The sequence below is a fragment of the Pristiophorus japonicus genome, unplaced genomic scaffold (assembly GCF_044704955.1).
Source record: "Pristiophorus japonicus isolate sPriJap1 unplaced genomic scaffold, sPriJap1.hap1 HAP1_SCAFFOLD_29, whole genome shotgun sequence".
Classification (NCBI taxonomy): domain Eukaryota; kingdom Metazoa; phylum Chordata; class Chondrichthyes; family Pristiophoridae; genus Pristiophorus; species Pristiophorus japonicus.
This window is the reverse complement of record NW_027252668.1, coordinates 10,142,221-10,214,309: the sequence shown is the minus strand read 5'-3', so window position 1 is coordinate 10,214,309 and position 72,089 is coordinate 10,142,221.

Here is a 72,089-nt window from a genome sequence, read left to right as displayed (position 1 = left end):
ATTCCACACATCATTCCACACATCATTCCACACAACATTCCACACAGCATTCCACACATCATTCCACACATCATTCCACACATCATTCCACACATCATTCCAGTCATCATTCCACACATCATTCCACACATCATTCCACACATCATTCCACACATCATTCCAAACATCATTCCACACATCATTCCACACATCATTCCACACAACATTCCACACATCATTCCACACATCATTCCACACAGCATTCCACACATCATTGCACACAACATTCCACACATCATTCCACATCTCATTCCACACCTCATTCCACATATCATTCAACACAACATTGCACACATCATTCCACACCTCATTCCACACATCATTCCACATCTTCATTCCACACATCATTCCACACATCTTTCCACACATTATTTACACCTCATTCCACACCTCATTCCACACATGATTCGACACGTCATTCTCCACTTGATTCCACACACGATTCCACACATGATTCCACACATGATTCCACAACTCATTCCACACATCATTCCACACATCATTCCACACATCATTCCACACATCATTCCACACCATATTCCACTGCTCATTCCACACCTCATTCCACACCTCATTCCACACATCACTCCACACCTCACTCCACACATCATTCAATACATCATTCCACACATCATTCCAAACATCATTCCGAACAGCATTCCACACATCATTCCACACATCATTCCATACATCATTCCACACATCATTCCACTCATTCCACACATCATTCCCCACATCAGTCCACACATCATTCCACACATCATTCCAAACATCATTCCACACATCATTCCATACATTATTCCACACATCATTCCACACATCATTCCACACAACATTCCACACATCATTCCACACATCATTCCACACAGCATTCCAAACATCATTGCGCACAACATTCCACACATCATTCCACATCTCATTCCACACCTCATTCCACATATCATTCAACACAACATTGCACACATCATTCCACACCTCATTCCACACATCATTCCACATCTTCATTCCACACATCATTCCACACATCTTTCCACACATTATTTACACCTCATTCCACACCTCATTCCACACATGATTCGACACGTCATTCTCCACTTGATTCCACACACGATTCCACACATGATTCCACACATGATTCCACAACTCATTCCACACATCATTCCACACATCATTCCACACATCATTCCACACATCATTCCACACCATATTCCACTGCTCATTCCACACCTCATTCCACACCTCATTTCACATATCACTCCACACATCACTCCAGACATCATTCCACACATCATTCCACACATCATTCCACACATCATTCCACACATCATTCCACACATCATTCCACACATCATTCCACACATCATTCCACACTTCATTCCACACATCATTCCACACATCATTCCACACATCATTCCACACATCATTCCACACCATATTCCACAGCTCATTCCACACCTCATTCCACACCTCATTCCACACATCACTCCACACATCACTCCAAACAGCATTCAATACATCATTCCACACACCATTCCAAACATCATTCCAAACATCATTCCACACATCATTCCACACATCATTCCACACATCATTCCACACATCATTCCACACTTCATTCCTCACATCATTCCACTCATTCCACACATCATTCCCCACATCAGTCCACACATCATTCCACACATCATTCCAAACATCATTCCACACATCATTCCATACATCATTCCACACATCATTCCACACATCATTCCACACAACATTCCACACAGCATTCCACACATCATTCCACACAGCATTCCACACATTATTGCGCACAACATTCCACACATCATTCCACATCTCATTCCACACCTCATTCCACATATCATTCAACACAACATTGCACACATCATTCCACACCTCATTCCACACATCATTCCACATCTTCATTCCACACATCATTCCACACATCTTTCCACACATTATTTACACCTCATTCCACACCTCATTCCACACATGATTCGACACGTCATTCTCCACTTGATTCCACACACGATTCCACACATGATTCCACACATGATTCCACAACTCATTCCACACATCATTCCACACATCATTCCACACATCATTCCACACATCATTCCACACCATATTCCACTGCTCATTCCACACCTCATTCCACACCTCATTCCACACATCACTCCACACCTCACTCCACACATCATTCAATACATCATTCCACACATCATTCCAAACATCATTCCGAACAGCATTCCACACATAATTCCACACATCATTCCACACATCATTCCACACATCATTCCACTCATTCCACACATCATTCCCCACATCAGTCCACACATCATTCCACACATCATTCCAAACATCATTCCACACATCATTCCATACATTATTCCACACATCATTCCACACATCATTCCACACAACATTCCACACATCATTCCACACATCATTCCACACAGCATTCCAAACATCATTGCGCACAACATTCCACACATCATTCCACATCTCATTCCACACCTCATTCCACATATCATTCAACACAACATTGCACACATCATTCCACACCTCATTCCACACATCATTCCACATCTTCATTCCACACATCATTCCACACATCTTTCCACACATTATTTACACCTCATTCCACACCTCATTCCACACATGATTCGACACGTCATTCTCCACTTGATTCCACACACGATCCCACACATGATTCCACACATGATTCCACAACTCATTCCACACATCATTCCACACATCATTCCACACATCATTCCACACATCATTCCACACCATATTCCACTGCTCATTCCACACCTCATTCCACACCTCATTCCACACATCACTCCACACATCACTCCAGACATCATTCAATACATCATTCCACACATCATTCCAAACATCATTCCGAACATCATTCCACACATCATTCCACACATCATTCCACACATCATTCAACACATCATTCCACACATCTTTCCACACATCATTCTACTCAGTCCACACATCATTCCACACATCACTCCACACATCATTCCACACATCATTCCAAACATCATTCCACACATCATTCCACACATCATTCAATACATCATTCCACATATCATTCCACACAACGTACCAAATATCATTCAACACAACATTCCACACTTCATTCCACACCTCATTACACACATCATTCCACATCTTCATTCTACACATGATTCCACACATCTTTCCACACATCATTTACACCTCATTCCACACCTCATTCCACACATGATTCGACACGTCATTCTCCACATCTTTCCACACATGATTCCACACATCATTCCTCACTTCATTCCTCACATCATTCCACACATCATTCCACACATCATTCCTCACATCATTCCACACATCATTCCACACATCATTCCACACATCATTCCACACATCATTCCTCACATCATTCCACACATCATTCCACACATCATTCCACACAGCATTCCACACTTCATTCCTCACATCATTCCACACAACATTCCACACATCATTCCACATCTCATTCCACACCTCATTCTCACATCATTCAACACAACATTGCACACATCATTCCACACCTCATTCCACACATCATTCCACATCTTCATTCCACACATCATTCCACACATCTTTCCACACATCATTTGCACCTCATTCCACACCTCATTCCACACATGATTCGACACGTCATTCTCCACATCATTCCACACATGATTCCACACATGATTCCACACATCATTCCACACATCATTCCACACATCATTCCACACATCATTCCACACATCATTACACACATCATTCCACACTTCATTCCACACATCATTCCACACATCATTCCACACATCATTCCACACATCATTCCACACCATATTCCACAGCTCATTCCACACCTCATTCCACACCTCATTCCACACATCACTCCACACATCACTCCACACATCATTCAATACATCATTCCACACATCATTCCAAACATCATTCCACACATCATTCCACACATCATTCCACACATCATTCCACACATCATTCCACACATCATTCCACACATCATACCACTCATTCCACACATCATTCCCAACATCAGTCCACACATCATTCCACACATCATTCCAAACATCATTCCTCACATCATTCCACACATCATTCAATACATCATTCCACATATCATTCCACACAACATACCAAATAACATTCAACACAACATTCCACACATCATTCCACACCTCATTACACACATCATTCCACATCTTCATTCCACACATCATTCCACACATCTTTCCACACATCATTTACACCTCATTCCACACCTCATTCCACACATGATTCGACACGTCATTCTCCACATCATTCCACACATGATTCCACACATCATTCCAAACATCATTCCACAACTCATTCCACACATCATTCCATACACATCATTCCACACATCATTCCACACATCATTCCACACGTCATTCCACACACCATTCCACACATCATTCCACACATCATTCCACACATCATTCCTCACTTCATTCCTCACATCATTCCACACATCATTCCACACATCATTCCTCACATCATACCACACATCATTCCACACATCATTCCACACATCATTCCACACAATATTCCACACATCATTCCACACATCATTCCACACTTCATTCCACACATCATTCCACACATCATTCCACACATCATTCCACACAACATTCCACACATCATTCCACACATCATTCCACACAGCATTCCACACATCATTGCACACAACATTCCACACATCATTCCACATCTCATTCCACACCTCATTCCACACATGATTCGACACGTCATTCTCCACATCATTCCACATGATTCCACACATGATTCCACACATGATTCCACAACTCATTCCACACATCATTCCACACATCATTCCACACATCATTCCACACATCATTCCACACATCATTCCACACATCATTCCACACATCATTCCACACTTCATTCCACACATCATTCCACACATCATTCCACACATCATTCCACACATCATTCCACACCATATTCCACAGCTCATTCCACACCTCATTCCACACCTCATTCCACACATCACTCCACACATCACTCCACACATCATTCAATACATCATTCCACACATCATTCCACACATCATTCCACACATCATTCCACACATCATTCCACACATCATTCCTCACATCATTCCACTCATTCCACACATCATTCCCCACATCAGTCCACACATCATTCCACACATCATTCCAAACATCATTCCACACATCATTCCACACATCATTCAACACATCATTCCACACATCATTCCACACCTCATTACACACATCATTCCACATCTTCATTCCACACATCTTCCACACATCTTTCCACACATCATTTACACCTCATTACACACCTCATTCCACACATGATTCGACACGTCATTCTCCACATCATTCCACACATGATTCCACACATCATTCCACACATCATTCCACAACTCATTCCACAAATCATTCCAAACATCATTCCACACATCATTCCACACATCATTCCACACATCATTCCACACATCATTCCACACACCATTCCACACATCATTCCACACATCATTCCACACATCATTCCTCACATCATTCCTCACATCATTCCACACATTATTCCACACACCATTCCTCACATCATTCCACACATCATTCCACACATCATTCCACACATCATTCCACACATCATTCCACACATCATTACACTCATCATTCCAAATATCATTCCACACATCATTCCACTCATCATTCAACACATCATTCCACACATCATTCCACACATCATTCCACACAACATTCCACACATCATTCCACACATCATTCCACACAGCATTCCACACATCATTGCACACAACATTCCACACATCATTCCACATCTTCATTCCACACATCATACCACACATTTTTCCACACATCATTTACACCTCATTCCACACCTCATTCCACACATGATTCGACACGTCATTCTCCACATCATTCCACACCTGATTCCACACATGATTCCACACATGATTCCACAACTCATTCCACACATCATTCCACACATCATTCCACACATCATTCCACACTTCATTCCACACATCATTCCACACATCATTCCACACATCATTCCACAAATCATTCCACACCATATTCCACAGCTCATTCCACACCTCATTCCATACCTCATTCCACACATCACTCCACACATCACTCCACACATCATTCAATACATCATTCCACACATCATTCCAAACATCATTCCAAACATCATTCCACACATCATTGCACACATCATTCCACACATCATTCCACACATCATTCCACACATCATTCCACACATCATTCCACTCATTCCACACATCATTCCCCACATCAGTCCACACATCATTCCACACATCATTCCAAACATCATTGCACACATCATTCCACACATCATTCAATACATCATTCCACATATCATTCCACACAACATACCAAATATCATTCAACACATCATTCCACACATCATTCCACACCTCATTACACACATCATTCCACATCTTCATTCCACACATCATTCCACACATCTTTCCACAAATCATTTACACCTCATTCCACACCTCATTCCACACATGATTCCACACATCATTCCACACATCATTCCACACATCATTCCACACACCATTCCTCACATCATTCCACTCATCATTCAACACATCATTCTACACATCATTCCACACATCATTCCAAACAACATTCCACACAACATTCCACACATCATTCCACAACATCATTCCACACAGCATTCCACACATCATTGCGCACAACATTCCACACATCATTCCACATCTCATTCCACACCTCATTCCACACATCATTCCACACATCTTTCCACACATCATTTACACCTCATTCCACACATGATTCGACACGTCATTCTCCACATCATTCCACACATGATTCCACACATCATTCCACACATCATTCCACAACTCATTCCACAAATCATTCCACACATCATTCCACACATCATTCCACACATCATTCCACACATCATTCCACACATCATTCCACACACCATTCCACACATCATTCCACACATCATTCCACACACCATTCCTCACATCATTCCACACATCATTCCACACATCATTCCACACATCATTCCACACATCATTCCAAACATCATTCCACACATCATTCCACACATCATAACACTCATCATTCCAAACATCATTCCACACATCATTCCACTCATCATTCAACACATCATTCTACACATCATTCCACATATCATTCCACACAACATTCCACACATCATTCCACACATCATTCCACACAGCATTTCACACATCATTGCACACAACATACCACACATCATTCCACATCTCATTCCACACCTCATTCCACACATCATTCAACACAACATTGCACACATCATTCCACACCTCATTCCACACATCATTCCACATCTTCATTCCACACATCATTCCACACATTTTTCCACACATCATTTACACCTCATTCCACACCTCATTCCACACATGATTCGACACGTCATTCTCCACATCATTCCACACATGATTCCACACATGATTCCACACATGATTCCACAACTCATTCCACACATGATTCCACACATCATTCCACACATCATTCCACACATCATTCCACACATCATTCCACACATCATTCCACACATCATTCCACAATTCATTCCACACATCATTCCACACATCATTCCACACCATATTCCACAGCTCATTCCACACCTCATTCCAAACCTCATTCCACACATCACTCCACACATCATTCCACACATCATTCCACACATCATTCCACACATCATTCCAAACATCATTCCAAACATCATTCCACACATCATTCCACACGTCATTCCACACATCATTCCACACATAATTCCACACATCATTCCACACATCATACCACTCATTCCACACATCATTCCCCACATCAGTCCACACATCATTCCACACATCAATCCAAACATCATTCCACACATCATTCCACACATCATTCAATACATCATTCCACATATCATTCCACACAACATACCAAATATCATTCAACACAACATTCCACACATCATTCCACACCTCATTACACACATCATTCCACATCTTCATTCCACACATCATTCCACACATCTTTCCACACATCATTTACACCTCATTCCACACCTCATTCCACACATCATTCCACACATCATTCCACACATCATACCACTCATTCCACACATCACTCCACACATGATTCCACACATCATTCCAACATCATTCCACACATCATTCCACACATCATTCAATACATCATTCCACATATCATTCCACACAACATACCAAATACAATTCAACACAACATTCCACACTTCACTCCACACCTCATTCCACAGCTCATTACACACATCAATCCACACATCATTCCACACATCATTCCTCTCATCATTCCACACATCATTCCACACAACATTCCACACACCATTCCACACAACATTCCACACATCATTCCACACATCATTCCACACAGCATTTCACACATCATTGCACACAACATACCACACATCATTCCACATCTCATTCCACACCTCATTCCACACTTCATTCAACACAACATTGCACACATCATTCCACACCTCATTCCACACATCATTCCACATCTTCATTCCACACATCATTCCACACATTTTTCCACACATCATTTACACCTCATTCCACACCTCATTCCACACATGATTCGACACGTCATTCTCCACATCATTCCACACAAGATTCCACACATGATTCCACACATGATTCCACAACTCATTCCACACATCATTCCACACATCATTCCACACATCATTCCACACATCATTCCACACATCATTCCACACATCATTCCACACATCATTCCACACATCATTCCACAATTCATTCCACACATCATTCCACACATCATTCCAAACATCATTCCAAACATCATTCCACACATCATTCCACACATCATTCCACACATCATTCCACACATAATTCCACACATCATTCCACACATCATACCACTCATTCCACACATCATTCCCCACATCAGTCCACACATCATTCCACACATCAATCCAAACATCATTCCACAAATCATTCCACACATCATTCAATACATCATTCCACATATCATTCCACACAACATACCAAATATCCCCCCCCCCCCCTCCCCCCCCCCCCCCACCCCCCCCCCCCCCCCCACTCCCCCCCCCCCCCCCCTCCCCCCCCCCCCCCCCCCCCCCCCCCCCCCCCCCCCCCCCCCCCCCCCGGAGAGATCATAGAGAGATAGTATTCACATCATTCCACACATCATACCACTCATTCCACACATCACTCCACACATGATTCCACACATCATTCCAACATCATTCCACACATCATTCCACACAATCATTCAATACATCATTCCACATATCATTCCACACAACATACCAAATATCATTCAACACAACATTCCACACTTCACTCCACACCTCATTCCACAGCTCATTACACACATCAATCCACACATCATTCCACACATCATTCCTCTCATCATTCCACACATCATTCCACACACCATTCCACACACCATTCCACACATCATTCCACACATCATTCCTCACATCATTCCTCACATCATTCCACACATCATTCCACACACCATTCCTCACATCATTCCACACATCATTCCACACATCATTCCACACAACATTCCACACATCATTCCACACATCATTCAACACAGCATTCCACACTTCATTGCACACAACATTCCACACATCATTCCACATCTCATTCCACACCTCATTCTCACATCATTCAACACAACATAGCATACATCATTCCACACCTCATTCCACACATCATTCCACATCTTCATTCCACACATCATTCCACACATCATTCCTCACATCATTCCTCACATCATTCCACACATCATTCCACACACCATTCCACACACCATTCCACACATCATTCCACACATCATTCCTCACATCATTCCTCACATCATTCCACACATCATGCCACACACCATTCCTCACATCATTCCACACATCATTCCACAAATCATTCCACACCTCATTCCACACATCATTCCACATCTTCATTCCACACATCATTCCACACATCTTTCCACACATCATTTACACCTCATTCCACACCTCATTCCACACATGATTCGACACGTCATTCTCCACATCATTCCACACATGATTCCACACATGATTCCACACATGATTCCACAACTCATTCCACACATCATTCCACACATCATTCCACGCATCATTCCACACATCATTCCATACATCATTCCACACATCATTCCACACATCATTCCACACATCATTCCACACTTCATTCCACACATCATTCCACACATCATTCCACACATCATTCCACACCATATTCCACAGCTCATTCCACACCACATTCCACACCTCATTCCACACATCACTCCACACATCACTCCACACATCATTCAATACATCATTCCACACATCATTCCAAACATCATTCCACACATCATTCCACGCATCATTCCACACATCATTCCACACATCATTCCACACATCATTCCACACATCATACCACTCATTCCACACATCATTCCCCACATCAGTCCACACATCATTCCACACATCATTCCAAACATCATTCCACACATCATTCCACACATCATTCAATACATCATTCCACATATCATTCCACACAACATACCAAATATCATTCAACACAACATTCCACACATCATTCCACACCTCATTACACACATCATTCCACATCTTCATTCCACACATCATTCCACACATCTTTCCACACATCATTTACACCTCATTCCACACCTCATTCCACACATGATTCGACACGTCATTCTCCACATCATTGCACACATGATTCCACACATCATTCCACACATCATTCCACAACTCATTCCACACATCATTCCATACACATCATTCCACACATAATTCCACACATCATTCCACACATCATTCCAGACATCATTCCACACATCATTCCACACACCATTCCACACATCATTCCACACATCATTCCACACATCATTCCTCACTTCATTCCTCACATCATTCCACACATCATTCCACACATCATTCCTCACATCATTCCACACATCATTCCACACATCATTCCACACATCATTCCACACATCATTCCACACATCATTCCACACATCATTCCACACATCATTCCACACATCATTCCACACATCATTCCACACAACATTCCACACATCATTCCACACATCATTCCACACAGCATTCCACAAATCATTGCACACAACATTCCACACATCATTCCACATCTCATTCCACACCTCATTCCACACATCATTAAACACAACATTGCACACATCATTCCATACCTCATTCCACACATCATTCCACATCTTCATTCCACACATCATTCCACACATCTTTCCACACATCATTTACACCTCATTCCACACCTCATTCCACACATGATTCGACACGTCATTCTCCACATCATTCCACACATGATTCCACACCTGATTCCACACATGATTCCACAACTCATTCCACACATCATTCCACACATCATTCCACACATCATTCCACACATCATTCCACACATCATTCCACACATCATTCCACACATCATTCCACACATCATTCCAAATCTTCATTCCACACATCATTCCACATATCTTTCCACACATCATTTACACCTCATTCCACACCTCATTCCACACATGATTCGACACGTCATTCTCCACACCATTCCACACAAGATTCCACACATGATTCCACACATCATTCCACACATCATTACACACATCATTCCACACATCATTCCACACATCATTCCACACATCATTCCACACATCATTCCACACATCATTCCACACTTCATTCCACACATCATTCCACACATCATTCCACACATCATTCCACACATCATTCCACACCATATTCCACAGCTCATTCCACACCTCATTCCACACCTCATTCCACACATCACTCCACACATCACTCCACACATCATTCAATACATCATTCCACACATCATTCCAAATATCATTCCAAACATCATTCCACACATCATTCCACACATCATTCCACACATCATTCCACACATCATACCACTCATTCCACACATCACTCCCCACATCAGTCCACACATCATTCCACACATCATTCCAAACATCATTCCACACATCATTTCACACATCATTCAATACATCATTCCACATATCATTCCACACAACATACCAAATATCATTCAACACATCATTCCACACATCATTCCACAACTCATTACACACATCATTCCACATCTTCATTCCACACATCATTCCACACAACTTTCCACACGTCATTTACACCTCATTTCACACCACATTCCACACATGATTCGACACGTCATTCTCCACATCATTCCACACATGATTCCACACATCATTCCACACATCCTTCCACAACTCATTCCACAAATCATTCCACACATCATTCCACACATCATTCCACACATCATTCCACACATCATTCCACACATAATTCCACACACCATTCCACACATCATTCCACACATCATTCCACACATCATTCCTCACATCATTCCTCACATCATTCCACACATCATTCCACACACCATTCCTCACATCATTCCACACATCATTCCACACATCATTCCACACATCATTCCACACATCATTCCACACATCATTCCACAAATCATTCCACACATCATTACACTCATCATTCCAAACATCATTCCACACATCATTCCACCGATCATTCAACACATCATTCCACACATCATTCCACACATCATTCCACACAACATTCCACACATCATTCCACACATCATTCCACACAGCATTCCACACATCATTGCACACAACATTCCACACATCATTCCACATCTCATTCCACACCTCATTCCACACATCATTAAACACAACATTGCACACATCATTCCATACCTCATTCCACACATCATTCCACATCTTCATTCCACACATCATTCCACACATCTTTCCACACATCATTTACACCTCATTCCACACCTCATTCCACACATGATTCGACACGTCATTCTCCACATCATTCCACACATGATTCCACACCTGATTCCACACATGATTCCACAACTCATTCCACACATCATTCCACACATCATTCCACACATCATTCCACACATCATTCCACACATCATTCCACACATCATTCCACACATCATTCCACACATCATTCCACAATTCATTCCACACATCATTCCACACATCATTACGCACATGATTCCACACATCATTCCACACCATATTCCACAGCTCATTCCACACCTCATTCCAAACCTCATTCCACACATCACTCCACACATCACTCCACACATCATTCAATACATCATTCCACACATCATTCCAAACATCATTCCACACATCATTCCACACCTCATTACACACATCATTCCACATCTTCATTCCACACATCATTCCACACATCTTTCCACACATCATTTACACCTCATTCCACACCTCATTCCACACATCATTCCACACATCATTCCACACATCATACCACTCATTCCACACATCACTCCACACATGATTCCACACATCATTCCAACATCATTCCACACATCATTCCACACATCATTCAATACATCATTCCACATATCATTCCACACAACATACCAAATATCATTCAACACAACATTCCACACTTCACTCCACACCTCATTCCACAGCTCATTACACACATCAATCCACACATCATTCCACACATCATTCCTCTCATCATTCCACACATCATTCCACACACCATTCCACACACCATTCCACACATCATTCCACACATCATTCCTCACATCATTCCTCACATCATTCCACACATCATTCCACACACCATTCCTCACATCATTCCACACATCATTCCACACATCATTCCACACAACATTCCACACATCATTCCACACATCATTCAACACAGCATTCCACACTTCATTGCACACAACATTCCACACATCATTCCACATCTCATTCCACACCTCATTCTCACATCATTCAACACAACATAGCATACATCATTCCACACCTCATTCCACACATCATTCCACATCTTCATTCCACACATCATTCCACACATCATTCCTCACATCATTCCTCACATCATTCCACACATCATTCCACACACCATTCCACACACCATTCCACACATCATTCCACACATCATTCCTCACATCATTCCTCACATCATTCCACACATCATGCCACACACCATTCCTCACATCATTCCACACATCATTCCACAAATCATTCCACATCTCATTCCACACATCATTCCACATCTTCATTCCACACATCATTCCACACATCTTTCCACACATCATTTACACCTCATTCCACACATCATTCCACACATCATTCCACACATCATTCCACACATCATTACATACATCATTCCACACATCATTCCACACATCATTCCACACATCATTCCACACTTCATTCCACACATCATTCCACACATCATTCCACACATCATTCCACACCATATTCTACAGCTCATTCCACACCACATTCCACACCTCATTCCACACATCACTCCACACATCACTCCACACATCATTCAATACATCATTCCACACATCATTCCAAACATCATTCCACACATCATTCCACGCATCATTCCACACATCATTCCACACATCATTCCACACATCAGTCCACACATCATTCCACACATCATTCCACACATCATTCCACACATCATTCCACACATCATTCAATACATCATTCCACATATCATTCCACACAACATACCAAATATCATTCAACACAACATTCCACACATCATTCCACACCTCATTACACACATCATTCCACATCTTCATTCCACACATCATTCCACACATCTTTCCACACATCATTTACACCTCATTCCACACCTCATTCCACACATGATTCGACACGTCATTCTCCACATCATTCCACACATGATTCGACACATCATTCCACACATCATTCCACAACTCATTCCACACATCATTCCATACACATCATTCCACACATAATTCCACACATCATTCCACACATCATTCCAGACATCATTCCACACATCATTCCACACACCATTCCACACATCATTCCACACATCATTCCACACATCATTCCTCACTTCATTCCTCACATCATTCCACACATCATTCCACACATCATTCGTCACATCATTCCACACATCATTCCACACATCATTCCACACATCATTCCACACATCATTCCACACATCATTCCACACATCATTCCACACATCATTCCACACATCATTCCACACAACATTCCACACATCATTCCACACATCATTCCACACAGCATTCCACACATCATTGCACACAACATTCCACACATCATTCCACATCTCATTCCACACCTCATTCTCACATCATTCAACACAACATTGCATACATCATTCCACACCTCATTCCACACATCATTCCAAATCTTCATTCCACACATCATTCCACACATCTTTCCACACATCATTTACACCTCATTCCACACCTCATTCCACACATGATTCGACACGTCATTCTCCACATCATTCCACACATGATTCCACACATCATTCCACACATCATTCCACACATCATTCCACACATCATTCCACACATCATTCCACACATCATTCCACACATCATTCCACACATCATTCCACACATCATTCCACACTTCATTCCACACATCATTCCACACATCATTCCACACATCATTCCACACATCATTCCACACCATATTCCACAGCTCATTCCACACCTCATTCCACACCTCATTCCACACATCACTCCACACATCACTCCACACATCATTCAATACATCATTCCACACATCATTCCAAATATCATTCCAAACATCATTCCTCACATCATTCCACACATCATTCCACACATCATTCCACACATCATTCCACACATCATTCCACACATCTTTCCACACATCATTCCACACATCATTCCACACATCATTCCACACATCATTCCACACAACATTCCACACATCATTCCACACATCATTCCACACAGCATTCCACACATCATTGCACACAACATTCCACACATCATTCCACATCTCATTCCACACCTCATTCTCACATCATTCAACACAACATTGCATACATCATTCCACACCTCATTCCACACATCATTCCAAATCTTCATTCCACACATCATTCCACACATCATTCCACACATCATTTACACCTCATTCCACACCTCATTCCACACATGATTCGACACGTCATTCATCCACATCATTCCACACATGAATCCACACATGATTCCACACATGATTCCACACATCATTCCACACATCATTCCACACATCATTCCACACATCATTCCACACATCATTCCACACATGATTCCACACATCATTCCACACTTCATTCCACACATCATTCCACACATCATTCCACACATCATTCCACACATCATTCCACACCATATTCCACAGCTCATTCCACACCTCATTCCACACCTCATTCCACACATCACTCCACACATCACTCCACACATCATTCAATACATCATTCCACACATCATTCCAAATATCATTCCAAACATCATTCCACACATCATTCCACACATCATTCCACACATCATTCCACACATCATTCCACACATCATTCCACACATCATACCACTCATTCCACACATCACTCCCCACATCAGTCCACACATCATTCCACACATCATTCCAAACATCATTCCACACATCATTTCACACATCATTCAATTCATCATTCCACATATCATTCCACACAACATACCAAATATCATTCAACACATCATTCCACACATCATTCCACAACTCATTACACACATCATTCCACATCTTCATTCCACACATCATTCCACACAACTTTCCACACGTCATTTACACCTCATTCCACACCACATTCCACACATGATTCGACACGTCATTCTCCACATCATTCCACACATGATTCCACACATCATTCCACACATCCTTCCACAACTCATTCCACAAATCATTCCACACATCATTCCACACATCATTCCACACATCATTCCACACATCATTCCACACATAATTCCACACACCATTCCACACATCATTCCACACATCATTCCACACATCATTCCTCACATCATTCCACACATCTTTCCACACATCATTCCACACATCATTCCACACATCATTCCACACATCATTCCACAAATCATTCCATACATCATTACACTCATCATTCCAAACATCATTCCACACATCATTCCACCGATCATTCAACACATCATTCCACACATCATTCCACACATCATTCCACACAACATTCCACACATCATTCCACACATCATTCCACACAGCATTCCACACATCATTGCACACAACATTCCACACATCATTCCACATCTCATTCCACACCTCATTCCACACATCATTAAACACAACATTGCACACATCATTCCATACCTCATTCCACACATCATTCCACATCTTCATTCCACACATCATTCCACACATCTTTCCACACATCATTTACACCTCATTCCACACCTCATTCCACACATGATTCGACACGTCATTCTCCACAACATTCCACACATGATTCCACACCTGATTCCACACATGATTCCACAACTCATTCCACACATCATTCCACACATCATTCCACACATCATTCCACACATCATTCCACACATCATTCCACACATCATTCCACACATCATTCCACACATCATTCCACAATTCATTCCACACATCATTCCACACATCATTACGCACATGATTCCACACATCATTCCACACCATATTCCACAGCTCATTCCACACCTCATTCCAAACCTCATTCCACACATCACTCCACACATCACTCCACACATCATTCAATACATCATTCCACACATCATTCCAAACATCATTCCAAACATCATTCCACACATCATTCCACACATCATTCCACACATCATTCCACACATCATTCCACACATCATACCACTCCTTCCACACATCATTCCCCACATCAGTCCACACATCATTCCACACATAAATCCAAATATCATTCCACACATCATTCCACACATCATTCAATACATCATTCCACATATCATTCCACACAACATACCAAATATCATTCAACACAACATTCCACACATCATTCCACCCCTCATTACACACATCATTCCACATCTTCATTCCACACATCATTCCACACATCTTTCCACACATAATTTACACCTCATTCCACACCTCATTCCACACATGATTCGACACGTCATTCTCCAGATCATTCCACACATGATTCCACACATCATTCCACACATCATTCCACAACTCATTCCACACATCATTCCACACATCATTCCACACATCACTCCACACATCATTCCACACATCATTCCAAACATCATTCCACACATCATTCCACACATCATTCAATACATCATTCCACATATCATTCCACACAACACACCAAATATCATTCAACACAACATTCCACACTTCATTCCACATCTCATTACACACATCATTCCACATATTCATTCCACACATCATTCCACACATCATTCCTCACATCATTCCACACATCATTCCACACACCATTCCACACACCATTCCACACATCATTCCACACATCATTCCTCACATCATTCCTCACATCATTCTACACATCATTCCACACACCATTCCTCACATCATTCCACACATCATTCCACACATCATTCCACACATCATTCCACACATCATTCCACACATCATTCCACACATCATTCCACACATCATTCCAAACATCATTCCACACATCATTGCACTCATCATTCAACACATCATTCCACACATCATTCCACACATCATTCCACACAACATTCCACACATCATTCCACACATCATTCCACACAGCATTCCACACATCATTGCACACAACATTCCACACATCATTCCACATCTCATTCCACACATCATTCCACACATCATTCAACACAACATTGCACACATCATTCCACACCTCATTCCACACATCATTCCACATCTGCATTCCACACATCATTCCACACATCTTTCCACACATCATTTACACTTCATTCCACATCTCATTCCACACATGATTCTACAAGTCATTCTTCACATCATTCCACACATGATTCCACACATGATTCCACACATGATTCCACAACTCATTCCACACATCATTCCACACATGATTCCACACATCATTCCACACATCATTCCACAAATCATTCCACACATCATTCCACACATCATTTCACACATCATTCCACACTTCATTCCACACATCATTCCACACATCATTCCACACATCATTCCCCACATCATTCAACACAATATTCCACAGCTCATTCCACACCTCATTCCACACCTCATTCCACACATCACTCCACACATCACTCCACACCTCATTCAATACATCATTCCACACATCATTCCACACATCATTCCACACATCATTCCACACATCATTCCACACATCATTCCACACATCATTCCACTCATTCCACACATCATTCCACACATCAGTCCACACATCATTCCACACATCATTCCACACATCATTCCACACATCATTCAATACATCATTCCACATATCATTCCACACAACATACCAAATATCATTCCACACCTCATTCCACAAATCATTCCACACATCATTCCACACATTATTCCACACATCATTCCTCACATCATTCCACACATCATTCCACGCATCATTCCACACATCATTCCACACATCATTCCACAAATCATTCCAAATATCATTCCACACATCATTCCACACATCATTCCACACAACATTCCACACATCATTCCACACATTTTTCCACACAGCATTCCACACATCATTGCACACAACATTCCACACATCATTCCATATCTCATTCCACACCTCATTCCACATATCATTCAACACAACATTGCACACATCATTCCTCACCTCATTCCACACATCATTCCACATCTTCATTCCACACATCATTCCACACATCTTTCCACACATCATTTACACCTCATTCCACACCTCATTCCACACATGATTCGACACGTCATTCTCCACTTGATTCCACACACGATTCCACACATGATTCCACACATGATTCCACAACTGTTTACACACATCATTCCACACATCATTCCACACATCATTCCACACATCATTCCACACATCATTCCACACTTCATTCCACACATCATTCCACACATCATTCCACACATCATTCCACACATCATTCCACACATCATTCAATACATCATTCCACATATCATTCCACACAACATACCAAATATCATTCAACACAACATTCCACACATCATTCCACACCTCATTACACACATCATTCCACATCTTCATTCCACACATCATTCCACACATCTTTCCACACATCATTTACACCTCATTCCAAACCTCATTCCACACATGATTCGACACGTCATTCTCCACATCATTCCACACATGATTCCACACATCATTCCACACATCATTCCACAACTCATTCCACACATCATTCCATACACTTCATTCCACACATAATTCCACACATCATTCCACACATCATTCCAGACATCATTCCACACATCATTCCACACACCATTCCACACATCATTCCACACATCATTCCACACATCATTCCTCACTTCATTCCTCACATCATTCCACACATCATTCCACACATCATTCCTCACATCATTCCACACATCATTCCACACATCATTCCACACATCATTCCACACATCATTCCACACATCATTCCACACATCATTCCACACATCATTCCACACAACATTCCACACATCATTCCACACATCATTCCACACAGCATTCCACACATCATTGCACACAACATTCCACACATCATTCCACATCTCATTCCACACCTCATTCTCACATCATTCAACACAACATTGCATACATCATTCCACACCTCATTCCACACATCATTCCAAATCTTCATTCCACAGATCATTCCACACATCTTTCCACACATCATTTACACCTCATTCCACACCTCATTCCACACATGATTCGACACGTCATTTTCCACATCATTCCACACATGATTCCACACATGATTCCACACATCATTATACACATGATTCCACACATCATTCCACACATCATTCCACACATCATTCCACACATCATTCCACACATCATTCCACACATCATTCCACACTTCATTCCACACATCATTCCACACATCATTCCACACATCATTCCACACATCATTCCACACCATATTCCACAGCTCATTCCACACCTCATTCCACACCTGATTCGACACGTCATTCTCCACATCATTCCACACATGATTCCACACATCATTCCACACATCATTCCACAACTCATTCCACACATCATTCCACACATCATTCCACACATCACTCCACACATCTTTCCACACATAATTTACACCTCATTCCACACCTCATTCCACACCTGATTCGACACGTCATTCTCCACATCATTCCACACATGATTCCACACATCATTCCACACATCATTCCACAACTCATTCCACACATCATTCCACACATCATTCCACACATCACTCCACACATCATTCCACACATCATTCCAAACATCATTCCACACATCATTCCACACATCATTCAATACATCATTCCACATATCATTCCACACAACACACCAAATATCATTCAACACAACATTCCACACTTCATTCCACACCTCATTACACACATCATTCCACATATTCATTCCACACATCATTCCACACATCATTCCTCACATCATTCCACACATCATTCCACACATCATTCCACACATCATTCCACACACCATTCCACACATCATTCCACACATCATTCCTCACATCATTCCTCACATCATTCTACACATCATTCCACACACCATTCCTCACATCATTCCACACATCATTCCACACATCATTCCACACATCATTCCACACATCATTCCACACTTCATTCCACACATCATTCCACACATCATTCCAAACATCATTCCACACATCATTGCACTCATCATTCAACACATCATTCCACACATCATTCCACACATCATTCCACACAACATTCCACACATCATTCCACACATCATTCCACACAGCATTCCACACATCATTGCACACAACATTCCACACATCATTCCACATCTCATTCCACACATCATTCCACACATCATTCAACACAACATTGCACACATCATTCCACACCTCATTCCACACATCATTCCACATCGTCATTCCACACATCATTCCACACATCTTTCCACACATCATTTACACTTCATTCCACATCTCATTCCACACATGATTCTACAAGTCATTCTCCACATCATTCCACACATGATTCCACACATAATTCCACACATGATTCCACAACTCATTCCACACATCATTCCACACATGATTCCACACATCATTCCACACATCATTCCACAAATCATTCCACACATCATTCCACACATCATTTCACACATCATTCCACACTTCATTCCACACATCATTCCACACATCATTCCCCACATCATTCCACACCATATTCCACAGCTCATTCCACACCTCATTCCACACCTCATTCCACACATCACTCCACACATCACTCCACACCTCATTCAATACATCATTCCACACATCATTCCACACATCATTCCACACATCATTCCACACATCATTCCACACATCATTCCACACCTCATTCCACTCATTCCACACATCATTCCACACATCAGTCCACACATCATTCCACACATCATTCCACACATCATTCCACACATCATTCAATACATCATTCCACATATCATTCCACACAACATACCAAATATCATTCCACACCTCATTCCACAAATCATTCCACACATCATTCCACACATTATTCCACACATCATTCCACTCATCATTCCACACATCATTCCACACATCATTCCACAAATCATTCCAAATATCATTCCACACATCATTCCACACATCATTCCACACAACATTCCACACATCATTCCACACATTATTCCACACAGCATTCCACACATCATTGCACACAACATTCCACACATCATTCCACATCTCTTTCCACACCTCATTCCACATATCATTCAACACAACATTGCACACATCATTCCTCACCTCATTCCACACATCATTCCACATCTTCATTCCACACATCATTCCACACATCTTTCCACACATCATTTACACCTCATTCCACACCTCATTCCACACATGATTCGACACGTCATTCTCCACTTGATTCCACACACGATTCCACACATGATTCCACACATGATTCCACAACTGTTTACACACATCATTCCACACATCATTCCACACATCATTCCACACATCATTCCACACATCATTCCACACTTCATTCCACACATCATTCCACACATCATTCCACACATCATTCCACACATCATTCCACACCATATTCCACAGCTCATTCCACACATCATTCCACACATCATTCCACACATCATTCCACACATCATTACACTCATCATTCCAAACTTCATTCCACACATCATTCCACTGATCATTCAACACATCATTCCACACATCATTCCACACAACATTCCACACATCATTCCACACATCATTCCACACAGCATTCCACACATCATTGCACACAACATTCCACACATCATTCCACATCTCATTCCACACCTCATTCCACACATCATTAAACACAACATTGCACACATCATTCCATACCTCATTCCACACATCATTCCACATCTTCATTCCACACAGCATTCCACACATCTTTCCACACATCATTTACACCTCATTCCACACCTCATTCCACACATGATTCGACACATCATTCTCCACATCATTCCACACATGATTCCACACCTGATTCCACACATGATTCCGCAACTCATTCCACACATCATTCCACACATCATTCCACACATCATTCCACACATCATTCCACACATCATTCCACACATCATTCCACACATCATTCCACACATCATTCCACAATTCATTCCACACATCATTCCACACATCATTACACACATGATTCCACACATCATTCCACACCATATTCCACAGCTCATTCCACACCTCATTCCAAACCTCATTCCACACATCACTCCACACATCACTCCACACATCATTCAATACATCATTCCACACATCATTCCAAACATCATTCCAAACATCATTCCACACATCATTCCACACATCATTCCACACATCATTCCACACATCATACCACTCCTTCCACACATCATTCCCCACATCAGTCCACACATCATTCCACACATCAATCCAAACATCATTCCACACATCATTCCACACATCATTCAATACATCATTCCACATATCATTCCACACAACATACCAAATATCATTCAACACAACATTCCACACATCATTCCATCCTCATTACACACATCATTCCACATCTTCATTCCACACATCATTCCACACATCTTTCCACACATCATTTACACCTCATTCCACACCTCATTCCACACATGATTCGACACGTCATCGTAGACATCATTCCACACATGATTCAACACATCATTCCACACATCATTCCACAACTCATTCCACACATCATTCCACACATCATTCCACACATCATTCCACACATCATTCCACACATCATACCACTCATTCCACACATCACTCCACACATCATTCCACACATCATTCCAAACATCATTCCACACATCATTCAATACATCATTCCACACTTCATTCCACACCTCATTACACACATCATTCCACATATTCATTCCACACATCATTCCACACATCATTCCTCACATCATTCCACACATCATTCCACACACCATTCCACGCACCATTCCACACATCATTCCACACATCATTCCTCACATCATTCCATACACATCATTCCACACATAATTCCACACATCATTCCACACATCATTCCAGACATCATTCCACACATCATTCCACACACCATTCCACACATCATTCCACACATCATTCCACACATCATTCCTCACTTCATTCCTCACATCATTCCACACATCATTCCACACATCATTCCTCACATCATTCCACACATCATTCCACACATCATTCCACACATCATTCCACACATCATTCCACACATCATTCCACACATCATTCCACACATCATTCCACACATCATTCCACACATCATTCCACACAACATTCCACACATCATTCCACACCTCATTCCACACTTCATTCCACACCTCATTCTCACATCATTCAACACAACATTGCATACATCATTCCACACCTCATTCCACACATCATTCCAAATCTTCATTCCACACATCATTCCACACATCTTTCCACACCTCATTTACACCTCATTCCACACCTCATTCCACACATGATTCGACACGTCATTCTCCACATCATTCCACACATGATTCCACACATGATTCCACACATCATTCCACACATCATTCCACACATCATTCCACACATCATTCCACACATCATTCCACACATCATTCCACACATCATTCCACACATCATTCCACACTTCATTCCACACATCATTCCACACATCTTTCCACACATCATTCCACACATCATTCCACACCATATTCCACAGCTCATTCCACACCTCATTCCACACCTCATTCCACACATCACTCCACACATCACTCCACACATCATTCCACACCTCATTCCACACATCATTCCAAATATCATTCCAAACATCACTCCACACATCACTCCACACATCATTCAATACATCATTCCACACATCATTCCAAACATCATTCCAAACATCATTCCACGCATCATTCCACACATCATTCCACACATCATTCCACACATCATTCCACTCCTTCGACACATCATTCCCCACATCAGTCCACACATCATTCCACACATCAATCCAAACATCATTCCACACATCATTCCACACATCATTCAATACATAATTCCACATATCATTCCACACAACATACCAAATATCATTCAACACAACATTCCACACATCATTCCATCCTCATTACACACATCATTCCACATCTTCATTCCACACATCATTCCACACATCTTTCCACACATCATTTACACCTCATTCCACACCTCATTCCACACATGATTCGACACGTCATCGTAGACATCATTCCACACATGATTCAACACATCATTCCACACATCATTCCACAACTCATTCCACACATCATTCCACACATCATTCCACACATCATTCCACACATCATTCCACACATCATACCACTCATTCCACACATCACTCCACACATCATTCCACACATCATTCCAAACATCATTCCACACATCATTCAATACATCATTCCACACTTCATTCCACACCTCATTACACACATCATTCCACATATTCATTCCACACATCATTCCACACATCATTCCTCACATCATTCCACACATCATTCCACACACCATTCCACGCACCATTCCACACATCATTCCACACATCATTCCTCACATCATTCCATACACATCATTCCACACATAATTCCACACATCATTCCACACATCATTCCAGACATCATTCCACACATCATTCCACACACCATTCCACACATCATTCCACACATCATTCCACACATCATTCCTCACTTCATTCCTCACATCATTCCACACATCATTCCACACATCATTCCTCACATCATTCCACACATCATTCCACACATCATTCCACACATCATTCCACACATCATTCCACACATCATTCCACACATCATTCCACACATCATTCCACACATCATTCCACACATCATTCCACACAACATTCCACACATCATTCCACACCTCATTCCACACTTCATTCCACACCTCATTCTCACATCATTCAACACAACATTGCATACATCATTCCACACCTCATTCCACACATCATTCCAAATCTTCATTCCACACATCATTCCACACATCTTTCCACACATCATTTACACCTCATTCCACACCTCATTCCACACATGATTCGACACGTCATTCTCCACATCATTCCACACATGATTCCACACATGATTCCACACATCATTCCACACATCATTCCACACATCATTCCACACATCATTCCACACATCATTCCACACATCATTCCACACATCATTCCACACATCATTCCACACTTCATTCCACACATCATTCCACACATCTTTCCACACATCATTCCACACATCATTCCACACCATATTCCACAGCTCATTCCACACCTCATTCCACACCTCATTCCACACATCACTCCACACATCACTCCACACATCATTCCACACCTCATTCCACACATCATTCCAAATATCATTCCAAACATCATTCCACACATCATTCCACACATCATTCCACACATCATTCCACACATCATTCCACACATCATTCCACACATCATACCACTCATTCCACACATCACTCCCCACATCAGTCCACACATCATTCCACACATCATTCCAAACATCATTCCACACATCATTTCACACATCATTCAATACATCATTCCACATATCATTCCACACAACATACCAAATATCATTCAACACATCATTCCACACATCATTCCACAACTCATTACACACATCATTCCACATCTTCATTCCACACATCATTCCACACAACTTTCCACACGTCATTTACACCTCATTCCACACCACATTCCACACATGATTCGACACGTCATTCTCCACATCATTCCACACATGATTCCACACATCATTCCACACATCCTTCCACAACTCATTCCACAAATCATTCCACACATCATTCCACACATCATTCCACACATCATTCCACACATCATTCCACACATAATTCCACACACCATTCCACACATCATTCCACACATCATTCCACACATCATTCCTCACATCATTCCTCACATCATTCCACACATCATTCCACACACCATTCCTCACATCATTCCACACGTCATTCCACACGTCATTCCACACATCATTCCACACATCATTCCACACATCATTCCACAAATCATTCCACACATCATTCCACACATCAATCCAAACATCATTCCACACATCATTCCACACATCATTCAATACATCATTCCACATATCATTCCACACAACATACCAAATATCATTCAACACAACATTCCACACATCATTCCATCCTCATTACACACATCATTCCACATCTTCATTCCACACATCATTCCACACATCTTTCCACACATCATTTACACCTCATTCCACACCTCATTCCACACATGATTCGACACGTCATCGTAGACATCATTCCACACATGATTCAACACATCATTCCACACATCATTCCACAACTCATTCCACACATCATTCCACACATCATTCCACACATCATTCCACACATCATTCCACACATCATACCACTCATTCCACACATCACTCCACACATCATTCCACACATCATTCCAAACATCATTCCACACATCATTCAATACATCATTCCACACTTCATTCCACACCTCATTACACACATCATTCCACATATTCATTCCACACATCATTCCACACATCATTCCTCACATCATTCCACACATCATTCCACACACCATTCCACGCACCATTCCACACATCATTCCACACATCATTCCTCACATCATTCCATACACATCATTCCACACATAATTCCACACATCATTCCACACATCATTCCAGACATCATTCCACACATCATTCCACACACCATTCCACACATCATTCCACACATCATTCCACACATCATTCCTCACTTCATTCCTCACATCATTCCACACATCATTCCACACATCATTCCTCACATCATTCCACACATCATTCCACACATCATTCCACACATCATTCCACACATCATTCCACACATCATTCCACACATCATTCCACACATCATTCCACACATCATTCCACACATCATTCCACACAACATTCCACACATCATTCCACACCTCATTCCACACTTCATTCCACACCTCATTCTCACATCATTCAACACAACATTGCATACATCATTCCACACCTCATTCCACACATCATTCCAAATCTTCATTCCACACATCATTCCACACATCTTTCCACACATCATTTACACCTCATTCCACACCTCATTCCACACATGATTCGACACGTCATTCTCCACATCATTCCACACATGATTCCACACATGATTCCACACATCATTCCACACATCATTCCACACATCATTCCACACATCATTCCACACATCATTCCACACATCATTCCACACATCATTCCACACATCATTCCACACTTCATTCCACACATCATTCCACACATCTTTCCACACATCATTCCACACATCATTCCACACCATATTCCACAGCTCATTCCACACCTCATTCCACACCTCATTCCACACATCACTCCACACATCACTCCACACATCATTCCACACCTCATTCCACACATCATTCCAAATATCATTCCAAACATCATTCCACACATCATTCCACACATCATTCCACACATCATTCCACACATCATTCCACACATCATTCCACACATCATACCACTCATTCCACACATCACTCCCCACATCAGTCCACACATCATTCCACACATCATTCCAAACATCATTCCACACATCATTTCACACATCATTCAATACATCATTCCACATATCATTCCACACAACATACCAAATATCATTCAACACATCATTCCACACATCATTCCACAACTCATTACACACATCATTCCACATCTTCATTCCACACATCATTCCACACAACTTTCCACACGTCATTTACACCTCATTCCACACCACATTCCACACATGATTCGACACGTCATTCTCCACATCATTCCACACATGATTCCACACATCATTCCACACATCCTTCCACAACTCATTCCACAAATCATTCCACACATCATTCCACACATCATTCCACACATCATTCCACACATCATTCCACACATAATTCCACACACCATTCCACACATCATTCCACACATCATTCCACACATCATTCCTCACATCATTCCTCACATCATTCCACACATCATTCCACACACCATTCCTCACATCATTCCACACGTCATTCCACACGTCATTCCACACATCATTCCACACATCATTCCACACATCATTCCACAAATCATTCCACACATCATTACACTCATCATTCCAAACATCATTCCACACATCATTCCACCGATCATTCAACACATCATTCCACACATCATTCCACACATCATTCCACACAACATTCCACACATCATTCCACACATCATTCCACACAGCATTCCACACATCATTGCACACAACATTCCACACATCATTCCACATCTCATTCCACACCTCATTCCACACATCATTAAACACAACATTGCACACATCATTCCATACCTCATTCCACACATCATTCCACATCTTCATTCCACACATCATTCCACACATCTTTCCACACATCATTTACACCTCATTCCACACCTCATTCCACACATGATTCGACACGTCATTCTCCACAACATTCCACACATGATTCCACACCTGATTCCACACATGATTCCACAACTCATTCCACACATCATTCCACACATCATTCCACACATCATTCCACACATCATTCCACACATCATTCCACACATCATTCCACACATCATTCCACACATCATTCCACAATTCATTCCACACATCATTCCACACATCATTACGCACATGATTCCACACATCATTCCACACCATATTCCACAGCTCATTCCACACCTCATTCCAAACCTCATTCCACACATCACTCCACACATCACTCCACACATCATTCAATACATCATTCCACACATCATTCCAAACATCATTCCAAACATCATTCCACACATCATTCCACACATCATTCCACACATCATTCCACACATCATTCCACACATCATACCACTCCTTCCACACATCATTCCCCACATCAGTCCACACATCATTCCACACATAAATCCAAACATCATTCCACACATCATTCCACACATCATTCAACACATCATTCCACATATCATTCCACACAACATACCAAATATCATTCAACACAACATTCCACACATCATTCCACACCTCATTACACACATCATTCCACATCTTCATTCCACACATCATTCCACACATCTTTCCACACATAATTTACACCTCATTCCACACCTCATTCCACACATGATTCGACACGTCATTCTCCACATCATTCCACACATGATTCCACACATCATTCCACACATCATTCCACAACTCATTCCACACATCATTCCACACATCATTCCACACATCACTCCACACATCATTCCACACATCATTCCAAACATCATTCCACACATCATTCCACACATCATTCAATACATCATTCCACATATCATTCCACACAACACACCAAATATCATTCAACACAACATTCCACACTTCATTCCACACCTCATTACACACATCATTCCACATATTCATTCCACACATCATTCCACACATCATTCCTCACATCATTCCACACATCATTCCACACACCATTCCACACACCATTCCACACATCATTCCACACATCATTCCTCACATCATTCCTCACATCATTCTACACATCATTCCACACACCATTCCTCACATCATTCCACACATCATTCCACACATCATTCCACACATCATTCCACACATCATTCCACACATCATTCCACACATCATTCCACACATCATTCCAAACATCATTCCACACATCATTGCACTCATCATTCAACACATCATTCCACACATCATTCCACACATCATTCCACACAACATTCCACACATCATTCCACACATCATTCCACACAGCATTCCACACATCATTGCACACAACATTCCACACATCATTCCACATCTCATTCCACACATCATTCCACACATCATTCAACACAACATTGCACACATCATTCCACACCTCATTCCACACATCATTCCACATCTTCATTCCCCACATCATTCCACACATCTTTCCACACATCATTTACACTTCATTCCACATCTCATTCCACACATGATTCCACAAGTCATTCTCCACATCATTCCACACATGATTCCACACATGATTCCACACATGATTCCACAACTCATTCCACACATCATTCCACACATGATTCCACACATCATTCCACACATCATTCCACAAATCATTCCACACATCATTCCACACATCATTTCACACATCATTCCACACTTCATTCCACACATCATTCCACACATCATTCCACACATCATTCCCCACATCATTCCACACCATATTCCACAGCTCATTCCACACCTCATTCCACACCTCATTCCACACATCACTCCACACATCACTCCACACCTCATTCAATACATCATTCCACACATCATTCCACACATCATTCCACACATCATTCCACACATCATTCCACACATCATTCCACACATCATTCCACTCATTCCACACATCATTCCACACATCAGTCCACACATCATTCCACACATCATTCCACACATCATTCCACACATCATTCAATACATCATTCCACATATCATTCCACACAACATACCAAATATCATTCCACACCTCATTCCACAAATCATTCCACACATCATTCCACACATTATTCCACACATCATTCCTCACATCATTCCACACATCATTCCACTCATCATTCCATACATCATTCCACACATCATTCCACAAATCATTCCAAATATCATTCCACACATCATTCCACACATCATTCCACACAACATTCCACACATCATTCCACACATTATTCCACACAGCATTCCACACATCATTGCACACAACATTCCACACATCATTCCACATCTCATTCCACACCTCATTCCACATATCATTCAACACAACATTGCACACATCATTCCTCACCTCATTCCACACATCATTCCACATCTTCATTCCACACATCATTCCACACATCTTTCCACACATCATTTACACCTCATTCCAAACCTCATTCCACACATGATTCGACACGTCATTCTCCACTTGATTCCACACACGATTCCACACATGATTCCACACATGATTCCACAACTGTTTACACACATCATTCCACACATCATTCCACACATCATTCCACACATCATTCCACACATCATTCCACACTTCATTCCACACATCATTCCACACATCATTCCACACATCATTCCACACATCATTCCACACCATATTCCACAGCTCATTCCACACATCATTCCACACATCATTCCACACATCATTCCACACATCATTACACTCATCATTCCAAACATCATTCCACACATCATTCCACTGATCATTCAACACATCATTCCACACATCATTCCACACATCATTCCACACAACATTCCACACATCATTCCACACATCATTCCACACAGCATTCCACACATCATTGCACACAACATTCCACACATCATTCCACATCTCATTCCACACCTCATTCCACACATCATTAAACACAACATTGCACACATCATTCCATACCTCATTCCACACATCATTCCACATCTTCATTCCACACATCATTCCACACATCTTTCCACACATCATTTACACCTCATTCCACACCTCATTCCACACATGATTCGACACATCATTCTCCACATCATTCCACACATCATTCCACACATCATTCCACACATCATTCCACACCATATTCCACAGCTCATTCCACACCACATTCCACACCTCATTCCACACATCACTCCACACATCACTCCACACATCATTCAATACATCATTCCACACATCATTCCAAACATCATTCCACACATCATTCCACGCATCATTCCACACATCATTCCACACATCATTCCACACATCATTCCACACATCATACCACTCATTCCACACATCATTCCCCACATCAGTCCACACATCATTCCACACATCATTCCAAACATCATTCCACACATCATTCCACACATCATTCAATACATCATTCCACATATCATTCCACACAACATACCAAATATCATTCAACACAACATTCCACACATCATTCCACACCTCATTACACACATCATTCCACACATCATTCCACACATCAATCCAAACATCATTCCACACATCATTCCACACATCATTCAATACATCATTCCACATATCATTCCACCCAACATAACAAATATCATTCAACACAACATTCCACACATCATTCCACACCTCATTACACACATCATTCCACATCTTCATTCCACACATCATTCCACACATCTTTCCACACATCATTTACACCTCATTCCACACCTCATTCCACACATGATTCGACACGTCATCGTAGACATCATTCCACACATGATTCAACACATCATTCCACACATCATTCCACAACTCATTCCACACATCATTCCACACATCATTCCACACATCATTCCACACATCATTCCACACATCATTCCACACATCATACCACTCATTCCACACATCACTCCACACATCATTCCACACATCATTCCAAACATCATTCCACACATCATTCAATACATCATTCCACACTTCATTCCACACCTCATTACACACATCATTCCACATATTCATTCCACACATCATTCCACACATCATTCCTCACATCATTCCACACATCATTCCACACACCATTCCACGCACCATTCCACACATCATTCCACACATCATTCCTCACATCATTCCTCACATCATTCCACACATCATTCCACACACCATTCCTCACATCATTCCACACATCATTCCACACATCATTCCACACATCATTCCACACATCATTCCACACATCATTCCACACATCATTCCACACATCATTCCAAACATCATTCCACACATCATTGCACTCATCATTCAACACATCATTCCACACATCATTCCACACATCATTCCACACAACATTCCACACATCATTCCACACATCATTCCACACAGCATTCCACACATCATTGCACACAACATTCCACACATCATTCCACATCTCATTCCACACCTCATTCCACACATCATTCAACACAACATTGCACACATCATTCCAAACCTCATTCCACACATCATTCCACATCTTCATTCCACACATCATTCCACACATCTTTCCACACATCATTTACACTTCATTCCACACCTCATTCCACACATGATTCTACACGTCATTCTCCACATCATTCCACACATGATTCCACATATGATTCCACACATGATTCCACAACTCATTCCACAAATCATTCCACACATCATTCCACACATCATTCCACACATCATTCCACACATCATTCCACACATCATTCCACACACCATTCCACACATCATTCCACACATCATTCCAAACATTATTCCTCACATCATTCCTCACATCATTCCACACATCATTCCACACACCATTCCTCACATCATTCCACACATCATTCCACACATCATTCCACACATTATTCCACACATCATTCCACACATCATTCCACACATCATTCAAAACAACATTGCACACATCATTCCACTCATTCCACACATCATTCCACATCTTCATTCCACACATCATTCCACACATCATTCCACACATCATTCAATACATCATTCCACATAACATTCCACACAACATACCAAATATCATTCCACACCTCATTCCACACATCATTCCACACATCATTCCACACATTATTCCACACATCATTCCTCACATCATTCCACACATCATTCCACTCATCATTCCACACATCATTCCACACATCATTCCACAAATCATTCCAAATATCATTCCACACATCATTCCACACATCATTCCACACAACATTCCACACATCATTCCACACATCATTCCACACATCATTCCACACCATATTCCACAGCTCATTCCACACCTCATTCCAAACCTCATTCCACACATCACTCCACACATCACTCCACACATCATTCAATACATCATTCCACACATCATTCCAAACATCATTCCAAACATCATTCCACACATCATTCCACACATCATTCCACAAATCATTCCACACATCATTCCACACATCATTCCACACATCATACCACTCATTCCACACATCATTCCCCACATCAGTCCACACATCATTCCACACATCAATCCAAACATCATTCCACACATCATTCCACACCTCATTCCAAACCTCATTCCACACATCACTCCACACATCACTCCACACATCATTCAATACATCATTCCACACATCATTCCAAACATCATTCCAAACATCATTCCACACATCATTCCACACAACATTCCACACATCATTCCACACATCATTCCACACATCATTCCACACCATATTCCACAGCTCATTCCACACCTCATTCCAAACCTCATTCCACACATCACTCCACACATCACTCCACACATCATTCAATACATCATTCCACACATCATTCCAAACATCATTCCAAACATCATTCCACACATCATTCCACACATCATTCAATACATCATTCCACATATCATTCCACACATCATTCCACGCACCATTCCTCACATCATTCCACACAACATTCCACACATCATTCCACACCTCATTACACACATCATTCCACATCTTCATTCCACACATCATTCCACACATCTTTCCACACATCATTTACACCTCATTCCACACCTCATTCCACACATGATTCGACACGTCATTCTCCACATCATTCCACACATGATTCCACACAGCATTCCACACATCATTCCACAACTCATTCCACACATCATTCCACACATCATTCCACACATCATTCCACACATCATTCCACACATCATTCCACACATCATACCACTCATTCCACACATCACTCCACACATCATTCCACACATCATTCCAAAGATCATTCCACACATCATTCCACACATCATTCAATACATCATTCCACATATCATTCCACACAACATACCAAATATCATTCAACACAACATTCCACACTTCACTCCACACCTCATTCCACACCTCATTACACACATCATTCCACACATCATTCCACACATCATTCCTCACATCATTCCACACATCATTCCACACACCATTCCACACACCATTCCACACATCATTCCACTCATCATTCCTCACATCATTCCTCACATCATTCCACACATCATTCCACACAACATTCCTCACATCATTCCACACATCATTCCACACATCATTCCATACAACATTCCACACATCATTCCACACATCATTCCACACAGCATTCCACAATTCATTGCACACAACATTCCACACATCATTCCACATCTCATTCCACACCTCATTCTCACATCATTCAACACAACATTGCACACATCATTCCACACATCATTCCACACATCATTCCACACATCATTCCACACATCATTCCACACATCATTCCTCACATCATTCCACACATCATTCCACACACCATTCCACACACCATTCCACACATGATTCCACACATCATTCCACACATCATTCCACAACGCATTCCACACATCATTCCACACATCATTCCACACATCATACCACACATCATTCCACACATCATTCCACACCTCATTCCACACATCATTCAACACAACATTGCACACATCATTCCACACCTCATTCCACACATCATTCCACATCTTCATTCCACACATCATTCCACACATTTTTCCACACATCTTTTACACGTCATTCCACACCTCATTCCACACATGATTCGACACGTCATTCTCCACATCATTCCACACATGATTCCACACATGATTCCAAACATGATTCCACAACTCATTCCACACATCATTCCACAGCTCATTCCACACCTCATTCCAAACCTCATTCCGCACATCACTCCACACATCACTCCACACATCATTCAATACATCATTCCACACATCATTTCAAACATCATTCCAAACATCATTCCACACATCATTCCACACATCATTCCACACATCATTCCACACCTCATTCCACACATCATTCCACACATCATACCACTCATTCCACACATCATTCCCCACATCAGTCCACACATCATTCCACACATCAATCCAAACATCATTCCACACATCATTCCACACATCATTCAATACATCATTCCACATATCATTCCACACAACATACCAAATATCATTCAACACAACATTCCACACCTCATTCCACACCTCATTCCACACATCATTCCACACATCATTCCACACATCATACCACTCATTGCACACATCACTCCACAAATCATTCCGCACATCATTCCATACATCATTCCACACATCATTCCACACATCATTCAATACATCATTCCACATATCATTCCACACAACATACCAAATATTATTCAACACAACATTTCACACTTCACTCCACACCTCATTCCACACCTCATTACACACATCATTCCACACATCATTCCACACATCATTCCTCACATCATTCCACACATCATTCCACACACCATTCCACACACCATTCCACACATCATTCCACACATCATTCCTCACATCATTCCTCACATCATTCCACACATCATTCCACACACCATTCCTCACATCATTCCACACATCATTCCACACATCATTCCACACAACATTCCACACATCATTCCACACATCATTCAACACAGCATTCCACACTTCATTGCACACAACATTCCACACATCATTCCACATCTCATTCCACACCTCATTCTCACATCATTCAACACAACATTGCACACATCATTCAATACATCATTCCACATATCATTCCACACAACATTCCAAATATCATTCAACACCTCATTCCACACCTCATTCCACACATGATTCGACACGTCATTCTCCACATCATTCCACACATCATTCCACACATCATTCCACAACTTATTCCACACATCATTCCACACATCATTCCACACATCATACCACACATCATTCCACACATCATTCCACACATCATTCCACACATCATTCCACACATCATTCCACACATCATACCACTCATTCCACACATCACTCCACACATCATTCCACACATCATTCCAAACATCATTCCACACATCATTCCACACATCAATCAATACATCATTCCACATATCATTCCACACAACATACCAAATATCATTCAACACAACATTCCACACTTCATTCCACACCTCATTACACACATCATTCCACATCTTCATTCCACACATCATTCCACACATCATTCCTCACATCATTCCTCACATCATTCCACACATCATTCCACACACCATTCCACACACCATTCCACACATCATTCCACACATCATTCCTCACATCATTCCTCACATCATTCCACACATCATTCCACACACCATTCCTCACATCATTCCACACATCATTCCACACATCATTCCACACCTCATTCCACACATCATTCCACATCTTCATTCCACACATCATTCCACACATCTTTCCACACATCATTTACATCTCATTCCACACCTCATTCCACACATGATTCGACACGTCATTCTCCACATCATTCCACACCTCATTCCACACCTCATTCCACACCTCATTCCAAATATCATTCCATGCATCATTCCACACATCATTCCACACCTCATTCCACACCTCATTCCATACATCATTCCACACATCATTCCACACATCATTCCACACATCATTCCACACTTCATTCCACACATCATTCCACACATCATTCCACACATCATTCCACACCATATTCCATAGCTCATTCCACACATCATTCCACACCTCATTCCACACATCACTCCACACATCACTCCACACATCATTCAATACATCATTCCACACATCATTCCAAACATCATTCCAAACATCATTCCACACATCATTCCACGCATCATTCCACACATCATTCCACACATCATTCCACACATTATTCCGCACATCATACCACTCATTCCACACATCATTCCCCACATCAGTCCACACATCATTCCACACATCATTCCAAACCTCATTCCACACATCATTCCACACATCATTCAATACATCATTCCACATATCATTCCACACAACATACCAAATATCATTCAACACAACATTCAACACATCATTCCACACCTCATTACACACATCATTCCACATCTTCATTCCACACATCATTCCACACATCTTTCCACACATCATTTACACCTCATTCCACACCTCATTCCACACATGATTCGACACGTCATTCTGCACATCATTCCACACATGATTCCACACATCATTCCACACATCATTCCACAACTCATTCCACACATCATTCCATACGCATCATTCCACACATAATTCCACACATCATTCCACACATCATTCGACACATCATTCCACACATCATTCCACACACCATTCCACACATCATTCCACACATCATTCCACACATCACTCCTCACTTCATTCCTCACATCATTCCACACATCATTCCGCACATCATTCCTCACATCATTCCACACATCATTCCACACGTCATTCCACACATCATTCCACACATCATTCCACACATCATTCCACACATCATTCCACACATCATCCCACACATCATTCCACACATCATTCCACACATCATTCCACACATCATTCCACACAACATTCCACACATCATTCCACACATCATTCCACACAGCATTCCACACATCATTGCACACAACATTCCACACATCATTCCACATCTCATTCCACACCTCATTCTCACATCATTCAACACAACATAGCATACATCATTCCACACCTCATTCCACACATCATTCCACATCTTCATTCCACACATCATTCCACACATCTTTCCACACATCATTTACACCTCATTCCACACCTCATTCCACACATGATTCCACACATGATTCCACACATGATTCCACACATGATTCCACACATCATTCCACACATCATTCCACACATCATTCCACACATCATTCCACACATCATTCCACACATCATTCCACACTTCATTCCACACATCATTCCACACATCATTCCACACATCATTCCATACATCATTCCACACCATATTCCACAGCTCATTCCACACCTCATTCCACACATCACTCCACACATCACTCCACACATCATTCAATACATCATTCCACACATCATTCCAAATATCATTCCAAACATCATTCCACACATCATTCCACACATCATTCCACACATCATTCCACACATCATTCCACAATCATTCCACACATCATACCACTCATTCCACACATCATTCCCCACATCAGTCCACACATCATTCCACACATCATTCCAAACATCATTCCACACATCATTCCATACATCATTCAATACATCATTCCACATAACATTCCACACAACATACCAAATATCATTCAACACATCATTCCACACATCATTCCACACCTCATTACACACATCATTCCACATCTTCATTCCACACATCATTCCACACAACTTTCCACACGTCATTTACACCTCATTCCACACCACATTCCACACATGATTCGACACGTCATTCTCCACATCATTCCACACATGATTCCACACATCATTCCACACATCCTTCCACAACTCATTCCACAAATCATTCCACACATCATTCCACAAATCATTCCACACATCATTCCACACATCATTCCACACATCATTCCACACATAATTCCACACACCATTCCACACATCATTCCACACATCATTCCACACATCATTCCTCACATCAGTCCTCACATCATTCCACACATCATTCCACACACCATTCCTCACATCATTCCACACATCATTCCACACATCATTCCACACATCATTCCACACATCATTCCACACATCATTACACTCATCATTCCAAACATCATTCCACACATCATTCCACTGATCATTCAACACATCATTCCACACATCATTCCACACATCATTGCACACAACATTCCACACATCATTCCACACATCATTCCACACAGCATTCCACACATCATTGCACACAACATTCCACACATCATTCCACATCTCATTCCACACCTCATTCCACACATCATTAAACACAACATTGCACACATCATTCCACACCTCATTCCACACATCATTCCACATCTTCATTCCACACATCATTGCACACATCTTTCCACACATCATTTACACCTCATCCACACCTCATTCCACACATGATTCGACACGTCATTCTCCACATCATTCCAAACATGATTCCACACCTGATTCCACACATGATTCCACAACTCATTCCACACATCATTCCACACATCATTCCACACATCATTCCACACATCATTCCACACATCACTCCACACATCATTCCACACATCATTCCACACATCATTCCACAATTCATTCCACACATCATTCCACACATCATTACACACATGATTCCACACATCATTCCACACCATATTCCACAGCTCATTCCACACCTCATTCCAAACCTTATTCCACACATCACTCCACACATCACTCCACACATCATTCAATACATCATTCCACACATCATTCCAAACATCATTCCAAACATCATTCCACACATCATTCCACACATCATTCCACACATCATTCCACACATCATTCCACACATCATACCACTCATTCCACACATCATTCCCCACATCAGTCCACACATCATTCCACACATCAATCCAAACATCATTCCACACATCATTCCACACATCATTCAATACATCATTCCACATATCATTCCACACAACATACCAAATATCATTCAACACAACATTCCACACATCATTCCACACCTCATTACACACATCATTCCACATCTTCATTCCACACATCATTCCACACATCTTTCCACACATCATTTACACCTCATTCCACACCTCATTCCACACATGATTCGACACGTCATTCTCCACATCATTCCACACATGATTCCACACATCATTCCACACATCATTCCACAACTCATTCCACACATCATTCCACACATCATTCCACACATCATTCCACACATCATTCCACACATCATTCCACACATCATACCACTCATTCCACACATCACTCCACACATCATTCCTCACATCATTCCACACATCATTCCACACACCATTCCACACACCATTCCACACATCATTCCACACATCATTCCTCACATCATTCCTCACATCATTCCACACATCAAACCACACACCATTCCTCACATCATTCCACACATCATTCCACACATCTTTCCACACATCATTTACACTTCATTCCACACCTCATTCCACACATGATTCGACACGTCATTCTCCACATCATTCCACACATGATTCCACACATGATTCCACACATGATTCCACAACTCATTCCACACATCATTCCACACACCATTCCACACATCATTCCACACATCATTCCTCACATCATTCCTCACATCATTCCACACATCAAACCACACACCATTCCTCACATCATTCCACACATCATTCCACACATCATTCCACACATCATTCCACACATCATTCCACACATCATTCCACACATCTTTCCACACATCATTTACACTTCATTCCACACCTCATTCCACACATGATTCGACACGTCATTCTCCACATCATTCCACACATGATTCCACACATGATTCCACACATGATTCCACAACTCATTCCACACATCATTCCACACATCATTCCACACATCATTCCACACATCATTCCACACATCATTCCACACTTCATTCCGCACATCATTCCAGACATCATTCCACACATCATTCCCCACATCATTCCACACCATATTCCACAGCTCATTCCACACCTCATTCCACAACTCATTCCACACATCACTCCACACATCACTCCACACCTCATTCAATACATCATTCCACACATCATTCCAAACATTATTCCAAACAACATTCCACACATCATTCCACACATCATTCCACACATCATTCCACACATCATTCCACACATCATTCCACACATTATTCCACTCATTCCACACATCATTCCACACATCAGTCCACACATCATTCCACACATCATTCCACACATCATTCCACACATCATTCAATACCTCATTCCACATATCATTCCACACAACATACCAAATATCATTCCACACCTCAATCCACACATCATTCCACACATCATTCCACACTTTATTCAACACATCATTCCTCACATCATTCCACACATCATTCCACTCATCATTCCACACATCATTCCACACATCATTCCACAAATCATTCCAAACATCATTCCACACATCATTCCACACATCATTCCACACAACATTCCACACATCATTCCACACATCATTCCACACAGCATTCCACACATCATTGCACACAACATTCCACACATCATTCCACATCTCATTCCACACCTCATTCCACATATCATTCAACACAACATTGCACACATCATTCCACACCTCATTCCACACATCATTCCACATCTTCATTCCACACATCATTCCACACATCTTTCCACACATCATTTACACCTCATTCCACACCTCATTCCACACATGATTCGACACGTCATTCTCCACTTGATTCCACACATGATTCCACACATGATTCCACACATGATTCCACAACTGATTACGCACATCATTCCACACATCATTCCACACATCATTCCACACATCATTCCACACATCATTCCACACTTCATTCCACACATCATTCCACACATCATTCCGCACATCATTCCACACATCATTCCACACCATATTCCACAGCTCATTCCACACCTCATTCCACACCTCATTCCACACATCACTCCAAACATCACTCCACACATCATTCAATACATCATTCCACACATCATTCCACACATCATTCCACACAGCATTCCACACATCATTCCACACGCCATTCCACACATCATTCCACACATCATTCCACACATCATTCCTCACTTCATTCCTCACATCATTCCACACATCATTCCACACATCATTCCTCACATCATTCCACACATCATTCCACACATCATTCCACACATCATTCCACACATCATTCCACACATCATTCCACACATCATTCCACACATCATTCCACACAACATTCCACACATCATTCCACACAGCATTCCACACATCATTCAACACAACATTGCACACATCATTCCACACCTCATTCCACACATCATTCCACATCTTCATTCCACACATCATTCCACACATCTTTTCACACATCATTTACACCTCATTCCACACATCATTCCACACCTCATTCCACACATCATTCCACACATCATTCCACACATCATTCCACACATCATTCCACACATCATTCCACACATCATTCCACACATCATTCCACACATCATTCCACACTTCATTCCACACATCATTCCACACATCATTCCACACATCAATCCACACATCATTCCACACCATATTCCACAGCTCATTCCACACATCATTCCACACATCAGTCCAAACATCATTCCACACATCATTCCATACATCATTCAATACATCATTCCACATATCATTCCACACAACTTACCAAATATCATTCTCCACATCATTCCACACATGATTCCACACATCATTCCACACATCCTTCCACAACTCATTCCACAAATCATTCCACACATCATTCCACACATCATTCCACACATCATTCCACACATCATTCCACACATAATTCCACACACCATTCCACACATCATTCCACACATCATTCCACACATCATTCCTCACATCATTCCTCACATCATTCCACACATCATTCCACACACCATTCCTCACATCATTCCACACATCATTCCACACATCATTCCACACATCATTCCACACATCATTCCACACATCATTCCACACATCATTACACTCATCATTCCAAACATCATTCCACACATCATTCCACTGATCATTCAACACATCATTCCACACATCATTCCATACATCATTCCACACAACATTCCACACATCATTCCACACATCATTCCACACAGCATTCCACACATCATTGCACACAACATTCCACACATCATTCCACATCTCATTCCACACCTCATTCCACACATCATTAAACACAACATTGCACACATCATTCCACACCTCATTCCACACATCATTCCACATCTTCATTCCACACATCATTCCACACATTTTTCCACACATCATTTACACCTCATTCCACACCTCATTCCACACATGATTCGACACGTCATTCTCCACATCATTCCACACATGATTCCACACCTGATTCCACACATGATTCCACAACTCATTCCACACATCATTCCACACATCATTCCACACATCATTCCACACATCATTCCACACATCATTCCACACATCATTCCACACATCATTCCACAATTCATTCCACACATCATTCCACACATCATTACACACATGATTCCACACATCATTCCACACCATATTCCACAGCTCATTCCACACCTCATTCCAAAGCTCATTCCACACATCACTCCACACATCACTCCACACATCATTCAATACATCATTCCACACATCATTCCAAACATCATTCCAAACATCATTCCACACATCAATCCACACATCATTGCACACATCATTCCACACATCATTCCACACATCATACCACTCATTCCACACATCATTCCCCACATCAGTCCACACATCATTCCACACATCAATCCAAACATCATTCCACACATCATTCCACACATCATTCAATACATCATTCCACATATCATTCCACACAACATACCAAATATCATTCAACACAACATTCCACACCTCATTCCACACCTCATTACACACATCATTCCACATCTTCATTCCACACATCATTCCACACATCTTTCCACACATCATTTACACCTCATTCCACACCTCATTCCACACATGATTCGACACGTCATTCTCCACATCATTCCACACATGATTCCACACATCATTCCACACATCATTCCACAACTCATTCCACACATCATTCCACACATCATTCCACACATCATTCCACACATCATTCCACACATCATTCCACACATCATACCACTCATTCCACACATCACTCCACACATCATTCCACACATCATTCCAAACATCATTCCACACATCATTCCACACATCATTCAATACATCATTCCACATATCATTCCACACAACATACCAAATATCATTCAACACAACATTCCACACCATTCCACACCTCATTACACACATCATTCCACATCTTCATTCCACACATCATTCCACACATCATTCCTCACATCATTCCACACATCATTCCACACACCATTCCACACACCATTCCACACATCATTCCACACATCATTCCTCACATCATTCCTCACATCATTCCACACATCAGACCACACACCATTCCTCACATCATTCCACACATCATTCCACACATCATTCCACACATCATTCCACACATCATTCCACACATCATTCCACACATCAATCCACACATCATTCCACACCATATTCCACAGCTCATTCCACACCTCATTCCACACCTCATTCCACACATCACTCCATACATCACTCCACACATCATTCAATACATCATTCCACACATCATTCCAAATATCATTCCAAAAATCATTCCACACATCATTCCACACATCATTCCACACATCATTCCACACATCATACCACTCATTCCACACATCATTCCCCACATCAGTCCACACATCATTAAACACAACATTGCACACATGATTCCACACCTCATTCCACACATCATTCCACATCTTCATTCCACACATCATTCCACACATCTTTCCACACATCATTTACACCTCATTCCACACCTCATTCCACTCATGATTCGACACGTCATTCTCCACATCATTCCACACATGATTCCACACCTGATTCCACACATGATTCCACAACTCATTCCACACATCATTCCACACATCATTCCACACATCATTCCACACATCATTCCACACATCACTCCACACATCATTCCACACATCATTCCACACATCATTCCACAATTCATTCCACACATCATTCCACACATCATTACACACATGATTCCACACATCATTCCACACCATATTCCACAGCTCATTCCACACCTCATTCCAAACCTCATTCCACACATCACTCCACACATCACTCCACACATCATTCAATACATCATTCCACACATCATTCCAAACATCATTCCAAACATCATTCCACACATCATTCCACACATCATTCCAAACATCATTCCACACATCATTCCACACATCATACCACTCATTATTCCTCACATCATTCCTCACATCATTCCACACATCATTCCACACACCATTCCACACACCATTCCACACATCATTCCACACATCATTCCTCACATCATTCCTCACATCATTCCACACATCATTCCACACACCATTCCTCACATCATTCCACACATCATTCCACACATCATTCCACACCTCATTCCACACATCATTCCACATCTTCATTCCACACATCATTCCACACATCTTTCCACACATCATTTACATCTCATTCCACACCTCATTCCACACATGATTCGACACGTCATTCTCCACATCATTCCACACCTCATTCCACACCTCATTCCACACCTCATTCCAAATATCATTCCATGCATCATTCCACACATCATTCCACACCTCATTCCACACCTCATTCCATACATCATTCCACACATCATTCCACACATCATTCCACACATCATTCCACACTTCATTCCACACATCATTCCACACATCATTCCACACATCATTCCACACCATATTCCATAGCTCATTCCACACATCATTCCACACCTCATTCCACACATCACTCCACACATCATTCAATACATCATTCCACACATCATTCCAAACATCATTCCAAACATCATTCCACACATCATTCCACGCATCATTCCACACATCATTCCACACATCATTCCACACATTATTCCGCACATCATACCACTCATTCCACACATCATTCCCCACATCAGTCCACACATCATTCCACACATCATTCCAAACCTCATTCCACACATCATTCCACACATAATTCAATTCATCATTCCACATATCATTCCACACAACATACCAAATATCATTCAACACAACATTCAACACATCATTCCACACCTCATTACACACATCATTCCACATCTTCATTCCACACATCATTCCACACATCTTTCCACACATCATTTACACCTCATTCCACACCTCATTCCACACATGATTCGACACGTCATTCTGCACATCATTCCACACATGATTCCACACATCATTCCACACATCATACCACAACTCATTCCACACATCATTCCATACACATCATTCCACACATAATTCCACACATCATTCCACACATCATTCGACACATCATTCCACACATCATTCCACACACCATTCCACACATCATTCCACACATCATTCCACACATCACTCCTCACTTCATTCCTCACATCATTCCACACATCATTCCACACATCATTCCACACATCATTCCACACATCATTCCACACATCATTCCACACATCATTCCACACATCATTCCACACATCATCCCACACATCATTCCACACATCATTCCACACATCATTCCACACATCATTCCACACAACATTCCACACATCATTCCACACATCATTCCACACAGCATTCCACACATCATTGCACACAACATTCCACACATCATTCCACATCTCATTCCACACCTCATTCTCACATCATTCAACACAACATAGCATACATCATTCCACACCTCATTCCACACATCATTCCACATCTTCATTCCACACATCATTCCACACATCTTTCCACACATCATTTACACCTCATTCCACACCTCATTCCACACATGATTCGACACGTCATTCTCCACATCATTCCACACATGATTCCACACATGATTCCACACATGATTCCACACATGATTCCACACATCATTCCACACATCATTCCACACATCATTCCACACATCATTCCACACATCATTCCACACATCATTCCACACTTCATTCCACACATCATTCCACACATCATTCCACACATCATTCCATACATCATTCCACACCATATTCCACAGCTCATTCCACACCTCATTCCACACATCACTCCACACATCACTCCACACATCATTCAATACATCATTCCACACATCATTCCAAATATCATTCCAAACATCATTCCACACATCATTCCACACATCATTCCACACATCATTCCACACATCATTCCACAATCATTCCACACATCATACCACTCATTCCACATATCATTCCCCACATCAGTCCACACATCATTCCACACATCATTCCAAACATCATTCCACACATCATTCCATACATCATTCAATACATCATTCCACATAACATTCCACACAACATACCAAATATCATTCAACACATCATTCCACACATCATTCCACACCTCATTACACACATCATTCCACATCTTCATTCCACACATCATTCCACACAACTTTCCACACGTCATTTACACCTCATTCCACACCACATTCCACACATGATTCGACACGTCATTCTCCACATCATTCCACACATGATTCCACACATCATTCCACACATCCTTCCACAACTCATTCCACAAATCATTCCACACATCATTCCACACATCATTCCACACATCATTCCACACATAATTCCACACACCATTCCACACATCATTCCACACATCATTCCACACATCATTCCTCACATCAGTCCTCACATCATTCCACACATCATTCCACACACCATTCCTCACATCATTCCACACATCATTCCACACATCATTCCACACATCATTCCACACATCATTCCACACATCATTACACTCATCATTCCAAACATCATTCCACACATCATTCCACTGATCATTCAACACATCATTCCACACATCATTCCACACATCATTGCACACAACATTCCACACATCATTCCACACATCATTCCACACAGCATTCCACACATCATTGCACACAACATTCCACACATCATTCCACATCTCATTCCACACCTCATTCCACACATCATTAAACACAACATTGCACACATCATTCCACACCTCATTCCACACATCATTCCACATCTTCATTCCACACATCATTGCACACATCTTTCCACACATCATTTACACCTCATTCCACACCTCATTCCACACATGATTCGACACGTCATTCTCCACATCATTCCAAACATGATTCCACACCTGATTCCACACATGATTCCACAACTCATTCCACACATCATTCCACACATCATTCCACACATCATTCCACACATCATTCCACACATCACTCCACACATCATTCCACACATCATTCCACACATCATTCCACAATTCATTCCACACATCATTCCACACATCATTACACACATGATTCCACACATCATTCCACACCATATTCCACAGCTCATTCCACACCTCATTCCAAACCTTATTCCACACATCACTCCACACATCACTCCACACATCATTCAATACATCATTCCACACATCATTCCAAACATCATTCCAAACATCATTCCACACATCATTCCACACATCATTCCACACATCATTCCACACATCATTCCACACATCATACCACTCATTCCACACATCATTCCCCACATCAGTCCACACATCATTCCACACATCAATCCAAACATCATTCCACACATCATTCCACACATCATTCAATACATCATTCCACATATCATTCCACACAACATACCAAATATCATTCAACACAACATTCCACACATCATTCCACACCTCATTACACACATCATTCCACATCTTCATTCCACACATCATTCCACACATCTTTCCACACATCATTTACACCTCATTCCACACCTCATTCCACACATGATTCGACACGTCATTCTCCACATCATTCCACACATGATTCCACACATCATTCCACACATCATTCCACAACTCATTCCACACATCATTCCACACATCATTCCACACATCATTCCACACATCATTCCACACATCATTCCACACATCATACCACTCATTCCACACATCACTCCACACATCATTCCTCACATCATTCCACACATCATTCCACACACCATTCCACACACCATTCCACACATCATTCCACACATCATTCCTCACATCATTCCTCACATCATTCCACACATCAAACCACACACCATTCCTCACATCATTCCACACATCATTCCACACATCTTTCCACACATCATTTACACTTCATTCCACACCTCATTCCACACATGATTCGACACGTCATTCTCCACATCATTCCACACATGATTCCACACATGATTCCACACATGATTCCACAACTCATTCCACACATCATTCCACACACTATTCCACACATCATTCCACACATCATTCCTCACATCATTCCTCACATCATTCCACACATCAAACCACACACCATTCCTCACATCATTCCACACATCATTCCACACATCATTCCACACATCATTCCACACATCATTCCACACATCATTCCACACATCTTTCCACACATCATTTACACTTCATTCCACACCTCATTCCACACATGATTCGACACGTCATTCTCCACATCATTCCACACATGATTCCACACATGATTCCACACATGATTCCACAACTCATTCCACACATCATTCCACACATCATTCCACACATCATTCCACACATCATTCCACACATCATTCCACACATCATTCCACACTTCATTCCGCACATCATTCCACACATCATTCCACACATCATTCCCCACATCATTCCACACCATATTCCACAGCTCATTCCACACCTCATTCCACAACTCATTCCACACATCACTCCACACATCATTCCACACATCATTCCACACATCATTCCACACATCATTCCACACATCATTCCACACATTATTCCACTCATTCCACACATCATTCCACACATCAGTCCACACATCATTCCACACATCATTCCACACATCATTCAATACCTCATTCCACATATCATTCCACACAACATACCAAATATCATTCCACACCTCAATCCACACATCATTCCACACATCATTCCACACATTATTCAACACATCATTCCTCACATCATTCCACACATCATTCCACTCATCATTCCACACATCATTCCACACATCATTCCACAAATCATTCCAAACATCATTCCACACATCATTCCACACATCATTCCACACAACATTCCACACATCATTCCACACATCATTCCACACAGCATTCCACACATCATTGCACACAACATTCCACACATCATTCCACATCTCATTCCACACCTCATTCCACATATCATTCAACACAACATTGCACACATCATTCCACACCTCATTCCACACATCATTCCACATCTTCATTCCACACATCATTCCACACATCTTTCCACACATCATTTACACCTCATTCCACACCTCATTCCACACATGATTCGACACGTCATTCTCCACTTGATTCCACACATGATTCCACACATGATTCCACACATGATTCCACAACTGATTACGCACATCATTCCACACATCATTCCACACATCATTCCACACATCATTCCACACATCATTCCACACTTCATTCCACACATCATTCCACACATCATTCCGCACATCATTCCACACATCATTCCACACCATATTCCACAGCTCATTCCACACCTCATTCCACACCTCATTCCACACATCACTCCAAACATCACTCCACACATCATTCAATACATCATTCCACACATCATTCCACACATCATTCCACACAGCATTCCACACATCATTCCACACGCCATTCCACACATCATTCCACACATCATTCCACACATCATTCCTCACTTCATTCCTCACATCATTCCACACATCATTCCACACATCATTCCTCACATCATTCCACACATCATTCCACACATCATTCCACACATCATTCCACACATCATTACACACATCATTCCACACATCATTCCACACATCATTCCACACAACATTCCACACATCATTCCACACAGCATTCCACACATCATTCAACACAACATTGCACACATCATTCCACACCTCATTCCACACATCATTCCACATCTTCATTCCACACATCATTCCACACATCTTTCCACACATCATTTACACCTCATTCCACACATCATTCCACACCTCATTCCACACATCATTCCACACATCATTCCACACATCATTCCACACATCATTCCACACATCATTCCACACATCATTCCACACATCATTCCACACATCATTCCACACTTCATTCCACACATCATTCCACACATCATTCCACACATCAATCCACACATCATTCCACACCATATTCCACAGCTCATTCCACACATCATTCCACACATCAGTCCAAACATCATTCCACACATCATTCCATACATCATTCAATACATCATTCCACATATCATTCCACACAACTTACCAAATATCATTCTCCACATCATTCCACACATGATTCCACACATCATTCCACACATCCTTCCACAACTCATTCCACAAATCATTCCACACATCATTCCACACATCATTCCACACATCATTCCACACATCATTCCACACATAATTCCACACACCATTCCACACATCATTCCACACATCATTCCACACATCATTCCTCACATCATTCCTCACATCATTCCACACATCATTCCACACACCATTCCTCACATCATTCCACACATCATTCCACACATCATTCCACACATCATTCCACACATCATTCCACACATCATTCCACACATCATTACACTCATCATTCCAAACATCATTCCACACATCATTCCACTGATCATTCAACACATCATTCCACACATCATTCCATACATCATTCCACACAACATTCCACACATCATTCCACACATCATTCCACACAGCATTCCACACATCATTGCACACAACATTCCACACATCATTCCACATCTCATTCCACACCTCATTCCACACATCATTAAACACAACATTGCACACATCATTCCACACCTCATTCCACACATCATTCCACATCTTCATTCCACACATCATTCCACACATTTTTCCACACATCATTTACACCTCATTCCACACCTCATTCCACACATGATTCGACACGTCATTCTCCACATCATTCCACACATGATTCCACACCTGATTCCACACATGATTCCACAACTCATTCCACACATCATTCCACACATCATTCCACACATCATTCCACACATCATTCCACACATCATTCCACACATCATTCCACACATCATTCCACAATTCATTCCACACATCATTCCACACATCATTACACACATGATTCCACACATCATTCCACACCATATTCCACAGCTCATTCCACACCTCATTCCAAAGCTCATTCCACACATCACTCCACACATCACTCCACACATCATTCAATACATCATTCCACACATCATTCCAAACATCATTCCAAACATCATTCCACACATCAATCCACACATCATTCCACACATCATTCCACACATCATTCCACACATCATACCACTCATTCCACACATCATTCCCCACATCAGTCCACACATCATTCCACACATCAATCCAAACATCATTCCACACATCATTCCACACATCATTCAATACATCATTCCACATATCATTCCACACAACATACCAAATATCATTCAACACAACATTCCACACCTCATTCCACACCTCATTACACACATCATTCCACATCTTCATTCCACACATCATTCCACACATCTTTCCACACATCATTTACACCTCATTCCACACCTCATTCCACACATGATTCGACACGTCATTCTCCACATCATTCCACACATGATTCCACACATCATTCCACACATCATTCCACAACTCATTCCACACATCATTCCACACATCATTCCACACATCATTCCACACATCATTCCACACATCATTCCACACATCATACCACTCATTCCACACATCACTCCACACATCATTCCACACATCATTCCAAACATCATTCCACACATCATTCCACACATCATTCAATACATCATTCCACATATCATTCCACACAACATACCAAATATCATTCAACACAACATTCCACACCATTCCACACCTCATTACACACATCATTCCACATCTTCATTCCACACATCATTCCACACATCATTCCTCACATCATTCCACACATCATTCCACACACCATTCCACACACCATTCCACACATCATTCCACACATCATTCCTCACATCATTCCTCACATCATTCCACACATCAGACCACACACCATTCCTCACATCATTCCACACATCATTCCACACATCATTCCACACATCATTCCACACATCATTCCACACATCATTCCACACATCAATCCACACATCATTCCACACCATATTCCACAGCTCATTCCACACCTCATTCCACACCTCATTCCACACATCACTCCACACATCACTCCACACATCATTCAATACATCATTCCACACATCATTCCAAATATCATTCCAAAAATCATTCCACACATCATTCCACACATCATTCCACACATCATTCCACACATCATACCACTCATTCCACACATCATTCCCCACATCAGTCCACACATCATTAAACACAACATTGCACACATGATTCCACACCTCATTCCACACATCATTCCACATCTTCATTCCACACATCATTCCACACATCTTTCCACACATCATTTACACCTCATTCCACACCTCATTCCACACATGATTCGACACGTCATTCTCCACATCATTCCACACATGATTCCACACCTGATTCCACACATGATTCCACAACTCATTCCACACATCATTCCACACATCATTCCACACATCATTCCACACATCATTCCACACATCACTCCACACATCATTCCACACATCATTCCACACATCATTCCACAATTCATTCCACACATCATTCCACACATCATTACACACATGATTCCACACATCATTCCACACCATATTCCACAGCTCATTCCACACCTCATTCCAAACCTCATTCCACACATCACTCCACACATCACTCCACACATCATTCAATACATCATTCCACACATCATTCCAAACATCATTCCAAACATCATTCCACACATCATTCCACACATCATTCCACACATCATTCCACACATCATTCCACACATCATACCACTCATTCCACACATCATTCCCCACATCAGTCCACACATCATTCCACACATCAATCCAAACATCATTCCACACATCATTCCACACATCATTCAATACATCATTCCACATATCATTCCACACAACATACCAAATATCATTCAACACAACATTCCACACATCATTCCACACCTCATTACACACATCATTCCACATCTTCATTCCACACATCATTCCACACATCTTTCCACACATCATTTACACCTCATTCCACACCTCATTCCACACATGATTCGACACGTCATTCTCCACATCATTCCACACATGATTCCACACATCATTCCACACATCATTCCACAACTCATTCCACACATCATTCCACACATCATTCCACACATCATTCCACACATCATTCCACACATCATTCCACACATCATACCACTCATTCCACACATCACTCCACACATCATTCCACACATCATTCCAAACATCATTCCACACATCATTCCACACATCATTCAATACATCATTCCACATATCATTCCACACAACATACCAAATATCATTCAACACAACATTCCACACTTCATTCCACACCTCATTACACACATCATTCCACATCTTCATTCCACACATCATTCCACACATCATTCCTCACATCATTCCACACATCCTTCCACACACCATTCCACACACCATTCCACACATCATTCCACACATTATTCCTCACATCATTCCTCACATCATTCCACACATCAAACCACACACCATTCCTCACATCATTCCACACATCATTCCACACATCATTCCACACATCATTCCACACATCATTCCACACATCATTGCACACAACATTCCACACATCATTCCACATCTCATTCCACACCTCATTCCACACATCATTCAACACAACATTGCACACATCATTCCACACCTCATTCCACACATCATTCCACATCTTCATTCCACACATTATTCCACTCATACACACATCATTCCACTCATCAGTCCACACATCATTCTCCACATCATTCCACACATGATTCCACACATGATTCCACACATGATTCCACAACTCATTCCACACATCATTCCACACATCATTCCACACATCATTCCACACATCATTCCACAAATCATTCCACACATCATTCCACACATCATTCCACACATCATTCCACACTTCATTCCACACATCGTTCCACACATCATTCCACACATCATTCCCCACATCATTCCACACCATATTCCACAGCTCATTCCACACATCACTCCACACCTCATTCAATACATCATTCCACACATCATTCCAAACATCATTCCAAACAACATTCCACACATCATTCCACACATCATTCCACACATCATTCCACACATCATTCCACACATCATTCCACACATTATTCCACTCATACACACATCATTCCACACATCAGTCCACACATCATTCCACACATCATTCCACACATCATTCCACACATCATTCAATACATCATTCCACATATCATTCCACACAACATACCAAATATCATTCCACACCTCATTGCACACATCATTCCACACATCATTCCACACATTATTCAACACATCATTCCTCACATCATTCCACACATCATTCCACTCATCATTCCACACATCATTCCACACATCATTCCACAAATCATTCCAAACATCATTCCACACATCATTCCACACATCATTCCACACAACATTCCACACATCATTCCACACATCATTCCACACAGCATTCCACACATCATTGCACACAACATTCCACACATCATTCCACATCTCATTCCACACCTCATTCCACATATCATTCAACACAACATTGCACACATCATTCCACACCTCATTCCACACATCATTCCACATCTTCATTCCACACATCATTCCACACATCTTTCCACACATCATTTACACCTCATTCCACACCTCATTCCACACATGATTCGACACGTCATTCTCCACTTGATTCCACACACGATTCCACACATGATTCCACACATGATTCCACAACTGATTACACACATCATTCCACACATCATTCCACACATCATTCCACACATCATTCCACACATCATTCCACACTTCATTCCACACATCATTCCACACATCATTCCGCACATCATTCCACACATCATTCCATACCATATTCCACAGCTCATTCCACACCTCATTCCACACCTCATTCCACACATCACTCCAAACCATCACTCCACACATCATTCAATACACCATTCCACACATCATTCCACACATCATTCCACACAGCATTCCACACATCATTCCACACACCATTCCACACATCATTCCACACATCATTCCACACATCATTCCTCACTTCATTCCTCACATCATTCCACACATCATTCCACACATCATTCCTCACATCATTCCACACATCATTCCACACATCATTCCACACATCATTCCACACATCATTCCACACATCATTCCACACATCATTCCACACATCATTCCACACAACATTCCACACATCATTCACAACAGCATTCCACACATCATTCAACACAACATTGCACACATCATTCCACACCTCATTCCACACATCATTCCACATCTTCATTCCACACATCATTCCACACATCTTTCCACACATCATTTACACCTCATTCCACACCTCATTCCAAACATCATTCCACACATCATTCCACTGATCATTCAACACATCATTCCACACATCATTCCATACATCATTCCACACAACATTCCACACATCATTCCACACATCATTCCACACAGCATTCCACACATCATTGCACACAACATTCCACACATCATTCCACATCTCATTCCACACCTCATTCCACACATCATTAAACACAACATTGCACACATCATTCCACACCTCATTCCACACATCATTCCACATCTTCATTACACACATCATTCCACACATTTTTCCACACATCATTTACACCTCATTCCACACCTCATTCCACACATGATTCGACACGTCATTCTCCACATCATTCCACACATGATTCCACACCTGATTCCACACATGATTCCACAACTCATTCCACACATCATTCCACACATCATTCCACACATCATTCCACACATCAATCCAAACATCATTCCACACATCTTTCCACACATCATTTACACCTCATTCCACACCTCATTCCACACATGATTCGACACGTCATTCTCCACATCATTCCACACATGATTCCACACATCATTCCACACATCATTCCACAACTCATTCCACACATCATTCCACACATCATTCCACACATCATTCCACACATCATTCCACACATCATTCCACACATCATACCACTCATTCCACACATCACTCCACACATCATTCCACACATCATTCCAAACATCATTCCACACATCATTCCACACATCATTCAATACATCATTCCACATATCATTCCACACAACATACCAAATATCATTCAACACAACATTCCACACCATTCCACACCTCATTACACACATCATTCCACATCTTCATTCCACACATCATTCCACACATCATTCCTCACATCATTCCACACATCATTCCACACACCATTCCACACACCATTCCACACATCATTCCACACATCATTCCTCACATCATTCCTCACATCATTCCACACATCAGACCACACACCATTCCTCACATCATTCCACACATCATTCCACACATCATTCCACACATCATTCCACACATCATTCCACACATCATTCCACACATCAATCCACACATCATTCCACACCATATTCCACAGCTCATTCCACACCTCATTCCACACCTCATTCCACACATCACTCCACACATCACTCCACACATCATTCAATACATCATTCCACACATCATTCCAAATATCATTCCAAAAATCATTCCACACATCATTCCACACATCATTCCACACATCATTCCACACATCATACAACTCATTCCACACATCATTCCCCACATCAGTCCACACATCATTAAACACAACATTGCACACATGATTCCACACCTCATTCCACACATCATTCCACATCTTCATTCCACACATCATTCCACACATCTTTCCACACATCATTTACACCTCATTCCACACCTCATTCCACACATGATTCGACACGTCATTCTCCACATCATTCCACACATGATTCCACACCTGATTCCACACATGATTCCACAACTCATTCCACACATCATTCCACACATCATTCCACACATCATTCCACACATCATTCCACACATCACTCCACACATCATTCCACACATCATTCCACACATCATTCCACAATTCATTCCACACATCATTCCACACATCATTACACACATGATTCCACACATCATTCCACACCATATTCCACAGCTCATTCCACACCTCATTCCAAACCTCATTCCACACATCACTCCACACATCACTCCACACATCATTCAATACATCATTCCACACATCATTCCAAACATCATTCCAAACATCATTCCACACATCATTCCACACATCATTCCACACATCATTCCACACACCATTCCACACATCATACCACTCATTCCACACATCATTCCCCACATCAGTCCACACATCATTCCACACATCAATCCAAACATCATTCCACACATCATTCCACACAACATACCAAATATCATTCAACACAACATTCCACACATCATTCCACACCTCATTACACACATCATTCCACATCTTCATTCCACACATCATTCCACACATCTTTCCACACATCATTTACACCTCATTCCACACCTCATTCCACACATGATTCGACACGTCATTCTCCACATCATTCCACACATGATTCCACACATCATTCCACACATCATTCCACAACTCATTCCACACATCATTCCACACATCATTCCACACATCATTCCACACATCATTCCACACATCATTCCACACATCATACCACTCATTCCACACATCACTCCACACATCATTCCACACATCATTCCAAACATCATTCCACACATCATTCCACACATCATTCAATACATCATTCCACATATCATTCCACACAACATACCAAATATCATTCAACACAACATTCCACACTTCATTCCACACCTCATTACACACATCATTCCACATCTTCATTCCACACATCATTCCACACATCATTCCTCACATCATTCCACACATCATTCCACACACCATTCCACACACCATTCCACACATCATTCCACACATTATTCCTCACATCATTCCTCACATCATTCCACACATCAAACCACACACCATTCCTCACATCATTCCACACATCATTCCACACATCATTCCACACATCATTCCACACATCATTCCACACATCATTCCACACATCATTCCACACATCATTCCAAACATCATTCCACACATCATTCCACTCATCATTCAACACATCATTCCACACATCATTCCACACATCATTCCACACAACATTCCACACATCATTCCACACATCATTCCACACAGCATTCCACACATCATTGCACACAACATTCCACACATCATTCCACATCTCATTCCACACCTCATTCCACACATCATTCAACACAACATTGCACACATCATTCCACACCTCATTCCACACATCATTCCACATCTTCATTCCACACATCATTCCACACATCTTTCCACACATCATTTACACTTCATTCCACACCTCATTCCACACATGATTCGACACGTCATTCTCCACATCATTCCACACATGATTCCACACATGATTCCACACATGATTCCACAACTCATTCCACACATCATTCCACACATCATTCCACACATCATTCCACACATCATTCCACAAATCATTCCACACATCATTCCACACATCATTCCACACATCATTCCACACTTCATTCCACACATCGTTCCACACATCATTCCACACATCATTCCCCACATCATTCCACACCATATTCCACAGCTCATTCCACACCTCATTCCACACCTCATTCCACACATCACTCCACACATCACTCCACACCTCATTCAATACATCATTCCACACATCATTCCAAACATCATTCCAAACAACATTCCACACATCATTCCACACATCATTCCACACATCATTCCACACATCATTCCACACATCATTCCACACATTATTCCACTCATACACACATCATTCCACACATCAGTCCACACATCATTCCACACATCATTCCACACATCATTCCACACATCATTCAATACATCATTCCACATATCATTCCACACAACATACCAAATATCATTCCACACCTCATTGCACACATCATTCCACACATCATTCCACACATTATTCAACACATCATTCCTCACATCATTCCACACATCATTCCACTCATCATTCCACACATCATTCCACACATCATTCCACAAATCATTCCAAACATCATTCCACACATCATTCCACACATCATTCCACACAAATTTCCACACATCATTCCACACATCATTCCACACAGCATTCCACACATCATTGCACACAACATTCCACACATCATTCCTCATCTCATTCCACACCTCATTCCACATATCATTCAACACAACATTGCACACATCATTCCACACCTCATTCCACACATCATTCCACATCTTCATTCCACACATCATTCCACACATCTTTCCACACATCATTTACACCTCATTCCACACCTCATTCCACACATGATTCGACACGTCATTCTCCACTTGATTCCACACACGATTCCACACATGATTCCACACATGATTCCACAACTGATTACACACATCATTCCACACATCATTCCACACATCATTCCACACATCATTCCACACATCATTCCACACTTCATTCCACACATCATTCCACACATCATTCCGCACATCATTCCACACATCATTCCATACCATATTCCACAGCTCATTCCACACCTCATTCCACACCTCATTCCACACATCACTCCAAACATCACTCCACACATCATTCAATACATCATTCCACACATCATTCCACACATCATTCCACACAGCATTCCACACATCATTCCACACACCATTCCACACATCATTCCACACATCATTCCACACATCATTCCTCACTTCATTCCTCACATCATTCCACACATTATTCCACACATCATTCCTCACATCATTCCACACATCATTCCACACATCATTCCACACATCATTCCACACATCATTCCACACATCATTCCACACATCATTCCACACATCATTCCACACAACATTCCACACATCATTCCACACAGCATTCCACACATCATTCAACACAACATTGCACACATCATTCCACACCTCATTCCACACATCATTCCACATCTTAATTCCACACATCATTCCACACATCTTTCCACACATCATTTACACCTCATTCCACACCTCATTCCACACATGATTCGACACGTCATTCTCCACATCATTCCACACATGATTCCACACATGATTCCACACATGATTCCACACATCATTCCACACATCATTCCACACATCATTCCACACATCATTCCACACATCATTCCACACATCATTCCACACATCATTCCACACTTCATTCCACACATCATTCCACACATCATTCCACACATCAATCCACACATCATTCCACACCATATTCCACAGCTCATTCCACACCTCATTCCACACCTCATTCCACACATCACTCCACACATCACTCCACACATCATTCAATACATCATTCCACACATCATTCCAAATATCATTCCAAACATCATTCCACACATCATTCCACACATCATTCCACACATCATTCCACACATCATTCCACACATCATTCCACACATCATACCACTCATTCCACACATCATTCCCCACATCAGTCCACACATCATTCCACACATCATTCCAAACATCATTCCACACATCATTCCATACATCATTCAATACATCATTCCACATATCATTCCACACAACATACCAAATATCATTCTCCACATCATTCCACACATCATTCCACACATCATTCCACACATCCTTCCACAACTCATTCCACAAATCATTCCACACATCATTCCACACATCATTCCACACATCATTCCACACATCATTCCACACATAATTCCACACACCATTCCACACATCATTCCACACATCATTCCACACATCATTCCTCACATCATTCCTCACATCATTCCACACATCATTCCACACACCATTCCTCACATCATTCCACACATCATTCCACACATCATTCCACACATCATTCCACACATCATTCCACACATCATTCCACACATCATTACACTCATCATTCCAAACATCATTCCACACATCATTCCACTGATCATTCAACACATCATTCCACACATCATTCCACACATCATTCCACACAACATTCCACACATCATTCCACACATCATTCCACACAGCATTCCACACATAATTGCACACAACATTCCACACATCATTCCACATCTCATTCCACACCTCATTCCACACATCATTAAACACAACATTGCACACATCATTCCACACCTCATTCCACACATCATTCCACATCTTCATTCCACACATCATTCCAAACATCTTTCCACACATCATTTACACCTCATTCCACACCTCATTCCACACATGATTCGACACGTCATTCTCCACATCATTCCACACATGATTCCACACCTGATTCCACACATGATTCCACAACTCATTCCACACATCATTCCACACATCATTCCACACATCATTCCACACATCATTCCACACATCATTCCCACATCATTCCACACATCATTCCACACATCATTCCACAATTCATTCCACACATCATTCCACACATCATTACACATGATTCCACACATCATTCCACACCATATTCCACTGCTCATTCCACACCTCATTCCAAAGCTCATTCCACACATCACTCCACACATCACTCCACACATCATTCAATACATCATTCCACACATCATTCCAAACATCATTCCAAACATCATTCCACACATCAATCCACACATCATTCCACACATCATTCCACACATCATTCCACACATCATACCACTCATTCCACACATCATTCCCCACATCAGTCCACACATCATTCCACACATCAATCCAAACATCATTCCACACATCATTCCACACATCATTCAATACATCATTCCACATATCATTCCACACAACATACCAAATATCATTCAACACAACATTCCACACCTCATTCCACACCTCATTACACACATCATTCCACATCTTCATTCCACACATCATTCCACACATCTTTCCACACATCATTTACACCTCATTCCACACCTCATTCCACACATGATTCGACACGTCATTCTCCACATCATTCCACACATGATTCCACACATCATTCCACACATCATTCCACAACTCATTCCATACATCATTCCACACATCATTCCACACATCATTCCACACATCATTCCACACATCATTCCACACATCATACCACTCTTCCACACATCACTCCACACATCATTCCACACATCATTCCAAACATCATTCCACACATCATTCCACACATCATTCAATACATCATTCCACATATCATTCCACACAACATACCAAATATCATTCAACACAACATTCCACACTTCATTCCACACCTCATTACACACATCATTCCACATCTTCATTCCACACATCATTCCACACATCATTCCTCACATCATTCCACACATCATTCCACACACCATTCCACACACCATTCCACACATCATTCCACACATCATTCCTCACATCATTCCTCACATCATTCCTCACATCATTCCACACATCAGACCACACACCATTCCACACATCATTCCACACATCATTCCACACATCATTCCACACATCATTCCACACATCATTCCACACATCATTCCACACATCAATCCACACATCATTCCACACCATATTCCACAGCTCATTCCACACCTCATTCCACACCTCTTTCCACACATCACTCCACACATCACTCCACACATCACTCCACACATCATTCAATACATCATTCCACACATCATTCCAAATATCATTCCAAACATCATTCCACACATCATTCCACATATCATTCCACACATCATTCCACACATCATTCCACACATCATACCACTCATTCCACACATCATTCCCCACATCAGTCCACACATCATTCCACACATCATTCCAAACATCATTCCACACATCATTCCATACATCATTCAATACATCATTCCACATATCATTCCACACAACATACCAAATATCATTCTCCACATCATTCCACACATGATTCCACACATCATTCCACACATCCTTCCACAACTCATTCCACAAATCATTCCACACATCATTCCACACATCATTCCACACATCATTCCACACATCATTCCACACACCATTCCACACATCATTCCACACATCATTCCACACATCATTCCTCACATCATACCTCACATCATTCCACACATCATTCCACACACCATTCCTCACATCATTCCACACATCATTCCACACATCATTCCACACATCATTCCACACATCATTCCACACATCATTCCACACATCATTACACTCATCATTCCAAACATCATTCCACACATCATTCCACTGATCATTCAACACATCATTCCACACATCATTCCACACATCATTCCACACAACATTCCACACATCATTCCACACATCATTCCACACAGCATTCCACACATCATTGCACACAACATTCCACACTTCATTCCACATCTCATTCCACACCTCATTCCACACATCATTAAACACAACATTGCACACATCATTCCGCACCTCATTCCACACATCATTCCACATCTTCATTCCACACATCTTTCCACACATCTTTCCACACATCATTTACACCTCATTCCACACCTCCTTCCACACATGATTCGACACGTCATTCTCCACATCATTCCACACATGATTCCACACCTGATTCCACACGTGATTCCACAACTCATTCCACACATCATTCCACACATCATTCCACACATCATTCCACACATCATTCCACACATCATTCCACACATCATTCCACACATCATTCCACACATCATTCCACACATCATTCCACAATTCATTCCACACATCATTCCACACATCATTACACACATGATTCCAGACATCATTCCACACCATATTCCACAGCTCATTCCACACCTCATTCCAAAGCTCATTCCACACATCACTCCACACATCACTCCACACATCATTCAATACATCATTCCACACATCATTCCAAACATCATTCCAAACATCATTCCACACATCAATCCACACATCATTCCACACATCATTCCACATCTTCATTCCACACATCATTCCACTCATCTTTCCACACATCATTTACACTTCATTCCACACCTCATTCCACACATGATTCGACACGTCATTCTCCACATCATTTCACACATGATTCCACACATGATTCCACACATGATTCCACAACTCATTCCACACCGCATTCCACACATCATTCCACACATCATTCCACACATCATTCCACAAATCATTCCACACATCATTCCACACAGCATTCCACACATCATTCCACACTTCGTTCCACACATCATTCCACACATCATTCCACACATCATTCCCCACATCATTCCACACCATATTCCACAGCTCATTCCACACCTCATTCCACACCTCATTCCACACATCACTCCACACATCACTCCACACCTCATTCAATACATCATTCCACACATCATTCCAAACATCATTCCAAACAACATTCCACACATCATTCCACACATCATTCCACACATCATTCCACACATCATTCCACTCATTCCACACATCATTCCACACATCAGTCCACACATCATTCCACACATCATTCCACACATCATTCCACACATCATTCAATACATTATTCCACATATCATTCCACACAACATACCAAATATCATTGCACACCTCATTCCACACATCATTCCACACATCATTCCACACATTATTCAACACATCATTCCTCACATCATTCCACACAACATTCCACTCATCATTCCACACATCATTCCACACATCATTCCACAAATCATTCCAAACATCATTCCACACATCATTCCACACATCATTCCACACAACATTCCACACGTCATTCTCCACATCATTCCACACAAGATTCCACACATCATTCCACACATCTTTCCACACATCATTTACACCTCATTCCACACCTCATTTCACTCATGATTCGACACGTCATTCTCCACATCATTCCACACATGATTCCACACATCATTCCACAAATCATTCCACAACTCATTCCACACATCATTCCATATACATCATTCCACACATAATTCCATACATAATTCCACACATCATTCCACACATCAGTCCACACATCATTCCACACATCATTCCACACATCATTCCACACATCATTCAACACATCATTCCACATATCATTCCACACAACATACCAAATATCATTCCACACCTCATTCCACACATTATTCAACACATCATTCCTCACATCATTCCACACATCATTCCACACATCATTCCACAAATCATTCCAAACATCATTCCACACATCATTCCACACATCATTCCACACAACATTCCACACATCATTCCACACATCATTCCACACAGCATTCCACACATCATTGCACACAACATTCCACACATCATTCCACATCTCATTCCACACCTCATTCCACATATCATTCAACACAACATTGCACACATCATTCCACATCTCATTCCACACATCATTCCACATCTTCATTCCACACATCATTCCACACATCTTTCCACACATCATTTACACCTCATTCCACACCTCATTCCACACATGATTCGACACATCATTCTCCACTTGATTCCACACACGATTCCACACATGATTCCACACATGATTCCACAACTGATTGCACACATCATTCCACACATCATTCCACACATCATTCCACACATGATTCCACACATCATTCCACACTTCATTCCACACATCATTCCACACATCATTCCGGACATCATTCCACACACCATTCCACACATCACTCCAAACATCACTCCACACATCATTCAATACATCATTCCACACATCATTCCACACATCATTCCACACAGCATTCCACACATCATTCCACACACCATTCCACACATCATTCCACACATCATTCCACACATCATTCCTCACTTCATTCCTCACATCATTCCACACATCATTCTACACATCATTCCTCACAGCATTCCACACATCATTCCACACATCATTCCACACATCATTCCCACACATCATTCCACACATCATTCCACACATCATTCCACACATCATTCCACACAACATTCCACACATCATTCCACACAGCATTCCACACATCATTCAACACAACATTGCATACATCATTCCACACCTCATTCCACACATCATTCCACATCTTCATTCCACACATCATTCCACACATCTTTCCACACATCATTTACACCTCATTCCACACCACATTCCACACATGATTCGACACGTCATTCTCCACATCATTCCACACATGATTCCACACATGATTCCACACTTATTCCACAACTCATTCCACACATCATTCCACACATCATTCCACACATCATTCCACACATCATTCCACACATCATTCCACACATCACTCCACACATCATTCCACACATCATTCCAAACATCATTCCACACATCATTCCACACATCATTCAATACATCATTCCACATATCATTCCACACAACATACCAAATATCATTCAACACAACATTCCACACTTCATTCCACACCTCATTACAACACATCATTCCACATCTTCATTCCACACATCATTCCACACATCATTCCTCACATCATTCCTCACATCATTCCACACACCATTCCACACACCATTCCACACATCATTCCACACATCATTCCTCACATCATTCCTCACATCATTCCTCACATCATTCCACACATCAGACCACACACCATTCCACACATCATTCCACACATCATTCCACACATCATTCCACACATCATTCCACACATCATTCCACACATCATTCCACACATCAATCCACACATCATTCCACACCATATTCCACAGCTCATTCCACACCTCATTCCACACCTCTTTCCACACATCACTCCACACATCACTCCACACATCACTCCACACATCATTCAATACATCATTCCACACATCATTCCAAATATCATTCCAAACATCATTCCACACATCATTCCACATATCATTCCACACATCATTCCACACATCATTCCACACATCATACCACTCATTCCACACATCATTCCCCACATCAGTCCACACATCATTCCACACATCATTCCAAACATCATTCCACACATCATTCCATACATCATTCAATACATCATTCCACATATCATTCCACACAACATACCAAATATCATTCTCCACATCATTCCACACATGATTCCACACATCATTCCACACATCCTTCCACAACTCATTCCACAAATCATTCCACACATCATTCCACACAACATTCCACACATCATTCCACACATCATTCCACACATAATTCCACACACCATTCCACACATCATTCCACACATCATTCCACACATCATTCCTCACATCATACCCCACATCATTCCACACATCATTCCACACACCATTCCTCACATCATTCCACACATCATTCCACACATCATTCCACACATCATTCCACACATCATTCCACACATCATTCCACACATCATTACACTCATCATTCCAAACATCATTCCACACATCATTCCACTGATCATTCAACACATCATTCCACACATCATTCCACACATCATTCCACACAACATTCCACACATCATTCCACACATCATTCCACACAGCATTCCACACATCATTGCACACAACATTCCCACACTTCATTCCACATCTCATTCCACACCTCATTCCACACATCATTAAACACAACATTGCACACATCATTCCGCACCTCATTCCACACATCATTCCACATCTTCATTCCACACATCTTTCCACACATCTTTCCACACATCATTTACACCTCATTCCACACCTCCTTCCACACATGATTCGACACGTCATTCTCCACATCATTCCACACATGATTCCACACCTGATTCCACACGTGATTCCACAACTCATTCCACACATCATTCCACACATCATTCCACACATCATTCCACACATCATTCCACACATCATTCCACACATCATTCCACACATCATTCCACACATCATTCCACACATCATTCCACAATTCATTCCACACATCATTCCACACATCATTACACACATGATTCCAGACATCATTCCACACCATATTCCACAGCTCATTCCACACCTCATTCCAAAGCTCATTCCACACATCACTCCACACATCACTCCACACATCATTCAATACATCATTCCACACATCATTCCAAACATCATTCCAAACATCATTCCACACATCAATCCACACATCATTCCACACATCATTCCCCACATCAGTCCACACATC